This window comes from Gopherus evgoodei, chromosome 4 (assembly GCF_007399415.2).
Source record: "Gopherus evgoodei ecotype Sinaloan lineage chromosome 4, rGopEvg1_v1.p, whole genome shotgun sequence".
Classification (NCBI taxonomy): Eukaryota; Metazoa; Chordata; order Testudines; family Testudinidae; genus Gopherus; species Gopherus evgoodei.
In genome coordinates, this window is record NC_044325.1 from 141,787,290 (window position 1) to 141,853,534 (window position 66,245).

Below are 66,245 nucleotides of genomic sequence, written 5' to 3' on the forward strand. Positions count from 1 at the left end.
ATGAGAAACGCGTCATGGACCATGGAATCTGGTCTCCCACTATGAAATCTGGTCTTTTGTGTGCTTTTACCCTATACTATACAGATTTCACAGGGGAGACCAGTGTTTCTCAAACTGTGGATCCTGACCCAAAAGGGAGTAGCTGGGGGGGTCGCAAGATTATTTTAGGGGGGCCACAGTATCGCCACCCTTACTTCTATGCTGCCTTCAGTGGAGGCAGAAGAGCGGCAGCTGGTGGCCAGACGCTCAGCTCTGAAAGTGGTGCCTTGCCAGCAGCCGGGCAGAAGTAAGGGTGGCAATATTGTACCGTGCCATCCTTACTGCTGTGCTGCTGCCTTCTGAGCTGGGTGGCTGGAGAGTGGCGGTTGCTGACTGAGGGCCTAGCTCTGCAAGCAGCAGCACAGAAGTAAAGGTAGCAATACCATTACATGCCTTTTTCACATCTGCGCTGCTGCTGGCAGCAACTCTGCCTTCAGAGCTGGGCAACCGCCACTCTCTGAAGGCAGCGCCACCGCCAGTAGCAGTGCAGAAGTAAGGGTAGCAGTACCACAGCCCTTTACCATAACCTTGCGACCCCCGCCAACTACTTTTTGGGTCAGGACCCCTACAATGACAACGCAGTGAAATTACAGATTTAAATAGCTGAAATCATGAAATGTAGGGTTTTTTAAATCCCATGACCATGAAATTGACCAAAATGGACCGTCAATTTGGTAGGACCATAGTTATAAGAGGCCCGGAGTTTTTTCCTTCATGAAAGCTACTACACTGGGAGATTTGCTTTTGATCTGTGCTGTCTTCAAGTCAGCAACTGCCACTGAGACTAAACCGGAGAAAAGAAGTTCCGGGTTATAATGACACTACAGCCCAGATTTTCAGAAGAGACCAGTTCCAGGGTAGGCACTGTAGCAGGGTATCTGGCTTCTTTGAGCCCTGCCACTGTCTCCATTTACTCCAAGCTCAAAAGCTTTCTCAGTTCTTAATGAGGGCGCCCCCTTCCTTATAGCCTTCTCTCCATGCTCTCAGTCCTTTGCAACCCTTCTCCACCAGCAGGTTCCTATTCCCTGCAGATCCCAGAGACAAAGCTTATCTCTCAGCAAGCCTCTGCCCCTTCCAAGTCCATGTGCCACCTAGAAGCGCCGGAGAATTGCTAACTGCCCTCCTCCCAGCAGGTTTTCTCCCCCAAACTCTCTCTGACTGAACTCAAGCTGTCCTCATATGCCCAACAGACCTGGTTTCTGGTCACCTGGTCACATAACATGACCTTTGGTTTTATTCCCTTCACCTGGAGAGGTGTGCTAAGCTTGGCACAGGTGAGACTGTGCCCCAACTCTCTTAAAGGGACAGGCCACCCTGTGACAGGCAATAAAATAAGAGGTTAGGTTTTCAGAGCAGCTGCACATCCAAGGCTTGATTTCCGTTTCCTTTCACTCAGCACAGTCATTACATCAGAGCGGCTGGTAAAGGGTTGGGTTGTTTCCCACAATGAGGATATTCATACTTTGTTTTCCTTACTGTTACCAAGCCCCTGGGGAGGAAACTTGCTGGCTAGAACATTTCAAACAGTTTGACATTTTGATTAAAAAAATGTGAAAATAGACTAGCAACATTTCTCGCTGAAAATGTGCTCTCTGTTTTTCATCCAGTGGCTGGTTGAAGAGCATCTTTTCTTTTGCTGCTGGACAAACTGATCTACTCAACCAGCGTATGAGATATCGTTGGGTTTAGGAGCGACTGTTGTACCTTCTGCGCTTTGATTTCTGATCTATTAGTCCTGGCTTCAAAAAGAGGGATGAAATTAGCCAGGTTATCTCATGGGGCTCCGAGGCACTACAAGATATAAGAAGATTCCAGGATGGTTAGTCTGTGTTTCCCTCTGAAGTCTAGAATGTCTGTTGAATCAGCATGAAGTGATGGAAACAGCTACAAGCATGGCTGAGAGTTCTTTTTGTTTAGAACATTCCTGGATGATTATCTCTGGGATTCACAGTCTGCGAATGCCCAGTTTTAAGTTCTCCACCATTTTGACTTTATAAATTACACCTGTGCAGTGTACAGTTACAATGTGTCATACCAAGAGTACTAGACCATTGTGAGATCAGAGGTAACTCAACCAATCATCACCCTTACTCTACAGCCAATTTTCAGTTTAGTTCGTTGTATGAGTGAGACTGCACAGAGGGTGGATTATTTGGCCTAGCTGCCATACCGGTGTAATCGCAAGGGCTTTCTGCCACTAGTACAAATAATGAATAACAATGGTGGGGTTTCTTGCATCTTTCTCTGAAGCAGCTGGTGCTGGCCGCTGGCAGAAACAGAAGACTGAACAACATGGAGCTCAGGTCTGATCCAGCTTGGCAGTCCTTATGTCCCTATGCAGCAGACCAGCACAACAGCTATGCAGCCCTTAAGCTCTATTTTGAGAGTTAAAAAGGGACTTAAGTGATGCATGAGGCTTCATGCTACGCAGGAGTGAATTTAACTTGGAGAACAATGTTTATTTATATACTGCCTGATGCAACCTTTCTCCGTACTTTTCTCTCCCCCTCACTTATAGCTGGTACTCAGGGAAATCCTGGCTACACTAACACAGACTGGGCAATGAGAGCTAATATTCTAGGAGCTCTAACACCATCTGAAGCATGGTTCATTTTTATTTGGAGACAGAAATCTCTCTATTATTATTTTTTTATTGTTTTAAGGAACTAAACTTGGCTCCATTGGCTACATGCTAGGGGAGAGGAAATAAACTGAAAGGGTTTGGAAAAAGCTATCTGCTGCCCTTTTTCCACCTCAAGGCCCAAGGAGCAATCTCCCTTCCCCTTATGCTTCTCCCCCATGTGGAATAAACTGAATCACTTACCAGCAGTGCCGAGTAAGTTATTGCAGGCCTGTCGCTTGTGCAGGACAGAGTCATAACTCACGCAGGTCCCAGGTGCTCCTGAGTTATAGTGTTTCTTATGCCACTGGTAGAGCTGCTATATGTTACCCCTGGCACCCAGGGTCTCCCAATACATTTTGTTTTAAGCAGGGATCAATAAGCCTTCCTCCCTTGGTGACGACACTGAGAAATATTGGCTGTGTGAAATACAAACGGGCCAGTTCATCCCAAGACCCAAAACTTTCCCCAATCAGTCTCAGCAAACATATTTTAAGGGACTGCTATATGCTCTTCTCCTTCTTCTTTCTTTCCCATGTCTCTCTGCTGGGAAAGTACTTACCTGGCTCACCTCCCCCTCTGCTCACCCAACCCCAACCCCAATCCATAACTTTCCCTCCATAGTCAAATCAAATGCTCCCCGGGGCTTGAGTTATAAGTCTAATGAGGGCTTTTGGAAGGCTGTGTGCACTGGGAATGGGGAGCGCTGATTTGGTAGGAGGCAGAATCCACTGGAGGGCAGAGCACCACTTGCCGCTGTGCCCTGAAAGTTACAGCGCGCCGAGGAGGCTGGGTTTAAGTGACAGAAGGAGAAACCATGCTGCTCATGGAAATGGAGAGGGAGAGATCAGAGCTATCCGAATGGACCCTTCTTCCTGTGAGAGTCACACAAGGGGCTGTGCCTGGAGTCTTCCAGTCCTCAAAGGGGGAGCAAAGCTATTGTATGAAAAGAAGCAAAATTCATACCCCAAACCAAACCAGGGTCCCATTGCACTAGGCGCTGTCCATACACATAGCATGTGGGTGTAACAGACAACAGGAAGCTGTGGGGGGTGGGGAGGAGGAGTAAGAAGGAAACAATATGTCCTCAAATAGCACTTATGTGGTATGTCATAGTGCCACCTACCCAGTCTGACTTTAAGCTAGCTGCTGCCTGCTGGCCTGTCTCCCCAGCCTACCCATGAGGACTCTGTCACACCCAGAGTCTTTTTCCAGGCCCCCACTTTTATTCTCTGAACAGAATATCACACAGTTCTTCATTGCACTCTGGGCTACAGCTCTCAGTGGAGCCTCTCTCTTGCTTTGCCTCTCTCTGTCCCTTCTGCCACTCCCTCTGAACTGAGGTCTCACTGGACCCCTTTCCAGATGGGTCTCATCAACTCAGAGTTGGCTGGCCCCAGACCCTCTGACCCTTAAAGGGGCAGGCCAGCCTGCTAGATGGTGTATAGGATTGGTGGAGGCATACTGCATGATGGTGCGTTTCACTCCGGTGGGCACAGAGGCAAACAAGGCTAGCCATCAGCAGAGCTTCTGGGTTTGGAGGTTATTGATTTCATTTTTCAGAGTTTATTTTTGATTTTTACATAGATGGCCAGAAATCAGGGGGCTTTCAGTGGCTTCTCTTTGTAATGCTGCCTAGTTTCAAACAGCACGATGTTAAAGTGCATTAAAGGTTCCCTAGTGCACACCAGCAAGGTCTAAATGGACCAATTAATACGCAGCATGTTACTGCACTTTAAAAAACACATCCCAATCGTGTGCACTACTGCTCCATGTAGAGAAGTCCTCAATATAAGTAGCAATTTCCTGTGTTTTTCAGATGTTTATTGGGGGGCAGGAGGTTAATCAGGGAATTTTATCAGGTAAAATCTAAAATCAGAAGCCCAGTATCATGTTCAGCCCTGTGCTTCAAGAATGCTGAGACCAGTCACTTGCTAACATTAGATTTAGACATGATGTGATCTCAGTGGGCCAAACTGAGCTGTTAGTTAAACCTATTGGATTCAATGAGGGCAGGCGTAAGGGAAGGAAGCAGCAGGCCCTGTGAGTGTCTTTCAAGATGATAGGCACTATTAGTGTTTATTGGCTGAATGCTGTCTGTGTGCAGCAGACACATGGATTTCACTGGCTAGATGACACAGGCCTAGGGTGACCAGGTGTCCGGTTTTCAATCAGAACACCTGGTCAAAGACAGACTCTGGCGGCTTTGGTCAGCACCGGCAACTGGGACATTAAGGGTCTGGTTGGCAGTGCTGCGGCGCTAAGGCAGGTTAGTCCCTAACTGTCTTGGCACTGCGCTGTGCCCCAGAAGTGGCCAGCAGGTCCGGCTTCTAGGCGGGGGGCCCACGGGGCTCCGCACGCTGTCCCAAGCACCAGATCCGCACTCCCATTGGCCTACTAGCATCGAACCTGCTGACTGCTTCTGGGGTGCATGCAGTATGGTGCCAGGACAGGCAGGAAGCCTGCCTTATCTCACCCGCTGTGCAGCTGACCGGGAGCCACAGGAGGTAAGCCCACGCCCCAACACCGAGCTCCATACCCCTGAGACCCCCCCAACCTGTAGCCCCCTCCTGTACCCCAAAGCCCTCATCCCCAGTCCCAGCCCAAAGCCTGCCTCTCCAGCCCAGAACCCTCACAGCCCCCGCATCCCAACCCTCTGCCCCAGCCCAGAGCCCCCTCCTGCACCCCCCCCAGCTAGGGTGTTCAGTTTTGTGCCATTAGAAAGTTGGTCACCCTAGACAGGCCCTCATGTGCAGATATGTAGTGCACCAGGAGACCAAGAATCAGAAAGTCTAGACTCCAGATTGCACAGGGTATATTGATATTCTTGTGCATATAGGTGGATTGAAAGGCATCATGAGAAATGTATCTCAGGGAGGGACAGAGTGTAATTGGAGGGAGCACATTGCACTAGCAGAAGTCAGCAGTGTTCTTCAGATGCCTGGGCATCCCCAGGTGGAGAAAGGGTGAGCATAAGGTCTAAGCACATAGGAAGAAGAAGTGAGTACATCCATTGGTGCTGGGATTAAGGAGAAAGAGAGACAGGATAAATGAAGCTCTTCTGATACCCAGGGACACTTTTTAAGTACCGACTGGGCCAGATCCTCAGCTGTGTAAATCAGTGTAGCTCCATAGAGGTTAAGAGAGCTAGGCCAGTTTAAACACCTGGTCCACTTCCAACTTCTTCTAGGCACTAGGTGAGTTTCAAAGTCTGCTGGCAACAGGAGGGAAGTTTGCCCTGAACAAGCCCTGAGGGAGATGGAGCCCTCTGTTACATGAAGTAAGCAACACAAAGGTGGGGACGTTTTCCCTCTGTCCATCTTCCTTTGTCCAAGGCTGTATGTGTTGCTCAATAAAAAGTAGCCTTTGCCTTATGCACAGAGTTACTCTCAGTCTTAGCACCCTACCCGTGTTGGAAATCCATTGCTTGAGTAAGAAAGATGCTGTATCAAACAGATTAATACACTGTTACATCATATTAGCCGGAGTAAGCCACCTGTTCCTTTGAGACTGTCTCTTTGGAGAAAATGTTTTACCTCTTATCTCAAGGAGTGAAATAAATGGAAAGGGCGAATGCTCAGTGATTTGAGCTTTGGCCTGCTAAACCCAGGGTTTGTGAGTTCAATCCTTGAGGGGGCCATTTAGGGATCTGGGGCAAAAATCTGTCTGGGCATTGGTCCTGCTTTGAGCAGGGGCTTGGACTAGATGACCTCCTGAGGTCCCTTCCAACCCTGATATTCTATGGTATGGAATTTAGATGGAGTCTCCCATGTTGTATTGTCTGGCCTGCAATGCGGGATGCTGGAATTGGGATTTGTGCAGAAGGGGAAATTGATCTGCATAGCTATAGCTGAATAGCTATTAGTGACTTCGTTCATAACAGAGCGTCAGCATGAGGGAGTTATAGCGGCATGGCTATAGCATAATAATTATGCTGGTCAATTTCGCCAGGTATACAAGCCCTATATTGTTTGATAACCCCAATGAGTTTGTCGCAGTGAGCAAAATTAGAGAGGTAAACTCTGACCATCTAAATGGCCCAGGGGATGGACATCCAAAATCTTTGGATACTTGGACCTTGGGAGAAACAAAATTTTTGCTGCTATTCAAATTTCAGATAATAGGAGAGGAACCAAAATCTGTTCCTCTCTCATTATCTGATGCTGTGGCTCAGCAGCTGCAGTAAAGAGACAGGTCAGGTGGGGATGGGGATTGTTCCTCTAGTTACTTTATTTCTGCGCTTTGTGGCTGTTTTACAGCAACCATAAAAACTGATAATAAATCAGGGCCGATACTATAAAATAGAGGAACAACCATGGTTAGAGGAGACCTAAAAAGATCGAATTCCCTCTGCCAATGCAAGAAAAGTAGTTTGTTTCCCGCCTCCCCTGTCAGTTTTCTTTATAGCCGCCCTGGGAGAGAAGTTACAGGAGTGAAGTGAAGCTGATGGAGTCCCTCGTTACATGAACACATGGGCTGTGTGCACACTGAATACTGTGTCTAGTTTTTACAGGAAGAGCTTTGCATTGCAGAAGTTTTATATTGCTCTCTCTCTTCCCCTTACACCCTCATATCAAATTTACAGGCAGGCATTTGGTGCAGGGGGAAATAAACTCCTTAAAGAGCATGATGTTTGTGGGTTTTAAAAAACAATTGATTAAAATGCCTAATGTATTCAGAGCTCCTTTAAGCTTTAAGACAGTGTCATAAACAGATAGCTAAGGGTTAATGTTCTTTTACCTGTAAAGGGTTAACACAGGGAACCAAACACCTGACCAGAGGACCAATCAGGAAACAAGACTTTTTCAAATCTGGGTGGAGGGAAGTTTTGGGTGTGAGTTCTTTGTTCTTTGTCTTGGTTCGGTGACCCTCTCGGCTATGAGAGTGATTTTTCTATCTCCTGGCTTTCTAATCTTCTGTTTCCAAGTTGTAAGTACAAGGATAGTAAGACAATAGGTTTATATTGTTTTTTTGTATTTACATGTGTGTAGTTGCTGGAATGTGTTAAATTGTATTCTTTTTGGAATAAGGCTGTTTATTCACTTTTTTTCTTAAGCAATTGACCCTGTATATTGTCACCTTTATACAGAGCCTATTTTTAATGTCTTTTTCTTTCTTTTTTATATAAAGCTTTCTTTTTAAGACCTGTTGGAGTTTTTCTTTAGTGGGGACTCCAGGGAATTGAGTCTGCAGCTCCCTAGGGAATTGGTGGGAGGAAGAAGTCGGGGGAAAATCTCTTTGTGTTAGATTTACTAAGCCTGACTTTGCATACCCTCTGGGTGAGGGGGAAGAGAGATTAGATCTCTCGGTACTTGTGTTTCCAGGACTGGAAGCAGGGAATCTCCTACGGTCGTCCAGGGAGGGGAGCCTGGGAGGAAGTAACAAGGAAACAAGGGGTGGGAGTTATTTCCCTTTGTTGTAAGACTCAAGGCATCTGAGTCTGGAGGTCCCCCAGGGAAGGTTTTGGGGAGACCACAGTGAGCTAGGCACTGTATAATTCCTAGCTGGTGGCAGCAATTACCAGGTCCAAGCTGGTAACTAAGCTTGGAGGTTTTCATGCTAACACCCATATTTTGTACGCTAAGGTCCAGATCTGGGAAGAAATGTTATGACACAGTCAGGGGTTTTTTTTACTGCCAGTCAAAAATTCAATTTACAGGCTGCAGTGTCATCCAGTGGTGATCAAACATGTTGCATTCTTTAGTGGATGCTGATCATTAACTCATTTTCTGTATGTGTGTTTTAGTTTCAGTTAGGAGCTGAGCCAAAATCCACTGAAGTTCGTGGGAGTCTTTCCATCACGCCCTGGGAAGGTGACATGAATGTACTTAATCAAATAGTAATTTGTGGTTGTAAGGGGACTGCTTTCTTGATATGTGTTCTATACACAAAGAGCACCCACATGCTTTTGCTCTAACTTTTGTTTTAGATCAAGGGCAAGCAACAAGATAAGAAAGCACAAAAGTAAAGTCTCTATCACCTGCTCTACACAAGCCATTTTTTGGAAATCTCCAACAAATGCTCTACCACTGGTATCAGCAACAGCACGAGCACAAGGGTTAGACAATATAGCAGTAACCTCCTGTCCCTTGTCCCATCTACAGTACCTATCCCACCATTTTCATCAGCCGGGGAGCTGAACCAATGGCAGTGAAATACTAGGAAATGTTCCCCAGAATAGCTGATGTAGACACAGCCTATAGGAGAGCATAGTGTGTATGCTCTCCTCTGTAACATTCTATGCCTGAACTGAATATAAAATGGCAGCTGCTTCCACAAGAGAGCAGCCCTATAAAATGTAAGCGGAACAACAAGCGAAGAAAGTAAAGATCCTATGAGAGAGCAGTGTGTGTTTGTGTGTGTGTCCTCTGTAACAGTCTGCTTGAACTGCAAACAAAATGGCCACTATCCTCGGCTGACAGCAAGATCCTTCAGAGATTTAAAGATGTCATAGAGAAAGCAACATACGCCTCATCCCATCTTTACTTTGTTTATTTCCCCCATGGCTCTGGATTTATGTAGTCTGTTTCAAGGCACTGGGTGTCCAATACAACTTCTCCTCACTGGTGAGAAATCTTTGCTTGCAGTTCACAGGCACATCCAGAAAATAGCAATGGGCCTAAACTATGAGGTTCAAATCTCACCTAGGTCAGAATCTCACTGAAAGCTTAAAGGCGGAGGAGGGCTCGGATCTGAGACTGTCATTCCAGTGCATCTCTCTCAGGCATCATTGGGTATGTTGCCTATCTCCTGTGTTACCAGGAATGGAATCAGTACCAGGGTGAATAACAGTTCCTTTAATCTCTTTTCCAGCCAGGAAGAAGGAGCTTAGGATGTGCTTTTCTGTGCTTCACCCCATTCCCTCCTGTATTTTTCCATTTGCTGTGCTGCCATCTTTTTAAATTAAGAGAGATACACAGCAAACCCTCTTCTCATCTTATTCACACACCACAGCCTACAAACACCCCAGAGATCTTCCCTCGGTCACACTACACAAAGCTTCCTCAGCTCTGTAGCTATCAGCCTCCTCCGCCCTCTCCCCCTGGGATGGAGCCAGCGCCTGGTGTCTCTCTACACCATGCTCATCTTTCACTTTGTGCTGTATCAACCTGTTGAGGAGATAAAGACTGGAGCAAGATGTGCAGAAAGCAACACAAGGTGTCCAGGGCAGGGAGGGGGAACAGGGGCCCAGCTCCATTTGATTCCTCCTGTTTCCCCTTGTTTATGGTTTTAGTGTTCTCTGCCTCAGAGCTGTTGCTCAAAAAAAGATTTAGAATGAAAGAGAGTGAGCGGTGTTTACTGGCATTTTTGTATTTGTCTGGGTTACCATGACAATACATACCACCTTCTTTCTCCCTGTGTGCCATGCACACCACACACTCTCACACAACCCAGGCCTTCCTTCTCCACTTCCTTCATCCTTTCATTTCCATTTGAAAGGCAGGTTTCTCAGGCCTCCAGGCTTTGTTTGCTCCTAACAAGCAATAACGGGCTGGCTGCTTTTAGTGTCTGCACTGGCGGTTGAACACTGATTGGTATAAAACTACAGAGGGGAAAGCTGCAGTTACGAGATGTAGCTTTTATTTGTTTTTCTATTATTGTACCATTTATGTCCCCCTCTTCTTTGCTCATCATCGTTGCAGTGAGCACAAGGGCTGCCGGCTGCTATGGGTCACAGAAGGGCCACTGATTGCTGGGATTTTGGAAAACATCATCTCCTTTCACTGACACAGGCTCCAACTAAGTAATTAATTCCTATTATTTGTAATGCATAAGAGCCTACAACCTCCAGCCAAGATCTGAGCCCCACTGTGCGAGGTGCTGTACATGCACAAACTAAGAAACGGTCTTGTCCTAGAGAGCTTCCTGTCTTAAACAAAACAGGCAAAGAGTGAGAGGAAAAAATTATTATCCCAATTTTACAGATAGGTGAACTTAGGTGCAGAGAGACTAAGGGCCACTTTGAAAAAGAGCCCACCAGGTTGGGTGCAAATTGGGCATTGAGCGTTTTTGAAACCCTGCCCATAAGTCTGTACACACCTCGCACACTGGAGTCCTAGTTCATGGCTGGAACTCCTAGGTGCTACCACAATACACATATGTAAATAGTGTGTCACAATGGGAGCTACCGAGCTCCTCTGAAAATGGCCTTAACTGTGAGGGCTGAGTATTTGAAAATCTGGCTCGAAGTGACTCACCTATGATCATACACAAAGTCTGTGGCAGAGCCAGGAGTGATTCCACATATCCTGGGTACCAGTTCAGTGCCTTCATCATAAGACCAGCCTTCCTCATAAGGAAACAGAAGAGTTTCCTTGATCCAGACACCTCTGATCCTGGGTAGGTGTTTGAAACCTGAAGCTGGATCTGGTTCTGAATTTTGCCCATCATCTCCATAACTGGGACAAACCAAAACCCTGCATCTAAACTGCTATGAGCTGTGTGGGAAGTGTCTTAGAAAGAAATCTGGATACAAATTTCAAGACTATCCCAGCTCATAATATTATCCACCTGAGTGGATCTTTACCAGTATGACCCATCCATTCCTCTCCACCATAGAACTGGCCCAAGTGACATAGAGACTGGGATTTCTTTCTGTCAATGAGTCTTGTTCAATGTCACAAGCTGGACCTTGCCATGCAGAAGCCAGATCCTGCTCCGTTGGCCTAAACTCCCTTGGTGAGAGCAGAGTGTTGTGCATGTATGAAAAAGTCCAAGTGCCCTGGGAGAAATGCAAAAACCCAGCACTGTATTTCCAACACAGTCAACTTCCATTCAGCCAGGCATGTGTGTGGTATGCTAAGGAGGACGTGCGTGCACTGTCTATTGCCTGGTGTAGCCAAAGGATTAAAACTGGGGTGGCAGGCACTGGTCATTAAAAACTGGGGGGGAAACCTGCTCTCTCGAATGAAATCAGTCTGGCAGACCCAGTGTTCTGCCTCCTTTCCAGCAGAGAAGGTTAGTAACGATCCCCCAGCCTTGCTTCTGTCTGACCCTGCAGCTGCTGCCTTCTTAACAGAAACAGATCCCTCATTAATCATCACCCATGGCTCTTGCTATAGCTACCCCTAGCCTCAGTAATCCCATTAGCTTTCCCTTCCTGGCTTCCTCCATGGCCCCTTATCAGAGGCTTTTCAGAAACCCAGTCAGGGCTGCCATCCCCCTCCACTTCTCTTCATCTCCAGAAAAGCCATGAGGCGAGCACACAGCTTTTTTTTTAATTGGAATCTCTGCTGAATCTGCTAATTAAGTTCTTTGCCGGCAACTAATATTCTGCTGTTAATTCTTCAGCAGAATGATTCCTCCAGCAGTCACAGAGGTTATGTTAACTGGCATCCCTCCATGGCTCCTTTATTAAAAAAAAAAAGAAAAGAAGGGCCCTTTCTAATCACTAGGAATGACTCATATATTAGCAGCCAACATTCTGTGCCTTGCTGATGCTGCTTTGGTGCTCGACAAGCCCAGGCTGAGGAAGCAGTGATCATCCTCAGCACCTTTTGACTTGGGCAAGAATGGAGGCTGCTCAGTACCTCACAGGATCAGGCCCCCAGGATTTAAAGACACGGTGTTCAAAAATGCTAGCTAACACACTTGAAAAGGCAGTGCAGTCTTCCACATGTGCGAAACTAGTTCTATCTTCGGGTAGGTCTACACAGCAAAAGAAGATCTGATTTCAAGCAGCAGTGTGATTGCACTATTTGTAATCTAGTTCAGTGCTTCTCAGGCTATCTGATGTGGGGGACAGGCAATTTTTTTTTCCAATGTGCCAGGGACTGGTGCCATATTATTATCCTATTCAATGCTCTTACGAGGAAACTCACCGTGGACCTGCAGCTGGTAGTTCACGGACCGGCACTGGTCCACAGACCACCACTTTGAGAAGCACTGATCTAGTTAGCTTGGGTACTGATAGCAGTGAAACTGCAACATAACAGACTTCAGCATGGATTAACCACCTGAGTAATTACTCAGGGACTCAGGATGGGGTAGTAAAGTATGCACTGAAGCTCATCTTGCAGAGCTTCATTGCTACTGGTACTTGCACTAGCTATATAAAAGATAGCTCAGGTATGTCTACACCCATGCATGTGATTGCAGTGTAGTCATCCCCCTATGAACACAAGGCAGTGTGTAGTTTTCACCCTAGATTCCCCCATGATCTTTACCTTGACCTGCTAACATCTGTCAAAACTACATGCCTCCTTGTTAACTACCACGTTGGCATGGAGGACATTGGTAGAGCTGTGTGGGGAGTGTGGGACTGGAATAGCAAGGGGAGATGAGGGTTGGTATACTGAGGCATCAGGCATGTCTGCAAAGCAGAATTAGACTAGCTGAAGGACAAGACTCAGGGGCATCAGCAGAACTGTCCATTGGAGCCTGGGACTGGAAGATCAAGGCTACTCTGCAGAGCTCTGTGGGAAGCCTACCGCGGGAATAGCAGGGTCTGCTGAAGTACATAACTGAGGTATATATGCAAAGCAAGTGTGCAAGTACAGTAGTGCAAATGCAGGATTATTTCAGGAGCAGGATACATCAGCAAAGAGCTGTGTACACTTGCACAGCCTCCAACTGCTCTGTCCTATCAGCCTCTGAGCAGCACCAAATTCACCCCCAAAGTTGGGGAGGTGACCAGGAGGCATGGTTATGTAGAAGAAAGAGGAGGAAGGAACTCCCCACAGCACAGAACAGATTCCCCTGGTTCTCAGCTCAGAGTTCAGGCAAGTCCATCCCCATCATTCACTGCAACCCAGGGAGAGAATTCTTGACCTGGATGGAAATTCCATGGCAGCTCCCACCCCCATCACCCTTGGCTCGTTGTCAGGCTAGCTCCCAGCCTTCAGCTATTTAAAGCAGCTCCTGGAGGAAATAAATAAATAAGTGACAGAATAAATAGCTTTTCCTGGCCGTCAGGGCAGCTGGATTCAGCCACTGAGTCTGGAGGAGGGCAGGGGCAGGGTATTTCTAGTCAAAGGACCCACTGCAAATGAAACCTGATGATATATTTCTGGGGCAAGAACATCATCTGTGAGGAGACAAAGCAAATCTTGCACCTCCCAGTGTTCCCTGGTAGCAAATGGGGGAGGGCAGGGGCACAGAGACATCATGCTGCAAAGTCACTGCTGGTATCTCCCAGTCCCTTCCATCTGTGGTTTAAAAGCTCCAATTCAAACCCCCAGTGAATGCCCTCGAACAGAAGACCCTTCCCTCTCTCTGCAATGCCAATAATAAACCTCTGTTGTGTGGGACTGGGAGACACTGGGTGAAGGGAAGAAGGAAGAGGCATACTGTAGGAAGGAATACACCTGGGATCCCACCTACATTGATCACTTATCCCCAGGAGGAGCATGAGAGTCTGTAATGGACCCATGTGCCCCCTTTTCATGGAAATGGAGCCCAGGATGCAATGTGTTGGTAGAGGTCAATAAGGAAGCTTCCAGCTAGTTATTACCATATTGGAGCTGGACCCAAAGCCAAAAATTAAGGATAAAGACGATATAGATACAGAGCTGGATTCTCCACTTTCTTGTGTGGTTACACTTGCATCTTGTGAGCTCATTTGTGCCTGAGCAGAGCGAGCGTACAATTCCACCAGATTGGAACTGTGTCACTCTACAGGTGTGAGTGAAAAAGTGAGGCAGGTGAGAGTTGGGCCCATTGGTTATATAGCTACAGATCTATTTATATTCCAAATCAGTGCTTGGCTCTATCACTCTGCTCCATTACTCCGACTTCTGCATCATGCTGACAGCATGATGGACCTTCATGCTGCACTGCTAGTGGCCCCTGGCATTGGGCTACGATCAGAGAGGCTGATCACTTGCACACAGCTTGAAAATTCAAAAGCTCTGAGGTTTTTTTTACCCTCTTTTCTCTTGCTTTCTATTTTTACAAATAATACCTGGTTTCAAACTGAATAGAATACCAAGTGTGCAATTAAATTCCCGGGTGCCAGCACTGCTTTGAGGAGTGCCTCGACACAACCCTTCCTGTAGGCTGATGCCAAAGCATAGTCCATGACTGAATCAGAGCCTGGGGTAGGCAAAGGAGCTGGTGATGGAGCCTGATCCTGTTCCCACTGAAATCAATGCAAAACTCCCATGCAATTTCAGTGCGAGTCAGGATTGAACCCAGGCCCCAGCTCTTGATTCCCCCAGGGAGCTGGGATCACCCCATATTTATTTGATCTAAATTTTCATTAGTGCAAACTGGACCTTCATGGAAACAGGATGCTCTCCTCATGTTATTATGTGCAGTGGCCAAACCCATAATTTTCTAAATGGCAAAACCATGAACGCTCTTCTCATCCCTAGAAGGATTCCTTTCAGGTTAGATCTGAGGCACATGGGTAAGGGGTATCTTGGGAGAAGCTTACCTTGATTCTGGCTGTCATATACTCTGTCTTAAACAGAACAGCTGCCACACACACACACAGATTGAGCTCCAGCTTTGTCAGTCTTATTTATCATGGGCCACACCTTGTCTGGAACTTTATATAATGAAGAGCTCCAAGCGCTAGTCAGCACCCACAACTGAGGCCAGATTTTCAAAGGTGCTGGACACCCATGTGCACAGCTCTTCTGAAAATCTGGCCAATTGTTTTGGTGTCTACAGGGGTTTGTATTGGCCTAGATCTGCCTATAGGCGCAAAACTTTTAGAGGGCTTTGCCTGGCAGGAATAGTGAATGAGAGCCATTGAACAAAATGCTGGGAAAGCTCTTTTGAAAATTCAGGCCACAATGTCTGAATAATATACAAGTCTACTTTTAGGTATGTATACAGCCTCCCATTACTGCAGGTATCAGAGCACTTCACAATCTTTTGAATGTATTTATCTTCACAATACCCTTCTGAGGTAGGGAAGTATTATTCTTTATTTACAGATGGGGAACTGAAGCAGACAGAAATTAAGGGCAATTAAGGTATTTAGGTGCTGAAATACCTTTGTGATGTGATGTGACCTATGTAAGCCTAAGTAACTTGCCCGTGGTTACACTGCTGTGGCAAAGTAGGGAATTAAATCCAGAGTCTTGTGAGTCCCAAGCTATCACCCCAATCAGTGCAAGTAACTTTACCATGACACTGCCTATGTTGTAACTGCACTGTGAATGGGGGATTCCAACCATCAGGATATATGGATATGGGGAAAGCAGTGGATGTGATATATCTTGACTTTAGCAAAGCTTTAGATACGGTCTCCCACAGTATTCTTGCCAGCAAGTTAAAAAAGCATGGATTGGATGAATGGACTATAAGGTGGATAGAAAGCTGGCTATATTGCTGGGCTAAAAGGGTAGTAATCAACGGCTTAATGTCTAGTTGGCAGCTGGTGCCAAGCGGAGTGCCCCAGGGATCGGTCCTGGGGCCGGTTTTGTTCAACATCTTTATTCATGATCTCAATAAAAGGATTAATTACACCCCCAGAAATTTTGCAGATGACGCTAAGCTGGGGGGAAGGGAAAAAAGATGGAAGGTAGGGATAGGGTCCAGAGTTACCTAGACAAATTGGAAGATTGGGCCAAAAGAAATCTGATGAGGTTCAACAAGGACAAGTGCAAAGTCCTCACTTAGGACAGAAGAATCCCACACACTGCTACAGGGTGGCGACCAGCTGGCTAAGCAGCAGTTCTGCAGAAAAGGACCTGGGGATTACAGTGAATGAGAAGCTGGATATGAGTCAGCAGTGTTCCCTTGTTGCCAAGAAGGCTAATGGTATATTGGGCTGCATTTTTAGAAGCATTGCCAGCAGATCGAAGGAAGTGATTATTTCCCTCTATTCGGCACTGGTGAGGCAACATCTGGAGTATTGTCCAGTTTTGGGCCCCCCACTACAGAAAGGATGTGGACAAATTGGAAAGAGTCCAGTGGAGAGCAATGGAAATTATTTGGGTGGCTGGGGCACATGACTTATGAGGAGATGTTGAGGGAACTGGGCTTGTTTAGTCTGCAGAAGAGAAGAGTGAGGGGAGATTTGATAGCAGCCTTCAGCTACCTGAAAAGGGATTCCAAAGAAGATGGATGCAGGCTGTTCTCAGTGGTGGCAGATGACAGAACAAGGAGCAATGGTCTCAAGTTGCAGTGCGGGAAGTTTAGGTTGGATATTAGGAAACACTATTTCACTAGGAGGGCGGTGAAGCACTGGAATGGGTTACCTAGGGAGGTGGTGGAAACTCCATCCTTAGAGGTTTTAAAGGCCTGGCTTGACAAAGCCCTGGCTGGGATGGTTTAATTGGGATTGGTCCTGCTTTGAGCAGGGGGTTGGACTATATGACCTCCTGAGGTCCCTTCCAACCCTAATCTTCTATGATTCTATGAGTGTCTATACAAACCCTAAATTGGTTCAATAAAAGATATTACCTCAGCCACCTTGTCTCTTCCAGATGATACTTAATTCACTTTTAAAAACTATTAAGTGTGTGTAATGCAGAGCCTGAACCATTCAAGGGTGTCTCTCTGCCGCTCTAGCTATAAAATACAAAAGGGGAGTCTGTGGTGATTTCTAGTTGTGGGTGGTTGGAAACTTCTCTGCAAAGCATAAAACTGAATGACAAGTGCCACTTATAGAGATGAAAAGGACCCAAACGTTTATCAATGTATCAAACTTCTCATCAGCTTCCAACCTCCTCTTTCTTTATTTGAGACATTTCAGTAATTGCTCCTAAATCTAATCACTAAGTCTTTTTGATGTCTTCTCTGTCACTGTTATGTAAACCCTGCTATAACTATGCTGTATATTTTATGGATTGTGTGTTTGCCAAGGTCCCTTAGTGTGTGAGAACTAAAGCAGTTCCTTTGATTACAGGATCAAAAAAAATCTCAGGAAATATAAGGACAAAACAAACAAAGAGAATCTCAATGAAAACAGAGAGCGTGTGGTTTCAGTGATTTGGTTATACAGATAGATGCAAATATTAAGGTTCTGAATTAGCATAGAGAGAATTCCCAGTGTCCAAGAAGAAGCCAAGCTACATTAGACACAAGAGGACATGATGTATATGGGCAAAGGATGGCCAGGACCAAAAGATCAGAGCTAATTTTTACCTAAGTTACTTTGGTAAAAGTTTACATATTAAAATATCCTGGATGCAAATCCTCAGCTGATGTAAATCAGTGTAGTTCTACTGACTTCAACAGATCTTCACTGATGTACAGTCTCAGAAGATCTGGATTTTTGTCCTTGTTCAATATTTAGGACCAGATCCTCTGCTGCAGTGGAGAAGTGCATAATGCAGGTTGGGCATGTACAAAGGTGGCTAAAGCTCACCTCAACTCCTCTGCATCAGGCTGGTCCCAGCATAAGTTAGACTAGACTCAAGCCTGCTCTAAATCACACATGGGTTGTTATGGGTCCCTAGCAGTCAATATGGCAGCTGGGGATTGTCAGAGATCAGGGAAGCCTCAGCCACACACCTTTTCCTTGTGTGCCACCCCTAAGCTTGTAGCTGGGTGGCATAAGAGCTGCTATTCTGCTCTATGCCACTGGAGATTTCCTTTTACACTGGGAAGTCTTCCTGCTGGATGGCTAACTCTACCTTTAAAGTGGCTTTGGCAGTGTAAAGGGACCACAAAATGAGTGCAAACAGCCCATGAGAATACCTCCTGTGCTCTGGGACCTCTCTAGAGAGGGCAAAGGTGGCTTACGGGATCTACACTGGCCCTGCTCCCAAACCCAAGCACAGGGGACACACAGGGGGCATGTCAGAGGCATGGCCAGAGTCCACTGCACTACAACAATTCTGTTTCCATGGCCCATAGGGAGCCATGGGAAACAGAGTAAGTTAGAGAAGCCCAGAGGTTGTTCTTATTTACATCTATAGCTGGGCATGTCCTGGCATGGCTCCACAGTGTGCAGAGCTCAAAGGTAGCTAAAGCCACCTTAAAACCCACCCACACATGGACCCCTCATCCCTCTCCTAAGCATAGGAATGGAGGAGTTGAGAATAAAGCCAACTGAGTTCGTTCCAGCTGTGCCCCCAAGACCTGATCCAAAACCTATTGAAGCCAATTGAAAGACTGCAATGGGTCATGGGAATATTTAAACAGGCATTGCATTGGCAATGAGAGCCCATTAGAACAGGTGAGAGGCCCCAGCCTTGAAGTCTGACCTTCTCCAGAAGCCAGTGGAGTTCAAAGCTAGGGTTTAGATGCAGCTCATTATAGAGAAAGGGTTAAGCTGTGAAATCCTGACCCAGATCTCAATCTTTCCACAGTTCCAGGGCACATGGACTCATTGTTCTTCAGGCTCATCTCTAATTAGAAGGGACTTTGCTGAACTTATTCTATCACTTTGAGCAGCCTTTGTTTTCCTGGGAATTCCCATCTGAGCTTTCTTCCACCAGATTGTGATCTGCCTGGTTATTCCGGGAGATCAGATCAACTGGACCCCTCCTGATTGTTACTGATAGGCCTGAATCTTACCTGCCTTCCAAAGCTGAAATCAAAGCAGCTGAGCTTAGGGCTTGTCTACAACAGGGGTTTTTACACTTGTGCAGCTACAATCGTGAAATCCTAGCATAGATGCAAAGCACTGGATCACAGCAGGGTTCATATCAGCACAGCTTATTTCAGTGTAGCAACCCCAGAGCAAATATCCCTAATACACACACACACACCCTGAGACTGCAAAGAAGACATCACAGACTCATGCTGCCTTGACAACTGCGTGTGCAGGGGAGGGGAGCAGGAAGTCAGTCCTTTTGCTTAAGTTGGAGGAGATGTAGACTTGGCTTGCACCCTCTGACGGGCCATCGCTATCAATGGCTGATGGAATCCATTTTTGTGTGCAGGGTTCAGTTTCTCACCTTGTCTGTTTACGCTACTGAAAGCCAGTATAAATAGGCTGCTGTTCTCATTAGAAAGACATTTGGAAGGCTTGCGACTTAGGTTAAACAAGTGAAAGAAGAAAGTAAACTTTAGAAAGTGCTTCTTCTCCTTCTTTGAGAAAGAAAAACAGAATTCTTTGCCAGGAGCGACAGCATCTCTGCCCCATTCCTCTCTGAGAAAGACAATGACAAATCAGGTGGCTTCCAAGACTGACACAGGAAGCTGGCAGAGCTGTGGAAATCCACTGCCAGGTTTTGGGGAGCTTTAAATGGCATTTAATTAGTGGCATTCAGGTGGCCACAATGGTGTTTAGCACAGCAGTAGTGTTAAGGCAGAACTGCATTTCCTGGCATTTGTTTATTAAAGCAGCTCCTGACAAAGAATAATGACTTCTTAATGAATCTGTAACATTAAGTTGTGGTTTTTCCTTCTCCCCGCTCCCGCCACCCCCATTTTCCTGGGATCATTAACTCCTGAAACCTCACAAGGAATGGGTTTGGGTTTGCTTTTTGATGGTTCTTTTTCTTTCCGCTTAAGGAGGAGGTTCAGCTGCGGTAATGCAAAAAATGAGCTGGCTCTGTGGTGTTGACAGCCTTGCAAGAGCTGCAAAGAAATGGCTCTCTAGAGAGAGAGATTCCCAGTAGCAGAAAAGCACAGTGGGAGTCACAAAGTGGGGAGACAGGCAAAGAGCACATTTGGTTGTAATGCAGGAGACCTTGTCCCTTGCATTATGCTGGGATCTTACAAGCAGTTGGGAAGCTCCAGTGAAGATCTTTGCTATGTGTGATAATTTCCCTTAATTTAAAGGAACAGAGCCTGCTTCCTCACTGCCCTGCATCCCATTACACCTGTGAGCAGAGCACACCCCCTTGGCATTGGTTATCAGACCCTGTGGGGAATCAAACCCACAGTTTTGATCTATGTGTGGGCTTCTCTTCTACCCAAGGCCTTGCTGCTTCCTATTGGGCTATTCAGTGACTTATTGATTTTTTCCCCCTTTCCCCGCTAACAGAGAGTTACCGAGATGTTTTCCTTACCACTTTCTCCAAGCTAGTCTTTTATCTGGATGTTTTGCTTCTCTTGTTCTCACAGATCTCCTTTCCCCTCCAGCTGATGTTCTCCTGGTATCCAGATGTTCTTCCATCCTTAGTCTCCCAGAAGTTATCTTTTTCCTATTTCTCACATGTTCTCTCCTTTGTGTCTTTCCTCCACAGACATTCTGCCCACAAATATGTCTGAGTCCAGAGGTCTAAATACTTTTACAGTTCCATCATCATAGTATCTGAGTGGCTCACAAGTGTTAATGAATTTATCCTATGAAGTAAGAAAATATTGCATTCCTGTTTTACAGATGCAGATAGATTAAGTGACATGCCCAGGTTATGCAGGGTATTTGTGCAGAGCCAGAAGTTGAACCTACATCGCCTGAAGTCCCAACCCAGTACCCAAACCACAAGACCATTCTCATTCCAGTGCTTTCGCTTTTCTCACCCAGCTCTGGATGCTAATTCTTGTCCTCCTTGCAATCTGATGTAGGATGAGACATTACAAAATAATTATCCTGCTTTCTACAGGCCTAGATATAGTAAACAAATAGTGATTTCTGAGTTTTAGGATTAGAGCTGTGCAATGTTTCTTTTAGAATATACAAGAAATGAAATACTGGCAGAGTTGTTTTCCATTGAAGAGCCTGTAATCTCACTGCATGACTCCTGGTTGCATATCAGGGAAGATTTAATTTCACTGGCATTAGGAATTCTACTGAAAAAGCAAAATGATCTATTGTCTTCCAGCAACCTGAGGGGCATGTGACTAGAAGCTATAGGAATTAGTCAATTTCCAGCCATTTCTAGTAGGGACTACAGACAGCATAGTCCTGGTTTCTTTCAGCAGGCATATGTATCCATTATCATATAGCAGCAGTGGCTGAGGGGGAACCTCACAGACTTGGCATCTCTCAGCAAGGAGCTGCTGTAGACAATGACATAGTTACTCTTGTGAAAAGGCAAGGAGGGAGCTGTTCAATATTTAGCAAGCCCATCACATTTCCAGTAGAGGGCAATGCTTCACATATGTGTGCAAACATCAACAAGCCACTTCCCATTAAGATGAGCTGTTTGCCATAAATTGCCTTTAGACTAAAGAAAAATTGACTGGCTAGTTTCAGTTTACACGCTTGCCCTATAGCTTGTGGGAGGTCCCTGAGCCAGCCCATTAGGAGGCAGTGATGATCCCTTGGACACTCATTCCTTAAGGGGCAGATTTTCACTTGCTCTACAACCAGTGTGACGCTTAAGGCCAGATTCCCACAAAAGCTCAGCCCCCAGCGTGCTGAGCACTTGTAAAAGCCTGGCTCCCTGTATCACCAACTTGGCAGCCGCCCTTGACCATCGGGAAGAAACAGTCTTTATGTGCAAACCCTGGCCTGGGAATTTTCCACTTGAGCCGCACAGGACAGTACATTGGCCATGTACAGTTGCCAGAGCACCTCTGTGGCAAGGAAGTGCCACGTGCAAGCCCTGGATAACTCATTCTTGTTTCTTGCTGGAGCTTCCCATTCTCTTGTGAGTAGTGGATGGTGTGGAAGAAAATACTATGTCATAACATGCAGCAAACTGCATCTTTTGGGCTGGCCTTTCTTTTGCCAGGGTGTTAATAGAGATTGACAGAGCCTGGAGTTACAGGCAATTCCGCTGTCAATTTCTATGGCCTCCTGTACCTGGTTAAACAAAGGCAGGGAGAAAGAGAAATGTCAGGCAGACACAGCTGCTGGAATCCACCACACTGCCTCCCCTATGCTCAGAACTAGTGCTGCTCAGACACATTATGCAGCTCCCAAAAGCTTGTCTTTGGCCTCAGAGAAGGGCTGACGGGTCACTGATCTTGGCCCAGCTACAAGGCCATGGAAGCTAGACCTGCTCATAAAGAAAGAAAAACGTGCGTAATGATGAATTGTCCAGTGGAGATGAATGGGGCAGGTGCCGAGCCATCTGCTGAGCCGGAGAGAGGATTCTGGTTGCATGGGCAAGGCAGGTTGAGTGAGCCTGCATAGCCTCTACAGTGAAACAGCATTTTTAGGGCCCACCCCAGATTTACGGCTCCTTTCCTTTATGGAAATAATAGGCCAGCTCCTCAGTGGGTGTGGCTCCGTATAACTTCCCTGATGTCATAGATTTACACCTGCTGAGGATCTGGCCCATTAATACATACAAACCAAAGTTAAATGTTTGTGTTAGCTCTATAAATGGGCGAGCTTCCTTCCTAAGTGGGGGGCATGGCCAGGGAAAGGGGGTGTGACTAGCATGCTACTGTGCTGTGGAAATCCCCAGCTTCAGAATGATCTTTGGGGGCTGTTGCGACTGGATGTAATTTAGAGCAGCCCTGATGTTGCTCTATCTTGTTCTGGGTGTTTGAATTGCCTCACAGCAGCTCCAGGTACTGAGGGGCTGGAAAGGTGGCTTCAAGCCACTTTTATCCAAACTGTAGCCCTGTTGCAGCAGGAGCTCTGGCTCCAGTATAAGAACCTTGTTATTATTAGAGATGGACCCCAGCCGTCACATTTGGTTGGGTTCTGAGTTTCAAACACCCAGTGGGGTTGAAATCTGGGGTTGAGATTCTGGGGTTGAGGTTATTATGACAGTCCTGTGCACAAAGCCACCTTTTTATAACATGTCCCTAGACGCTTATCTCCCCCACCCATAGCTACAGTCAGAAAGCGAGTGGAATGTGACTGCGGGGTGGGCTAGTTCCAGGGGTAACATTTTTCCAGAGCCATTTATCACCATCACTCAGCCCTGAACATGCTCCTTCCCCATAAACATCTGAGGCCCCACTGAAATGCCTCACAGTCTGTCACCAGCCTGATTTATGGCTTTTCACTCCGGAGTCATTCGTATTTCCTGAGACATGGGATTTCTCTCTCAGTGAGCAGGCCCAGATGGAGACAGCATGGCTTCAGGGGAACATCACCTTAGTGCCTTGGAGATCTCTCTGTCATACTGTGGCAAGCCTGGCACCACAGCACCCCTTTGTGGCAGGGGTGGGATGGGGTGTCAGCGCCTCACCACTCTCCAGTCCTTGCATCTGCCTCCTTGCAGGTGGTCGGTTATGGCCTCCTGGCCTTCTTCCCCCCATCGCCTCTGTCTGGCAGGGTAGCGCAGCCTAGCGGTCTGAGTCTGTACACACACACCCCAAATGAGTGGGGTAGCGCAGCCTAGTGGCCCAAGTTTATACAATCCCCCTTCACAAGTGAGGTAGTGCAGCCTACCTGCCAGAGTCTATACAACCCCTCTTATGAATGGGGTAGCGTGACCTAGAGGCCAGAGTCTATACAACCCCTCTTACGGGTGGGGTAGTCTTGGACACACTCTTATCCAGACACATGCACAGAGACACAAGTACAGACTTGCATACAAGACATGGGCACACTAGGATCCAGATATGTATACACACGCACACAAAATACTGATGCATTTGGATCAAGACAAGTGCACAGAAACACAGACACAGCTACACTGAGTATCAGATCCAGAGATACTATTCTATTCAGTTCAATAAGATTTTATTGGCATGACAATAAGATTTTATTTGGCAAGTGTTGCCAAAGTATAAAAAAGCCTATAAACTGAGATCTCTGTCGGAGGTTCAGCAGTAGGTGCAATTCATCAGGCATTCACCCAATACGTTGGTATTTAATCCTCAATACTTGAAGCATCTGCCCAAAACAGTGTATACTTGGATACACTCAGACATACATATACAATTATATCAACACACACAAACTCTTCCAGACAGAGGCAAACATGCCCACTTGGATCCACACACAGATATCAACACATACCCACTCAGACACAGAAACACATGCATACATCAGACAGGGGCACACTGACTCATCCATGTACTCAGACACAGACATACACACACACACAGACTTGGACACTGGAACTCAGACATACTCTCCCATTCAGAGCCATACACACTCAGAGACTCACACACACTCTTGGACACACACACACGCTGACTCACACTGTCATACAGAAACACACACACATATATTCACACAAAGATTCACAGATACCCTCTAACATGGACAGGCACAAACACATGAGTCACACATTGACTCTCATATCCCACCCCACTCACCCACACACTTACACAATCTCTCTGTTACAGGGATAGACATACATACTGACATGTCATGAACACTCAGATGCACACGCTGACAAACACATACTCTTAGACATACAAATAAACATCCCAGAGCAGTTGGCTTTCTCCCTCTGCAATCATTGAAATGCAGGCAGTATTCTGCTCCTTAGATTTTGACGCTGTAACCCAAAACTTGGTCAACTGCCAAAGCCATCCTGGCATGAAGCATGGCACAATGACATTGGAACAGCAACTCTCCCATCTTTATGGGAATGAAAGCTGGGGAGTCTGGCATGAGACTTTATTGCCATCAGTGGGAGAAAGCACTAACAGGGTCTTTATCTCATAGAGCCACATGCTGCATAGCTGCAGGCCCTGCTGGGGGATTTAAAGGTGGCTCAGGCTAATCTGAATGCCTGGCTGGCAGTACAAGCCTCTGTGATCTCTTCTTCTCCCTCGCACCTGGGTAGGGGAGGACGAGTCTTGCTCTGTCATCAGTGCAGGGAAACGGCATGGGCTTAGCATGACAAACACAAACATTCTCCCCATGTTCTCACGAACTAGGGCAATCATACTGCTTTTTCCTACCAATGCTGTCTTCTTGGCAAATAAAACCTTTCCCCCACGCCCTGTGCCTTAACCTTCTGCCTCTAGCTCCAGCACCAACAAACCAAGCCGCATTTGGATTCAGGGCTGCAGAGATGGACAATCATTGCAATAATCCACTATCTAGGCCCTCCTCTGCTCCAGTTCTGTTCTGCTGATCTGGGGCTGGATTTTCAAAGGAGCTGATGGGAGTTAAGTACCCAAATCCCATTTACTTTGAAAATAAGCCAGGCCCTTAACTCCTTTCCAGCCCTTTGAAAACTCTCAGCCTGAGTTCTTATTTGTATTGCAGTAGCACCTAGAGTTCTTATTTGTATTGCAGTAGCACCTAGAGACCTCATGGGATCAAGGCCCATTGTGCTAATGGCTGTACATAGAGATAAACAGTCCTTCCCGCCCTACCCTGAAGACCAAATAGACCAAGGCCTTGTCTTCACTACAAAGTTAACTCAAGTGTTACCCCTAACTCAAGTCCCATCCACACATAAAAACCCTGAACTCTGACGTGGTGGTGCTTTTGACTCATGTTGTCTGGCCCATCATGGATACAGGCTCCAGTCAAGTGAGCACAACTCATCAGCTGCTAGCATGACCATTAAATAGTGTGGATGTAGTCTGTCGGGCCAGTGCTGCTGCTAGCCCTCCAGTGCCTTCTCATAGTTCCCCCATGTGTGCCCAAAAAGGAGAGAGAAGTTCTCACACAATTCACTGGGGAAAAAGCTCAACATAGAGCAGTGCACACAGAACTATAGGACGCACCCAGAGAAGTTCTAGTACCTCCATGAGGGAGAGCAGCACAAGCATGGGCACTGCTTCTTGCATGTCATTTCATATTGTGACTGCTCCTACTCAAGCTAGGCTAACTCAAGAGAAGTAACTTGAGTTAACTTGGCAAGAAAGTATCCCAAGAAAGTATCATTATCCCCATATGACCAATAGGAAGCTGGGGCACAGAGAGATTAAGTGACTTGCCCAGAATCACACAGGGAGCCTGTGTCAGAGCCAGAAAATGAACCTCATTCTTCTGAGTCCCATTCCAGAGCCTTAACTCTCTTCTCTATACTGGTCAACCCATCCTTCGCTCTGCAATGACTGCCTGCTGGACTACATTAAAGTGTTTCCTACAAAGAGACATGGTGATACTTTTTGCTATCACATTCTAAATGCTGCACGTATTAGGAGTACTGGATCAGATTCTGATCTCCCATGAGCCAGGTTTCATTTGAGTCAATCAAATTACAGGCCAGTGTGAACGAGATCAGGAGCAGATCTGTTGCATTCAGATCTTTTATGTCTTCACCTTAAATACAGCCTCTCAACTTCCCTTTCCCCCACTGTCATTTACAACTCTGTTGTGAAAGAAGGAATTAAACACAAAAATGTTTTTTACAAGTATTTGACTGGAGAAAAGTCTTTTAACAGCTAATTGATGAGATAACCACGTGGAATCCTTTGAACTCTCTGCTCTGCAGCCAGCCGCTCACCCTGGGCACAGTCACTCTCCTAATTAAGAAGTCAATGTTTGGAAGAGAGGACTGAATGGATGCCAGTTAGGAAGAGGCAGGGGGAAATAATGAATGCACAGAAGAAGGAGACAGCAAAGTTACCACAAGGAGATAACTAGAATATGCTGCAGATACTGGGAAAAGCAAAGTAGAGAGATGGAAGGATGAATGATGATGTTGTGATAACAAGGAAATTGGTACCTTTTGTCTCAATAGTGATGAGGAAGCATGATGGCGTCAAGAAGACACTGAGCTGAGACTCAGCAGATTTGGTTTCAGCTTATTCTGCCTCTGCCTCAGACTCCCCACGTGACCTTGGGTGAGTCACAATTGGAGCCAGATTTTTAAAAAAGAGCTCTGCTCCCATTTAGGCACCTAAATAAGAGCCAGATTTTCAAAAGTGTCCAGCATTCAACAGGTCCCACTGTGCTGCTCACAGGCAGTTTTTCCAAAAATTATTCGTAATACTAATTACTATTATTATTTAAGTGCTACCATAATACAAATAATGGGTTAAAGTTTCAAAAGCAGCTAAGGGACATGAGACAATGAGACACATTGAAAATTCAACCTAATAATCACCATCATTGATATCATTAGTAAATTTCAGCAGTGTGAGCCCATTTTAAGGAGGGCAAAAGATACAATTTCTACAATCTATTTTTAAAATTCGGTGTCCACTTTAGAATGGTCTCAGGCTGTTGCCATCTACAAATGATGATGATTATTAAGGATTGCTCTTACTGTTAGTATCGCTAGCGGATATCCCCTTTCCTCCTTTTTCAATCAATAGTTTACTTCCCTTGCAATATATTTGGAGTATTCCCAGCACGCTGAGAGGTAAAATGTAGTAAAGTAGACACTGATCCGTTAAACAGATCTGGGGAATGAATCCATCTTGTGTTTACCAACCCCAAAGCAGGGGAAGAACAGCCAGTGCCCATGGGAGGAGAACATCAGCCCTGTCTGGGATTTCCCCATGACTAACAGGTAAAAAGTGTTTGCTTACAAAGGCCTGGTCTACACTACGCTGTTAAACCGATTTTAACAGTGTTAAATTGATTTAACTCTGCACCCGTCCACACTACATTGCTCTTTATATTGATTTAAAGGCTCTTTAAATTGATTTCTGTACTCCTACAAAACGAGAGGAGTAACGCTAAAATTGATATTACTATATCGGATTAGGGTTAGTGTGGACACAAATCGACGTTATTGGCCTCATTATTTTACAGTAGCTACCCACAGTGCACCGCTCCAGAAATCGACGCTAGCCTCGGACCATGGACGCACACCACCGAATTAATGTGCCTAGTGTGGACGCGCACAATCAACTTTGTAATATCTGTTTTATAAAATCGGTTTAAGCTAATTCGAATTTATCCTGTAGTGTAGACGTAGCCAAAGATGCCACTAGAATCACACAGGCGCACAACCCCCTCTGGCTGCTAATTCATTCTGAACAATGAATGAATTGACACTACTCACTAGGGACATGATCAGACTGAGTTCTTGAGAGTGGGTGTATGCAGGACCGGCGCCAGGGTTTCTCGTGCCCTAGGCGCACGGCCATTTCACCGCCCCCCGCGCTGATCCCGCGGCTCCGGTGGAGCTGCTGCAGGCATTCCTGTGGAGGGTCCGTTGGTGCGTGGTTCTGGTGGAGCTGCTGCAGGCTTGACTGCAGGAGGTCCACCAGAGCCGCCTGCCACCCCCCGCATCAAAATGCTGCCCCCTCAATAATCCTGGCGCCCTAGGTGATTGCCTAGGCCGCCTAAATGGTAGCGCCGACCCTGGGTGTATGGAGGAGGTGAAGAGACAGATGACTGCTTTCAAAAGGTTCTGTGGGAGGATTGCTAATCTGCTGCCTTGTTCCCATGTTGTCCCGAATCGAACTCTGCTCTTCCCATAAGCTATTGGCGGCTGCGGCTGGGCCTGCCGATGATTCCAGCTCACCATGGCTGGGTGGCACTGGAGAGAAAGAAAGGGAGTGAAAAAAAGAGAAAATTAAAAAGGAAGTGAGAAAGGACAAGAGAAAGAAAGGGAGATACAGAGAGAGGAAGGAATCAAACAATAACTAGTAAAGCCGAACTTTTGTTACCTGATCGAGAGCAGCCAGAAATGATCAGTTACTGCCTACTGAGGCATCGGGAGCATCTGGCTGGAAAGTGGCTTTGTGGCCATCACTCCATCCAAGATTTACTGTACTATCAGTATTGCTTCCTCCCCATCGTATGCAGAGTTGCTTTAACAGTGAGAAATATCACTTGTCTTCCTGAGAATGAAAACAAACAGGGCACAAAAAAAAAATTCAGCTAAAATAATTGCAGGTTACAACAAATCAATTGGAACTGTGTAAATAGCCTTCAGGCAGGCATACAACAATATGTTCTTCAGCTAACACATTTAACATAGGCAAAGTTCCCCACCACGCCTCAGCAGCAGCCGGTCTGAGCGAAGGAAGCGGGAATCCAGATCCTGACTGTGTCAGCTTGATAGCTCTGGGTTACCCCAATTCTTTGGTGGCTGTAAGAAAGAACCATCATAATTCATCGTCCGTTATTACTGAGTAAAGCACAGCACCGAAGTGGTGAGGAAAAGGGAATGGAAACTTTCCTGCCCAGAGTCCCAGCAAGTAGGTTCATAGGTTATAAGGCTAGAAGTGACGATTAGATCATCTAGTCTGACTTGCTGCATAACACAGGCCAAAGAATTTGCACTAAGCCCAATAACCTGTGTTTGACTAACACATACCTTCCAGAAAGGCACCCAGTCTTGATCTGAAGATGCAAAGAGATGGAAAATCCACCACTTCCATAGGTAGCTTGTTCCAGAGGTTAATCACCTTCACCCTCATAAACTGTGGGGTTTGTGTGTCTGGTGTCCTGAGAGTTGCCAAGTCTTTCACCGCCTGGCAAGGTTCCCCAAGAGACAGCTGCAGAATGGGAAAAACACTTGACATTTGGGTGAGATCTTAGTTCCCAAGCTGATGAGAACATTCAGAGTCAACGTCTCTCGGGGCTGGTTCTACACACAAATTTGCACCAAATTAACACAAAGTGTGAATTAAAACCCACATAGTTATTCCTGTACAGATGCTCTCATTTCAGAAGAATGACTTTCAGCTACATTGACTTTAACCATGTTTATTTAGTATATTTAAGTCTAAGTTTGTGTGTAGACCAGGCCCTGGAGAATTTCCTTCAGGAACGACACAAGTATAACCTGGCTATTGGGTTCTGCGTTTCCAGTCTAAGTAGGTGTGTAATAGGCTGTGAGAGCCCAGGCCATTGCGAGGACACCCTATCATGCATTCATAAGCTTCTTTCAGCAGAGACAGTCGTTAGGTATTCAAGCAGCTAATTCTTTGAGACACAATGTCTGTGCAAAGTGAGAGGGCAAAATCGTTGTAGTATTGAAAATTTTATGGTTTGCAAGCCTCATTACAAAACACTTTGAGGGAACAAGACAGGAACAATTTTCCAGGATGTTTCTTTCGCATCCAGAAACCCCGATGAATAGCATCTGCCAGCAGCGTTACAATTGCACTCTTCCCCTGAACTTTCCCTTTTCATAACTCCTAATGCGCTTATACCCACTCTGGTATTAGTGCTTTGTGGTTCGGTCCCATGGCTGTTCCTATCGAGAGTGCACAAGGATTTTAAATGGGACAAAAGGTGTATGTTTGCTGAGGGAACATCCTGCAGCAGTCAGGGATATTGATCTGACTGATTTTCTGGTTGAATCGGTGGCTGCTATAGATCTGTCTAGCATTGGCTTCCGTTGCTGAAGTGCCTGAGTGACAGGGATTGGGGAAAAGGCACATACACTCTAGCTATTAGGATCTGCTTTTCCAGCTGCAGTATTTCCAGATTATAGGAAGTTTCCTGTTGGCCATACACCATTTTTGGCTGTTGCTAAATTTTCCAGCAGCTACTGCACCGCTGCCACCCCTAACCCAGGCAGCATAGCCCTGCCACAATGCCACCCCCCAGAAGCAGCATGGCACTGCTACCACTTCCTTTTGCCCAGGCAGCACAGCACTGCACTGATGAATGCTTCCACATCCATCCAGCTAGACTCCACCATGCAGCTGAATGATCCCAATAGCTCTCTGGACTGTGTGGACTACTAGGGATGAATTAAGCACAGGTCCTCTTGCACAGCCACCTATTAGAGGCTAGCAAGAAGCTGTCCCTGCACTCCTGGAAGCTGCGCTAGGCCTTGCCTGCAACAGCCATCGCACAGCACAGAGAGTGTTTGCGTGACAGCCAGCCCTAAGGACCTCCAGAGCTAAATGCAGGGGTCACTACAGCTTGAGCTAAAGAGACATACTCTGTAGTTAGCAGTTGTAACAGCCCCGCCTCCTTGGTCAATCAGGCATAGACAGAGGACTCCAACACACACCTACCAGTGGGTTACACTTGCTACCGTTTCTCCCTGGGTGCAGGATGCCAATCCACAGAGCAGGATCAGTGCACCTGCATGACAGCGTAGGTTGTTCTCCCCTGTTTATTCAAGCAGCAGCCTTTGTGGCTAGATCTCAATATAGAGATCAAGGGTGGCTGCAATACATTACATTTAGGGGCAGTCCTCGGGATCCAGATGAGTTCCCAAGATTATCCCTCTCCTAAGTGAAGTCTGAGACCCAGCCCCCACTAGCCCTGAAGGTTCCTGAGTAATGTGCACTTAGAGGATCCCCAAGGAATGATCTTGTCTCTCTTTTGTAATGACTTGGAAGCTGCTGTGCAATTATCCAAACCTGTACAGCGTGATAATTACCCTGTCCCTGCATGAGATTCACTTGAATAGTCAAGAGTTACCACATCAGGAGCAAGGATGGATTGATGGGATAGCTTTACCTTTTATCTTAAAAAGATGTGCTATAATGGCTGATATCTATCTACCTTCATCATCCTATTATTATTTGTATTACAATAATGCCTAGGAGCCACAGTCATGGACCAGGACCCCACTGTGCTAAGCACTGTACAAACACAGAACAAAAAGACGGTCCTATATCTCTGTCTATTTAGTGTTGCCAACTCTCGTGATTTGGTGGTACTACATTTCATGATAGCTGGTGTTTTTCTTAAAGTGCCAGCTCCGGAGTCATGTTGTTGCATGAGAATCTCAGCTTCTATCTAAAAAAAAAATATGCAAATTTCTAGTTAGACCTAGAGATTTTTTGGGACTGATTAGACAAACACCCGTCAGGAATGGTCTGATTGTTACGTAGTCCTGCCTTGAGCGCAGGGGACTGGACTAGATGACCTCTCGAGCTCCCTTCCAGTCCTACACGTCTATAGTTGTGCAGAAAACCTGGAAAATATTGATCCTAATGGTGCACGCACCAGAAGAGAAAGAATTCCAAATTTATTTGTTTGTGTTTGAATCCTATGCTTTTGGGGATTGTATTATAGCTATCTGTCTGTGTCATTTTATAGGCTGGGAGTTTCAAAGGAACCTAAGGGAATTAGATTCCCAAGGCCTCCTGGATTTCAATGGGATTTGGACACCTAAATTCCCTTTGTGGCTTTGAAAATTTTCCCCATAGTATATTCCCCATATTAGAACCAGATTTTCAAAAGAGTTCAGCACATTTGGTTCAGAGCATTTGAAAATCCACCCTAGCAGCCTCTGTCAGATAAAGGGTTAATAGTCTCTCCACCTAAACAGAATATGGAATCCAGGTGTCTCACCTCTATGCAGTGATTGCTAGGAAACCCAGCAGGAGGGCCCCGGGCTCCCCTGGAATCAATTGCTCCATTAGGCAGGACTATAGGGAAACCCTCAGCATAATATTCTTTTGAGTTTGCCTGCACCCTGGCAACATGTCCCTCGAAATGGCTACGGCAGTGCTTTGAAGTGCGAGTGTAGTCGCGGCGCCAGCGCTGGGAGAGAGCTCTCCCAGAGCTGCAGGTACTCCACCTCCCCATGGGAATTAGCTTGCAGCACTGGAAGCCACACTCCCAGCGCTGGGGCACTGTTTACACTGGTGCTTTGCAGCGCTGTAACTTGCTGCGCTCAGGGGTGTGTTTTTTTCACACCCCTGAGCGAGAAAGTTGCAGCGCTGTAAAGCGCCAGTGTAGCCAAGGCCTCAGGGTGTGTGTGACACCTTTCTTGTTTAGCCACCCCATGCTATTCCAGCTGTTGTTCTGTGCTTTGGGCATTTTTTTTTTCTGCCAGGACAAATAGTGGGGAATTCATTGAGGAGCAGAGAAACTGATTGGGGGTGGAAAGCTGATTTATGAGTCGTGATCAAAAGAGCTGAAAGATGCACAGCTTGGCTAGGCAGCAATGCAGGAAGGTGTGAGTAGTACAAGAGTTCTACCAAGAGAGACAGGAATTGTTTGAGGTCTGACTAGGAGCACCAGCCTGGAAATACACACAGGGCAATTTCCAAAGGAATTTCAGAGGGAACTCCTCCCCTTCCCAGTGAGAGCAGTTAGGCTGCGCAATAATCTTTCCCAGTAGAATAGCGGGTGCCCCATTGTTTGTGTCATTCAAAGAAGCCTGTGCAAGCCAATGGAAAATGTACCATAGGGAGCAAGGCTGATCTTGCAGGGGTATTATTTATTTATGCTTTCCACACAGAAAGAAAGGTGGGGCCTTGCCCCCAAGGAGTTCACACCATAAAAACAGAAGGGACCCTAAAAGGTCCTGGCTGCATCTAGCTTACATGGTGATTTTTTCCATCTAGCCCTGGCTAGCCTTCCAAGGTGTCTGTACAGTGTGTATATGTGTACATAGGTATATGCACACACAATGCATCTTTGTGGAAAGGCTTTCATTTGACACTCTGTTGCTGATATATTGCTACAAGATGCTCGTTCCCACTGATTGATCTTCCACTGCCTGTAGCGGGGCGAGTACCTGCTCCAGCCCTGACAGGGTTAAGGCCTCTCCCGGGAGAGGGCTGAGAGAAAAGCTGGGCTGATTGAAAGGCAGCCTCAGCTGGAGGATATGCCCCAAACAGACTCAGCTGGCCTATAAAGGTCAGGGCAGAAGGCTCTCTCTGGTCTGAGAGAGAGCAGGGCCTGGTTGCCTGCAGAAAGGTAGTGGGAGTGAAGCAGGGCTGGGGAAGGGCCAGAGGAGCAGGGAGGCTCCAGGCTGGCAAGCCCCAGGCTGCCGGGCCTGGTTTCAGGCCCATAAAGTTACTGGGTGATAGAGGAAGGCAGCAGGTCAAACCCTCCTTGCCTATGATGAGTGGCTTACACTGCAGTCAGCCCCCAGTGAGCGGGGGCTAGATGGGGACTGGCAGTAGCCGTACACTGAGGCAAGGTGGGGATAGGTGAGTGGGGGTTCCCTTGGGTCGGGAGACCCAGAACCAGAGAGTGTGGGGGTACTGCTGAGGGGCAGCAACCCTGAGGTAATGGGCACTGGGGTCTGGGAAGGGACATGGGGCTGACAGCAAGTGGGACCTCAGCCTGCAGAGGGCCCTCCAGAGCTGGTTAAAAAGTTAATTCCCTGTATGACTGGCAGGAGGTGCCGCCGAGTGAGTCTGCACCCACTTACACTGCCTCATGCACGCTTAACTAAATGATAAATTTAATGCTGTGGTCAGGTCAGTGGTATATTAAAATTAATGGGAGCTAATTCTGCAGGATTTGAACCTTGCTTCTTAGGAAATATCTAAGTGGGTGAAATGTTACTGCAAAGTTTGAGAGAAGCACCCAGCTCCCATGAGTCATGCAAATGCTAGCTGCTGCATGTGCAAGGCAGTGATGAAACGCTACCCACCTGCATTCATTGTCTCAATAGGTTGCTCTTTGTCTGCATACACATGGTCTAGAGACATGATCTAGTTCAACCATAAATCATTAGCCTAGATACAGGAATTTCTAGATGAAATTCCACAGCCTGTGTTATACAGGAAATCAGACTAGATGATAGTAATGGTTCCTTCTGGCCTTAAAAATCTAGGAAACTATATAGGGTTTGTTAGATCAAAGCTAGAACTGAGCAAACTCATCAGAGCAAATAATTTATTAGACAAATTTGCTTTTTTTCTGTTTGTAATTTGGCAATGGGTAGCTAAACATTTTCCTGGCTATACCTTCCATCTGAAATCATTTGTTGAATACCTTCTCCATGTATGCTCAGTCTGTAGCTTGGAAATAAGCAGTTGGTTGGATAGACTAAAGTCAAGCTGTTCTGGTGAGTTTCTGATTGAGTACACAGTTCATTTGACATTTCTGTGTTTCCCTAATAGGATAACTTTTAGACTCAGGCTTGAATATTCATGTTTATGAGTTCAAAAATTGCTTTCTGCAAATATTCTCCTATAGCTGCTTAAAATCTGGCTGCTTCCACAAATATTCCTGCCAGGAAACTCATTAGCTAGAATATTAATGAAAAGTGAACGCAAAAGGTCTGCGAATGCCCATCAAAGAGAATTTGCTTCAAAAAATGGAGTGAATATTCAATGCTTGCTCAGCTCTATCAAAGTCAGCATCTTTCATTGCACCTGAGGAAAAAAATTGGAAATGCAGAATGTAAAGCAACCCTGTGAACAAAATTGCTAAGAAAAGGGAGTCCTGCGTTCACTACTATCTGCTCAAGTTTTCAGGTGGTCTCCAGATGAAGGTCTATGTAGAGTTCATTGATGTTATTCAGTCTGGAGGCAATGAGCATGAATGGTTGTGCCAAGATTCTTCCATTGACCTAGCGCAAAATTCTTCCATTGACCTAGCTAGCTACTGCTTCTCGGAGAGGTGGATTAACTACAGTGACAGAAAAACCCCTTCCATTGCCTTAAGAAGTGTCTGCACTATGATGCTACAGCAGTGGAACTGCAGTGGAGCAGCTGCGCTGCTGTAGTGTTCACAGTGTAGACATAATATTTGACCAACTAAAAGCAATCGTCATTACCTGCCTCCATCCCAGCCGATAGCCTCAGCAAGAACTCAATGTGCGATGGTGATTGAATGACCCTCTCAGGTCCTAGAGGTGGTCTCCCCAGATCAGAGATGAGGGACATTATGTGTGGGGAAATGTGTGGTGCCACTGCCCATACTGGGATCTGTGGAGAGAAGATTTTACCTTCCAGGAGCTATCTGATAGGCTTCAGCATCTTCCCATCACCACATCTGCTGGGGCTCGCTGGCCTGGGACAGGCTGTCAGCCGGGAAATATTATGCAATAATTTCTCCTCAGTGAAACCACACCTGGGATTGGAGACTTTTGTCTGGAAATTTTAGTGCCATCAGGTCTGACTTTGAAGTGAGCCCCTACAAAGGATGAAGCAATTAGTGGATTACCATCTCGGTGGCTGGAAACAGCCAGTTAATCAATGCCCCGCTGGCAGCCCATTTGTTCGTCATCTGTATTTCTCGCTGTGCAGTAGGTAACCCTGACTGCTCCCTACACCCTAATATTATTTTGTCCCAGTTGCAGGAAGGCTTTACATGGGATATTCCCAATGGGGTGGGGTGGGTAGAATCATGTCATCAGCTTATGCCTGAAAAGTTATTCAATGAAAATCTTTGATGCCTGTAGAGTGAGGGGAAAACTCCAACAGCTCTTCTTTCCTAGGGTGACCAGCTGGGAAGAGTAAGGGGCAAATTGAATGGAAGAGTCATACGTTAGAAGGGAATCCTTAAATGGCATCCCTTGCTTGGGATCCTTTCGCAGTGCAAGCTGTTGGCTCTATTGTCTCCATCATGGTCATGTTGTATAAATATTAATGGGGTGTAATGCCAGGGTTTGTCACATGTAATGATGTGAAACTAATGTGACGCTGTCTGTAAGTGACATGCATAGGTGAGGTGATGCACTGGAGGACCCGGGCGAATGATACACTGTTCTAGGGACTTCTCAATAATGCTGCCCTTTGTTGAGCAGCTAGGGGACTAGAAAGTTCAAAGCAGAGAGAGCTATTCCCTCCCTCCACAGTGCAAAGAGAAGGGAAGCTCAGAACTGTTATTTAAATGTCTTACAAAGTCATCCTGGAGGTTTTAAGGTACCACACCAAGAGAGTCAGGATCAGAGTCCCCACCAGAGTGCCTTCAATGCTGACCAGAGAGACCTTTAGACGGATAGTGGGAGACTCTGGGGACTGAACTGCAGTCTCCCCGGTTTGGGACCCTTTTGCAGACATCACCAACGAGGAAGCCACTTAGTGCCAGTGGTTTGTGTGACGTGAAAACCTGTCCACTGGGACACAGACAGAGACTCGTCAGGCCACCAGATAGGAGCAACTTTTGGCCACTGCTGAAGGGGCCAGATTTCCACCAGTGATTTACAGGGGAAAGGCTCCCTGTCCCATCAATAATCCGAGCAAGCAGTATGGCTTGGACCTAGCTTTGATCACCAATTGTTCTGACTCCGTTGTAGGGATGCCCTCGAATGGCAGGAACTGGCACTACTGAGCAGTTCCTCTTCTGTAGGAAGTGCCAACCAATATGCTAGCCGGGCAGCCAACTCCTCTGCAAAAGCAAAGCCGCACACGCATCCTCCTCCTGCACTTTCTCACTAGCATGTTCCAAGAGGCCGTTTCACATTAGCAACTTGCTCCTACTGCAAGTGGAAACAAATACTAATGTGAGATGACACTAATACAGCAGACTGAAGTGCCACTAATGGGATGAGACTGCCACGTTGTCAGTACAGAGAAAACCGTTCCTGCCAGCTTCAGCTTGTTCTCCCTGGTGTCTCAGAGCACTGGGGAGACTCCAGGACTTTCTCAGACAACAAAGTCCCACAATACATGCTGCCTCCACCATCACAGCCTCTCCTACAGTGGAATGTACCCAGCCCTATGGTGCAGCAGTCTGGCCACATGCTTGCAGGCTCTGTCAACTAGGTGCAGAGTTACATCATTGGAACCAGAACTCATGAATCTTCGGGTACGTCTACACTACAGGATTATTCCGATTTTACATAAACCGGTTTTGTAAAACAGATTGTATAAAGTTGAGTGCACGCGGCCACACAAAGCACAATAATTCGGTGGTGTGCGTCCATGTACCGAGGCTAGCGCCAATTTCTGGAGCATTGCACTGTGGGTAGCTATCCCATAGTTCCCGCAGTCTCCCCCGCCCGTTGGAATTCTGGGTTGAGATCCCAGTGCATGATGGTGCAAAAACAGTGTCATGGGTGATTCTGGGTAAATGTCATCACTCATTCCTTCCTCCATGAAAGCAATGGCAGACAATCATTTTGCGCCCTTTTCCCCTGGATTGCCCTGGCAGACGCCATAGCATGGCAACCATGGAGCCCGTTTTGCCTTTTGTCACTGTCACCGTATGTGTACTGGATGCCACTGACAGAGGCGGTACTGCAGCGCTGCACAGTGGCATTCATTTGCTTTTGCAAGGTAGCAGAGACGGTTACCAGTCGTTCTGTACCGTCTGCTGTGCCATTGCAAATTGGCAATGAGATGACAGTTATCAGTAGTTCTGCACCGTCTGCTGCTGTCGTGGGTGCTCCTGGCTGACCTTCGCTGAGGTCGGCTGGGGGCGCAAAGACAAAAATGGGAATGACCCCCCCGGGTCATTCCCTCCTTTATGTTGTATCTAAAAATAGAGTCAGTCCTGTCTAGAATATGGGGCAAGTGTACTAGAGAACCAGTGTACCAGAGAGCACAGCCGCTCCATGTCAGATCCTGCAGAAATGATGAGCTGCATGCCATTCTAGGGGGTGCCTCTGCAACAACCCCACCCGTTGCTTCCCTCCTCCCCCAACCTTTCTGGGCCACTGTTGCAGGGTCCCCCCATTTGTGTGATGAAGTAATAAAGAATGCAGGAATAAGAAACACTGACTTTTTAGTGAGATAAAATGAGGGGGAGGCAGCCTCCAGCTGCTATGATAGTCCAGACAGGACATTAAACAGTGGGGGGACAGGAGCCCATCATCCCGCTGCTATGATAGTCCAGGCAGTACAAAATCTTTTCTTTAGACATGAAAAGGGGGGGGACTGATAGAGCTCAGCCCCTAGTTGCTGTGATGAGGACGGTTACCAGCTGTTCTGTACCATCTGCCGGGAATAACCAGGAGTCATTCCTATTTTTACCCAGGCGCCCCCAGCTGACCTCACCTGAGGCCAGCCAGGAGCACTCACGGGATGATGACAAGGACTGCTACCAGTCCTTCTGCACTGTACCGTCTGCCACCGGGGAAGGGAGGCGAGAGGTTGCTGTTGTTCAGTGTCACGGCACCGCGTCTACCAGCAGCATGCAGTAGACATACGGTGACATTGAAATAAGTCAAGAAATGATTTTTTTCCCTTTTCTTTCATGCGGGGAGGAGGGGAGTCAATGAGCTGTGCACAAATCCTGCTCGACTACGCCACTGTGACAGGTTGGATCACCGAAACCCCCTTGGGAGCTGCCACCCGATGTGCCAAGATTACTTCTATTCCTGTTTTCCCTGCTAGCTCAGGACTCCAGCACCTCGTCTTGCTGAGCCAGACACTCCTGCCTGTTCCAACAAAGACCCAGGGTCTGAATTACCTGCCCCAAAGCTGCAGCTTGACCTGAAAGCAGCTAACAGAGGTGTGCCTGTCTTTAGCACTCAGATGCCCAACTCCCAATGAGGTCTAAACCCAAATAAATCCGTTTTACCCTGCATAAAGCTTATGCAGGATAAACTCATAAGTTGTTCTCCCTCTATAATACTGATAGAGAGATATGCACAGCTGTTTGCTCCCCCAGGTATTAATACATACTCTAAGTAAATAAAAAAGTAAAAAGTGATTTTATTAAATACAGCAAGTAGAATTTAAGTGGTTCTAAGTAGTAACAGACCGAACAAAGTAAGTCACCAAGCAAAAGAAAATAAAATGCGCAAATCTATGTCTAATCAGACTAAATATAGATAAGTTGCTCACCAGTTCCAGAATGCTTCCTTTTTCAGGCTAATCTTCTTTTAGCCTGGGTCCAGCAACCACTCACACCCCTTGCACACTGTCCTTTGTTTCAGTTTTCCTGTCAGTATCCTCAGGGGGTGGAGGGTCTCCTTTTTTAGCCATCTCAAGCCTCCATGGAGGGGTCTCCCAGGGATTTAAATAGACTCTCTCTTGTGGGTGGAGACCCCCTCATCCCCCTGTGTAGAATCCAGTCACAAAACGGAGATTTGGAAGCACATGGGCAGTCACCTGCCCATGCATGACTCAGGACTTGCAGGGAGCAGCTATTACTCACATGCTATCTTGAATGTCCTCAGGTAGACTTCTTATGTGGATTGGAGTGTTCCAAGCTGTTTTGTCTGTTAAATGCTTCCTGATTGAGCACATTCCTTTCCCAAGAAGTGACCAAGCAATTATACAGCCAATGTTCATAACTCTGAACACACATATGGTGCCTGTATACAACTAGGATGAACATAACCAGTAGATCATAACCTTTACATAGATATGTTACATGACATATGTAGCAAAACTCTATTCCAGTTACATCATATAAACCTTTGTAAGCACCCCCCATAAAGCCTTATGGGGTACACTGTCACAGGGAGGTAAATTGATGAGATATACCCTGAAACACCCTGAACAATGTGTTTGACCCTACAGGCATTGGGAGGTCAGCCAAGAATGCAAATACTTTTCAGAGACTGTGGGGACTGTGGGATAGCTAGAGTCCTCAGTTCCCCCCCACCCCTTCCTCCATGAGCATCCATTTGATTCTTTGGCTTTCCCTTATGCTTGTCACACAGCACTGTGCTGTGGACTCTGTATCATAGCCTGGAGATTTTTTTCAAATGCTTTGGCATTTCGTCTTCTGTAACAGAGCTCTGATAGAACAGATTTGTCTCCCCATATAGCGATCAGATCCAGTATCTCCCATACGGTCCATGCTGGAGCTCTTTCTGGATTTGGGATTGCATAGCCACCCATGCTGATCAGAGCTCCACACTGGGCAAACAGGAAATGAAATTCAAAAGTTTGCGGGGCTTTTCCTGTTTACCTGGCCAGTGCATCTGAGTTCGGATTGCTGTCCAGAGCGGTCACAGTGATGCACTATGGGATACCGCCCAGAGGCCAATACTGTCGATTTGCGGCCACACTAACCCTAATCCGATATGGTAATACCGATTTCAGGGCTACTCCTCTCGTCGGGGAGGAGTACAGAAACCAGTTTTAAGAGCCCTTTATATCGATATAAAGGGCCTTGTTGTGTGGACAGGTTCAGGTTTAAATTGGTTTAATGCTACTAAAATCGGTTTAAACGCATAGCGTAGACCAGGCCTTCAGCACGGAGAGTGTTGCCCTCTGAGCTGCTCCATTAGCTCAATGAGTGGAGGGAGCAGCTGTGCATTTGAGCAGTTTTGAGATATTCCAGTAGAAGGCACTATTTTATACACACACACACACACACACACACACACACACACACACACACACACACACACCTACTTTGACATCTTCCATTGGAGCTCAGGCACACAGGCACTATTTTACACACATACACACACACAGCTACTTTGACATCTTTCACTGGAGCTCAGGCACACACACAGAGAACAACAGTAAACATAGACAAAGGCAAACACTTGGCAGTACATCACCTTGAATAAGGGTGGCACTCAGACGTTTGTAAAGAACCCAGCCCTCTTATTCCTACTGCTAACAAATGAGGGCGATGCTGATCATGTTGCAATGGCATTTGCAAGGCTCCATGACTCACAGGTTAGGGCACCTCCCAGAGGATGACATTCAGCCACGGAAAATGCTGATCTACAGGTGCCTGCTACAACCCACGCTTACAGTGATGATAAAACACTCTTCACCATATTGCTATGAGACTGCACTGGGGTCGCCAGGAGCTGTCCTCCATGTGGCTATTATTGCTGTCATTTGGTCAGTGATGAAACGCCCTTCTTCCCTGCAACCACGCTTATTATGTATAACCTGCGAATAAAATGTATGTTCCCTCCTGCTAAAGCACACAATCCCATTCTCCTCTTTTGTTCTGCGTATTTCAACTGCTAGAGGCTTTGAAATGCTCTCCCGGTCCCCCTGATATCATCCTCCATTGTTCCCGTCACCTACCACTGCGTACTGAGTCAAGCTGATACCTAACAGCCCAGGCAGGAAGGTTTCAGAGAAATCAGATGCAGCCCAGCCAATATCTGGCTATTTGGTCACTTTGCAGCTGTGATTTGCTTTCAGAAAAAGTACAGGGAGGGGGAGGGAAGAGGGAAAGACTAATGTAATAAATCTGTTGCATTCATTATGCAAAATCTTGGCATCCTGCCAGGCTCTCTCTCACATAAATGGTCAATGCTTTTCAACATTAAGCAAAATTACAAATCACTAGCTAGCTGACCAATCTGAATAGGTTTCTCTGCATGCATTTAAAACAAAAATCTTTCTGCCAGAGAAGACTCTTCGACTGATTTTTTCCCCTCTCTCTCAGCATCAGGAGCGATTGTCAAAAAGATGCTGATGATTTTTATCCGGTCTGAAGTTCTTCTACAGGCAGGCAAAAAAGTGCATGCACCAAATAGAAGAGGAAAGACTCTGACATGCTAAACTCAGAGCCAAGACCAATGAAGGCAAAGAGAAATCTAGGGCCTGATTCACAGATCTGCAACAGCCTGTCTGCATCACTCTGGAGGCAGAAAGAGGATGTCGGTTGAAACAGGAAATACTCCCAGCCCAGGCCCCAGGTAGTTTCCCATGTGAGGTATAGCTGGAGTAATGACTGCACAGCTCCCAGAGCAGGGGACATGCTGGTGATATGGCAGAGCAAAGAGGCCAGTCTCTAGTGAATCTTGGAACTGGAGAAATTAGAAATGGAAGAGACCTCGCTTAAGCTATATAGGCCTTTCCTCTTGACCAATACAATAGCTACAATACATTGCCCAGTGATTTGTGCAGGCTGGTTTTAGAAGTCTCAAAGAATGTGGCTTCCACTACATTTTTTTTGCGTCACAGAATGGCCACGTAATTTGGGACAATGACCAATTTAAGTGCTGCAGAACAATCATAATCATTATACCAAGTTCTTAGATAATGCTGCTCATCAATAGATTTCAAAGCGCTTCACAGAAACCCAATGCTGGAAGACCAGGGTTGGTGCAGGTCCCCAGTCAGGCCTGAAGGGGTGTATCAGTAGACATGTCTGAGGGTCTAGAATGTAAACAACAGGGACTGCTGCATACCAGGATTGAGGTGCAACAGCAGAACTATGTGTGTGGGAGCCCAGGGCTGAAATAGAAGGGAATACTCCATGTTACAGCTGAAGTCCATCGGCTGAGCTAGGTAGGTGAGCTGTGGACTGGAATGGCAGAAGGCTGCAGGTCAGAATCAAAGTGCGTTGGAATAGTTGTGTGGGGAACCCAGGACTGGAATAGCCAGGGGGGCTGTGGTTCATGGTGGCAGCAGCAGACTGATCTGGAGGGATGGGGGTTCATGATTGAGGAATAAGATGTATCACCAGAACTGTCGGGGGGAGTCTGAGTGCTTTCTGCTTGTCTTAAGTCAATTAGACCAGCACTGAACTTGCTTGGACAATAAGATTCCCTCTACATGTTATTGTGTTACAAAAATTCCAACAGTATCCTGCAGTATTTTCAGCACCTTGTGCGAGTGGAAGCAGAGGGCAGTATGCGCATGCGAAATGGGGCAAGAAGCATTAAACCTGGATTATTTCATATCCTTTTAAGGGCTTTTGTTACTTTTTAAATTCCTGTCTAAATAAATACCCTCTTACCCAGAAGGACTAGAACATCACTGAACGAAAGGAGCCAGATTCATCCCTGCTGTAAATCTGCTGATTTCATCCTCTCAGCTTTACACCAGGGATGAAGATGAATGGACAAATAAATTTGTGCAGCATTAGAAGCCAATTTGAAATCTAAAGCAAATCCAAGTCCTGCCTGGCTTTGGTCAGTTGAAGTTATGTTCTTGTGTGAGTATATATGTATATGTGACTTGATACACAGGGATACTATATGTATGTATGTGTCTTAAATGCTGATACCTAAATGAATATATATATATATACCACATGTACAGAGAGCTATATACTGTTATATCAAGGTGTTTCTGTGTGCTGATGTAGAATGATATTTGTGTATGAATGACTCACCTTTTTGTGTGTCTGTCTATGAAATATGTAGTATGCCCATCATTTGAATTACCTTGGCATATCAGTGTGTTGGTCTAAGGGCTAGTGCGTGACAGTAGGTGTCATAGGCAGTATTTATGTCTGTGTGGTGATTTGTAATTTTGCAGAGCTTATGTATAAGCTAACTGATTGTTGGTCTGTTGGCCAGTATATGTCTATGTACGGCATATGCATGCACATTTATGAAAATGGATTATGAATATATATATAGAGAGAGAGACCTTTTAAAGCATTTGCAACATGCATCCATTACCATAGTGGCTAGTTGTGCATGCATGCAAGACTGTGGGCTTATGTATCACCAGAGCATATGTCTGTCCTGAGTCAGGCATACAACTGCTTGTACAATGTACATATATGTGTGTCTGTGGCTTGGTGTATGACGGCACACATATTGCCAGCTGAAAATAAACTGGCAAACAGAGTGAACTCTATTACAGAGAAAGAAGAGTGAAATTAATGCTGAGCTTCCCTTCTAGCCTCCTCCTCACCGAATCTAAAATTAACTTCACTGTTCAGCTGCATTTAAGCAAAACCAGTTGCCATGGCCACGCCGGGGGCTCCTAGATGTAGCAAACAAGGTAATCAGTTAAAATGAATAGCCACCGAGCTGATGCTTCCTGTAGGTTACATATGAAGTTCATTCACTTGTTAAACCTAATGGACTGTATTGCCTATGAAATAGAAATGGAAATTCTCTCTCTGGTGGCAGCTGGAGTTTGAATCAGGCTGGAAGGGGGCATGGACGTTGAATTAGCACAGCTTGTGCTGTGGGTGATGTGAGCCAAAGAAGCCATAAAGCATGTGAGGGGTTTTCGATGAGGGTCTATGCCTCTGGTGCACTGGAAGGCAGAAAGCTGAAGGCTGAGCAGGGCATTGGCATTAATGACACCCTATTAGTGCTTGCCATGCTGTCTGCCCTCCCCTCCCCCCAGTAGCATTGCTACAAAGGGAATAAGCCTTTGCATCACACTGCTGCAGAGGCAGAAAAAGGTCCCAGATTCCTATGCATTATCTATACAGCCCGGAGGATCTCAAAGCATGTCAGAAGCCGATACACAAGCTACAAACAGGGATTGCTTTGTTTACTACCAAAATGCAGCTGTCTCAGGGGTGAACTGTTGCACGGGGCATTACATAGCTTAAGAGAGGCGCTCAGTAATAATTTATCCCCTGGCAGAGTGCTATAATTGCAAGGGGGATTTAGGTAGGTGGAATGAGCCAGAAGTTTGCCAGCAAAGAGCCCCGATCCTTAAGCAGTTGTTGCATTACTAATATAAGTGCCCTAGGATCATTAGTGTCCACTAGTGACCAATGTCTCATACAAAAAGTGGCATTTCCTGCAGCATACTGCCGATTCCTGACATTATGAGCAAGGCACTGGTTCGGTATTGGCTCAGAGGGAAGAGTGCCATCTACTGAGTCATTTGCAGTGCCTAGCTGTTTCTTGTCAGTATCTTAGCCCAATGCTGACACTGCCTGACCAGGATGAACTTGCAACAACAAACAAGACCAGAGCACAAAATGGTACAGCTGCAAGCTGTCCTTCTGTCAGTGACTCCTGTCATGGCGGATACCCCTTTGCTTGTGTTGTTGCCCCAAGGCTTGAAAAGTGTCTTGGTAAGGATGGCTTGACAGAACGCCTAGTCATGGCTGTTTAATGCCAGAGGAATTCATTTGCTAAAGCAAGCAGGTATTCTTCTCTGTGGACTGCACCCTGGGCTGAAGCTGTCATTAGATATGAAATCAAATTTCCTTGCAAATTTGCTTATGCAAAAAGTTTAGCCAAGTTCAGATCTCCTGAGCAATAAAAAGCTGTTGTCATATCCTAAAGCATTAGTGAGTGGCAAAGCAGGCCAGGCCACAGGAGATGGCTAGCTCTGACTGCCTTGCTCTGATTGCTTGGCATGACCCTGCAGTAATAGCTTGCACAAGTGTGACATGAGATGGCACTGGGACAGCATCCCAAATCCCAGCAAGCTACTTCCCAGGTGAGCAAGATCTGGGAGGGTCACAGTGATGGTGTTTCCACGTACAGACTTTATTTCATTTATAACTCTGTGGGCCAGGGGAGTAATTTTGGTGTCTTAAGTTGTAGCCCCAGAGTGGTCAAGTATTAAGCAACATTTCCTTCATGTAGCTGTGTCAATGCACCTCCATTCTGACCTGCTAAATCCCTACTATTTCATACGGGCTCAGAGATGAGGGTGATGGGCATACTCCAATAAAAAACCTAAATAGAACAGAATAGTCTTGGGCCCATATGCAGCTCTGCAGATACATCTGAGCCCTGACCTGCAGCACATCTTGCTATATAAATCCTGGACCTCCTTTATAGCTCTGCTGACAGCTTGGTGCTGCCTTGCTATTTCGTACTGTGGATGAATCTCCATTCACAGTGAGGTCAAGTCCTTTCATTCGTAATCTAATACGAATGAGAGACAAAACTGTCCATTTATAAAAGCTCATTGCATCCCATACTGAGCTGGCTACGTACAGAGACTCAAAGCCCTGAAGATTCACACTTGAATCATAACACATCTGTTCATATTTTACATCTTGCGATTCCTAGCGTCCCCTCTGAGGTTTTCTCCTAACACTTCAGGCCACATAACGTCCTTTGTTTGTTCACACTGTGACTCTGCTAAACTGTGGAGGAGATACATTCGTTTCCCCTCCTCGCTAACATGTGTCTCACCACCTAGTGAAGGAGAAGGGCTGGTTAAGGTGACAGACTAGCACTCAAGAGATATGGATTCATTCTTGCTTCTGCTACGGACTCTCCATGTGATCTTGGACAAGTCACTTAGGGCTAGATTTTTAAAGGTATTTAGACATCTAACGGTGCAGAAAGGCACCTAGTGAGGTTTTAAGAAATGCCTAGGCACCTAACTCTCACTGGAATCCTACTAGGCATTTATCTGCATCTTTAGACACTTGAATACCTTTTAAAATGTAGCCTTTAGTCTCCGTGTCTCATTTTCCCATTTGTACATTGGGAACAGTAATCCTTCCTTTCCTCCCATCCTTTTGTCTCTCTTGTCTATTTAGATTGTAAACTCTTTGGAGCATAGGCTTTCATCATGTGTATGTACAGCACCTAACACAATTGGGTCCAATCTCAGTTGGTGCCTGTAAGTGCTTCTCCTTTGTAAATAACAACAATGGCTAACAATAAATGCAACTGCTGGAAACTCCCAGCTGAAGAATGAATATATCTTTAACTAGAGAGTGGATGTGTTTCTAAAAGATACACTAGTCCAACCACAGGATACTGGGCTTAATTCAGAAATCACTAGGAGAAATCTTATGGCTTATGAGTAGATGACCATAGGTCACTTCTGACCTTAAAGTCTATGAAACTACTGTAAATACATGACTTTAGAAATTAATAAGTTCTACTAATCAAGCTCATCTTTCTAATTCATTTCCAGCAAACCTACAGGCCCTGTAACACTTGCAAAATTTCCTGTTTGTTTGGGGGTTTTTTTGTTTTATTTTGGTTTTTTTGGATGGGCAGGTAAACCATCATTAGCCTTTTTTTCATTATCATCCATCATAAATGCAAAGGGCAGAGTAGTGATTTTTTGCAGAGGATGGTAACTTTTGCAAAGCTGAGTCCACATGGAGAGTGTAAACCAGACCATCGCCTCATGCAAATCAGAGCAGTTCCATTGTCGTCAATGTGTCTATGTCAAGTTACACCAGTGGCAGATCTGAACCTAAGGCCTTGGCTACACTGGAGTGTTGCAGCGCTGGTGGTGGGTTTACAGCACTGCAACTTACTCACCATCCACACTTGCAAGGCACATACAGCGCTGCATCTCCCTGGCTGCAGCGCTGGCTGTATTCCTGCTCTGCTTGGGGTATAATGATTGCAGCGCTGGTGGTCCAGCGCTGCTCCGCCAGTATGGCCACCAAAAGCGCTGTTATTGGCCTCCAGAGGTATTCGGAGGTATCCCAGAATGCCTATGCATCACTCCCAACAGTGCTGCAAATGCTGCAAATGTGGCCACACTGCAGCGCTGGTAGCTGTCAGTGTGGCCACACTGCAGCGCTTTCCCTACACAGCTGTATGAAGACAGCTGTAAGTCCCAGCGCTGTACAGCTGCAAGTGTAGCCATACCCTAAGTAAGCTAATGGCATTGAGTTAAAAGGGTTTATTGAAAATCTATGGGAAATTAGCTGTCCAGTGACACATGGCACAACCTTCAGCTCCTAATGTGCTGGCTCATGCATTCAGTATCCCACCAATTACATATATGATGAGGCTGGATAGTGTGTTTATCATTAATTTTCCCCTACCGACAGTTTATGTTCAACTGAGTAGCACCCACTGAAATACTGCAGGGCAATTAGACTCTTTAATGTGGGATGTGCTTCCAGATGTGTCACAATGTAAAAAGCCTTGGCAGAATTCGATTTTCATACCTTTATAATTTCAACAGATGTTTCTTTTAAAGCATTTTTTAAAACTTCTATTTAAATTTTCACATTTGCATGAAATTATGTTTTAACAATCCCTCTCCCCCTATTTTTACTGATTTAAATTTTCCTAGTTACTGGAAACTATGTGGGGAGAGACAGTAATTATTTAATGCCAGTAGACATTGAGATTCAAAAAGTTAAAGCTTTATAATGGCTAAAACACAAACTGTCCATATTCTGTGTAAAAATATACAAATATCCTTAAATCAAACTTCACAAGCAGTATTTTTCATAGGTTGCCTATCTGTAAATTTAAATTATCGATGGAAATATTTTTCATCCATTTGTGTGTGTATGGTGAAATTGACATTTATCAACATTTACAAATCTAATCCTTCCCAACCAAAATATAAACAGAGAGAGAGAGAGAGAAAGAGAGACTTTACACATTAAAAAGGGACTCTTTCAGGCCTGATAGGTCAGAAATACAGTGAAACTCCTCTATAATGCGATGTTTGGGGTCCAAAAAATTCCATCGCGCTAAATGCAGGGTCGCGGTATAGTGGGTTTTCAAGCCGGTCAGTTTGAGCCAGTGGTCCCCAACCCAATGCACTGATGTGCGCTGCCTAGTGCCCAGCAGGGGAGAGAAGCCGCGGCCCCGCACCTGCTGGAGACAGAGAACACCGGCACCCACAGCCTCAGAGTTCTCTGTCCCCAGCAGGCGCGGGACCACAGCTTCTTGGGCACTAGGCAGGGGCACATCAATGTCCTGGCGGGCGCCATGGCGTTGGGGATCACTGGTATTAGTCCCTAAAGGAGAGCCAACTTCTGATTGTGTTATTTGCGATTTTGCGTTATGGCGGGGCGCGTTATGGCGAGGTTTGACTGTACCTCCTTCCTGCTGTATCCAGGAGTAAAAAGAAATCAAGGAAATACCCAAAGTGGGAAAATGGAGTAGTTAAAAGCTCTCCCAGAACTGAAATTCTCTGGAAACCTGGAAGACAAGTGGGGGAAGTTCCAACAGTGCTTCATGTTGTATCAGCAAGCATGGAGGCCCGTGAAAAAGCAGACATTCAGAAGGTAGCCCTTTTTTTTTTTTTTTGACAGTAGCTGTTTTGGAGCCCTGGGTGTGTTTACTCCTTTTTGGTTTCTCCGGGCTTACAGTGGTGAGCTCATCCCCACTAAAGGATTATGTGAGCTAGATGTATAGGGAAGTAACAGATTGGAAAAGATACAATTTGCAGTAGTACCAGGGAGAAGAGCACTCCCTACTGGGTTAAAAGTGCATGGATGAGGATGAGTTTGAGGGTTGATGAGTTTGAGGGTTGATGAGTTTGAGGGTATCTTCCGGGTAAGAGGAAAGCTCTCAACAGAGTACAGATTAGGGCTTCAAAGAACCCAACTGCAGCACACTTCATGCCCATAGGAAAGTTTCTCTTACCCTAAGACAGAAGCTATAAAAGGAGCTAGATAGGGTCATTGTTCAGGGAATCCCAGAGCAAGTAGAAGAACCAGCAGAATGGGTACATTCACTGATCATTGTAGAAACAAAGACAGAACCCTTCACTTATGTATAGACTCAAAAATATGAAGAAAGGGAACATTTTCCATTACTTACAAGGGGGGAAATATGATGCCAATCTAGCTGGCCAAAGCAGCAACCTGAGAGCACTGCTGTGCAAAGATATCCAGTGGATATGGGATGCAAATTTTAATAAAGAGTTTGAAAAACCAAACAAGTTAATTAAAGAGGCCCCTGTCCTGAAATACTATGAAGGGCTAGAAGCATTTTGTAGTGGCCTCCAATGAACAATGATACTGAAGAAGTTGTCAAGACTGATCACCTATGCCAAAAATACAGGCCAAATCAAGCAAATTTTAAATTTATTTGGACCTAGAGTAGAACTCCAGTGAGAGAATTTTGTCATATCTTTAGGACTGTGTGGCGTTCTTAAAGAGCCCTGGGAGAAGGGGAAACTGCGGCAGGGTGGTGAAGGGCCATATCTGTCCATGAGGGGGCATGCAGGGAAGGTCCACACACACACACATTTGCATTGACATGGCAATGTCTGACAATGGGCTGCAGTTTAGTGGGCATGAGTTCAAGCAGTTTGCAGTGAAATTTAGGTTTAGACATGTAACCTTTAGTCCTCATTATCCCCACTCCAAGGGATTGGTGGGAAATGGTGTCAAATAATAAAGTGCCTAATGGAAAAGGTGTGGAGATTGACACTGATCCATCTTAAGTATGTTAAATTACAGAATCTAAAGATATTCTACTGAATAGAAAACTAGGAACAAGAATGCCAGTAGTGTTAAAAATGGATGGCAGAAGAAATGGGGATTTGCAGACATATAAAGAGACAGATAAGTTCAAAACTATATCAACTGTGGTCCTGGGAGCTGCCATCCCAGCAAGAAAGTGATGTGGACCATTCTGTGATGGAGACGCAATGGTCACAAACTTCAGTGGTGTCCCCGGAGATTGTACTGTGGTCTGATGAGGTTTCACCGTAGATGGACACATATGGAGGAGAAATGGAAGATACTTTCCAGAAAGGATGTTGGAAGATACTTTCCAATTTCCAGAAAGGAGGGAGATAAGGGGCACTGAGTCCGCCATTTTGCCCGAGAAGGACTCAGAAAGGCAACAGTCAGAGCAGGTTAAGACAGATGAACTCTAGGACATGGCACTGTCCGAACAAAGGGACTCACAACAGCAGTAGTACTGATGTGTCTAGAGAGACCCAAAAGTCCAAGCAACAGTGTAAGGCACCGCAAGGATTAATTGAACATTGGTAGTGAGTTTAGTTAGTAGGCTGGTTATAAGTATTTGGAATTCTGTGTTATATAAATGTTAACTGTTCATTCTTATTTAATATTGTTATCTTTTTGGTTGGGAAAGGAACATATGGGGAACTACACCTTTCAGAAGCTCATGTTGGATAACTCAGAGACAGTTGAAACTGAGATGCTGAATGAAGCAGGTGTCTGTCAAACACCTTGTCTCTGAGTGATTACTGAGTACCACAGAGATGAGGCCTATGCTAGATCAGGGACATCTGAGCATGGATGCCTGGAAATTCATTTTCAAATGATTACACAGCAACTATGGACAAATGCGCTATATCGATAATCTACTTACATGCATGCTCAGAGTGAAATTCATCCTTGTGCAAAAGGCCACCACAAGCCCTATTAAGGCACCTCTTCAGTGGAATATCGATAACTCAGAATTACTGTGCTGTTGATTTTATGTGGAAGGTGCTGAGATCCTATGATGAGGAGCAGACATATAAATCCTACAATAGAGATGTTCTAAAATATCTCTCCGCACTTCTCAGCAACGATTTAGTAGCAGAGGGACATAATTGACTCTGACAGGGTATAGGGGGGCACTGCCTGGTTCTCAGTGAACATGGGGTTATCTCAGGATCCCTATCACCTCGCACAGCTGCTCAGAGAAAGGGCTATAAATTGGCTGCCTGAATGGCAGGCGAATGTTTTTGGGAAGGGAAGAGGTCTCCTCCAAGGTATATCAGGGTTCCACAGCTGGGGTCATGGATTTGAGTTGAACCTGAGACCAGGAAATCTCCAGTTTCCTTCCCTGCTCATATTCATTTATTTTGCTTCCTTATAAAAAATATTCATGGAAGAAAATACCTTGCTGATTGGACTAATATTTTTCTGCTGAAATGTGTGTGTGTATGCTGAGCTTTCATTCCCAAGTCTTCATAACCTTTTCAACACATACTACACCAGTACCTGTGCTGGTACATTACTACAACCGTGCACTGCAGCATATTACAGTAGTGCTAATACATAGCACAAGGATTGTAGATAATTAAAACCCATTTTTATTGCTCAAAGTCAATGCACAAAATATATCTTGTGATGCATTATCCTTCATTTTTTATGGCACTTGTTGATTTCCTTGCTATTTCCCAGATTTCATTACATCACCCAGATATTGCAGTGAATTAGCAAGGTTCTGCTATTTGTTGTTGATATCTATTATTCATATTGCAGAAGTGCCAAGATGAGGACCCAGTGTTTTAAGAGCTGATATACACATAAGTGGAGACAGGTCCTTGATCTGAACATCCAACAATCTAAACCAGAAGGATTATTATCAGCATTTTACAGATGGGGAAACTGAGGCACATATTCATGAAGTGACTCACTCAAGGTCATGCAGGGAGTCTGTGGCAGAGCCAGGAATAGCACCCAGATCTTCTGAGTCCCACTGCAAGGCCTTAACCACAAGACCATCGTCTTATTCATGCACGGTGTCTTATGTATACTTATAAAAGCTCAAAAATGTGTCTCTGTAAGCTCACTGTGCTACCCAGCATATGAGCTCAATGGAACTAAAAACAAACATCATCTTAATGCTCTGAGGGTCCTTGCTTCTTATCTTCTCTGCTCCTTGTAATTTCTCCAGCGAGGTTTTAGCTCTCTCCTTTTAGCGCTATTCAGCTGTTTCTGACAGAACAAATGTATTGATCAGATAATGCAGGTTGATACGAAAATGCAGGAAGAGGGGGATGAATGAATGCAGGACACAGGATGACATTGTAATCTCCTAGCAGCTAGGGATTCAACAGGCCCTTGGTTATTAAAGATGCCACTGCTAAGCCACCTACCACCACTGGAAAACAAGGTGCTGGTTCGACATGGGCCCTCCACACAGGCTTGGAAGGAGCTTGCAGGGTGGAAAGCTTAAGGATCCCATTGGAAGAATTTCCCACTAGGAGGCAATGTTACTGTTAGGGTTGCCATAGCTATGGGGCTTCTCTTGGATGACATTCCATGATATGAAGTGTCTTCTGCCTACAAAATTAGTCCTGGATCCCATAAATCCTCATGGAAAACTGCTCCTGGCTGAGCTTCCTTCCCTCATTCACTCCATTCTATCTCCTATCCTAACTGAATGGTCTCTGCTGAAACATGTGGGTCATTTGGTTGAGACTTTGAAAACCAACATTCCCTCTGTTCTGCATGGACACTCAGGACCCCTAGAACTTTTAATAACAGTAAAGGGCGGCCCTGTTTCCCCTAACTGACATTTCCTCTCTTGCAGGGCTGTGTAGAATGTAAGTTTGTAGCTATCTTCTGTCCTAGAAAAAGTATTAGTCTAGGAAGGATGAGCTACTGGATAGGGCACGTGCTCTGAGTCGAACAAGCTGGGTGCTATTCTGGGTTTAGCCACAGACTCACTCTGTGGGCCTGGACAAGTAATTTTGTCTCATTGTCTTAGGGTCATAGGAGTAGCTAGATATTTTTAGATGGTACCTGGATTTTAGTGGGGACATGACTCCTCAATGGATTCAGTTTGCAAGCACTGAGATCCTTCAGTGAGAAAGGTGCTGGCTAGTCATGGATGATGTTGCTAATATTGCTTTGCCAAAGCATTGTTTGAGGAGATCTGTCCATGTGTCTAATGGAGAAGGTACTTGACTGTGGGCTAGGAGACCTTAGTTCTGTTCCTAGCTCTTCTGCTAACCAGCTGTTTAGCATGTGAGCTCTCTGAGCTGGTGATTGTCTCGTGCATGCTTTGTAGATGTCATGCCTAGCACAACAGGGCCTTCATCTCAGCTGGGACCTCTAGGTGCTGCTGTAATAAAGGAAGCTGGGTGTGTAAATCTGCTGTGCCAGCAACACCACTCTTAGCAATTCGATGCATTTCTGTCAGGAAGTAAAACCACAGCCTACTTTTCATCAGCCCCACGCTCATCTTGACATACATCCTCTTGGACAGTTGCACTTTTTGCATCCATAACTTGAAGGCAGTAAAGTGATAGCCATACGGCAGGAAGTCACACTAACACGCATCGCTGCCTGAATTCCTGCTAGGAGCACATACATCATCTGTAAAGCTGTCCTTAACAGTATTTAAATATTATTATAGTGAGGCTAAGGACTGTAAAGTAGACACACTTTACGCAATAGGGTTTAATGGGTTATTATTTAGCATAATGAAGGGAAGCAAAGGGCAAGCTATTTCCTGAATCATGGAATTATATGTGTTAATTATACGAGGGAGCTTTAGCAAAATAGACTAATCGGGGCCAGATTCTCATCTGGTGTAAAGATGCAGGACTCTGGGATTTAGTACAGGAAGCAAGAAACAGTAGAGTTTTATCCCCGGCTAAGTCACTCTGTTGTCTTCAGTGAGTCACTGAGGCTGGAATTTCAGAAGGTCTCAGTAGCCTCACCGGGGGCCAGGTTTTCAGGACAGCAGAGCAAGTTGGGTGCTGAGTTTTTCTAAACTCTGCCCTTCGGTGTCACATTGGGAGCTGCTGGATGCCAAACACCGCTGAAAATCTGGCCCTTACTCAGGTGCCTCAGGGGAGCTGAGCTCTTCAGAAAATCCAGCCCCAGCTGTGGGTTCTGAACCCTTGAAATCCTGGCCCTGTGCTCTTTGAAAAATCTGCTCTTTAGGGCCTATTTCTCACAGAGGCTGAGCACCTGCAATTCTCACTGCCGTCAACGAGAGCTGCAGGAGCTCAGCACCTCCAGACACCAGGCCCTTTGACTTCTCTGAGCTGCATTTTCTCCATTTGCAAAGCACGGATCTTGATTGGTACCCCTCTATGACACAAGATCGCTGTGAGGATGGATGAAGTCTCATAAGTGTTTGGAATTAGTATTCATTCACCTTTGAGTAGGACTGAGTCCAAAATGAGTGTCCTATCTGTAAACTTTACTGAATTCTCTGGGCAGAGTTTCTTTTTCTCCATAGCAACCCCACTCTCAAGGAATCAGCTCAGATTATCTTTTAACCGCTTATTTCTCATTATATTGATCCACTTCCAGGCCAATAACCAGACATGAAAATTGAGCATTTAGTAACTTTGCTCATTTAAGCCGTGCTCACCAGTAGGGGAGCTGGGTCAGCCAGCTCAGGTGGGTGGCAGGAAGGAGTTTGCCTGCAGAGAAGCTGTGAAGCTGATGCCTTGGATCCAGCTGCAAAGCAGTTTCTGCTTTTCTAGCATGGCAAGGCAGTGAGCAATTAAATCAGTTCCCTGGGAAGCAGGTCTGCTTCATATACTAGCCATCTTCCTCTGAGCCCTCTGTTATACCAGGAACACCTAATGATGAGTTAAAGTTTCTTTGTCTGCTTTAGGTTAAGATGCTAAGCCTGCTCCCCAATTTAAGTGCTAACTTGCTCCATAGCAACAAAGAGTCCTGTGGCATGCATCTGACGAAGTGTGTATTCACCCACAAAAGCTTATGCTCCAATGCATCTGTTAGTCTATAAGGTGCCACAGGACTCTTTGTTGCTTTTTACAGATCCAGACTAACACTGCTACCCCTCTGATACTTGCTCCATAGTGGCTCAAAGTAGCACAGGCATCTGCAGCAAGAGCACTGGCAGTTATTCTGCTAAATGAAAATACTGTACAATAATATGATAAAATAACAATATAATGCATACACCCAGTTAGCAACTTGATCTGCAGTACACTGGCTGGACTCAGACAACTAGATCCTCAGCAGGTATAAATCTGCATTGATCCATTGAAGTAGCTACCTCCAGTTACATCCACTGAAGATCTGCACCAAAATCCAGGGAAGAGTGAGTTTCTATTGTTGTTTAGTTTTTATTTGGATTATTAAAAACAAAACATTTAAAACCCAGTTTTCTCTTTGAACAAGTAAAGGGGCTGGTTTAACCCTTTCAGGTTGGACAGGGGAACTCCACTAGTCATTTTCACTTGCTGGTCAGTTCACTTTTTGCTTCTTACTAAGCAGGACGGTTAAGGCACTAGCCAGGCAACGTGGGCTCAGTTCTTAGCTCTTCCACAGACTTTGTGTGTCCTTTGATCGATTTTTTTGCCTTAATTAAGCTGTAAAATGGGAGCAATAATCCTTTCTTTCACCCTTTGTCTCAACTGTTTAGCCTGTAAGCTCATAGGGCAGGGCTGTTTCTTACTCTGTGTATGTACAGCACCTAGCACAATGGAGACCATATCCCTGTTGGGGCTTCTAGGCAACACTGTAATACAAACAATAACAAGTATGCTTCTCTTTTCACTGAACAAGTTTCCCCCCTAAACCCACCTCCTTTGCCAAGAAAACTCATTGCAAAGTTCCCATAACCCCCTCGGCTAGTCTGAGCTAGGCAGATTGAGGTAGTTCAGAAGGAGACTCTAGTGGTATCAAAGATACTCTGCAGCAAACAATAATAAAAAGGCATCAGATGCAATTCCGGTAGCAATCAGCACAGCAGGCATTTAGGATTGCATCTAGCAGGGCTCTTACACTTCCATTGGCAGCTCCTCAGCTAATCAATAGGGCCTGGTGCTAGAGGAATTTTAATTAAGGCAAAGATTTATTGGAGAGAGGCTTAGGAGGGATGTGTGGAAGTTGTTATTTTACAGCAGGGGCCTGTTTTTCTGCATAGGATAGATAACATTTAAAACATATCAGCATCAAGTTTAATCAAGTGGGTATGACTACTGTAGGCAGCAGTAGACTGACTGCCAATGCTAACAGAGCAGTAGCTAGGGGACCTCTATCTATTGCTGTGCTTTCCTAAAACATATTGAACATCTGACTTGGCAAATATGCTTAACAATCTATACAGTAAGGTAGTAATCCTTATTATTGGAGATTGGACAGCTCAGGCTTCAGGGTTACAGAGTTCCATAGCCATCCTTGTTCACTTTTGTTACCACCTGACTGCTCTTTGGCCTGTATACACTAAGATGTGAATTAGTCCTATTCTTAGCATAGCCACAGAGCCATTGTAATTAGCACTGTTGAGAGAAAGGAGATTTTGTGAATAAGACATCGGAGGGAGGCATTGATCTGGGATCAGTTCCTGCCTCTGCCACAGACTTCTTTTGTGACCTGGAGCAAAACACTTCATGTCTCTTTGCCTTAGTTCTCCTGTTTTACAGATGCGGATGATAATCCTCCATTTCTCCCATCCTTTGTCTTGCTGAGCCTGTAAATTCTTCAGAGCAAGAGCTGTGTCTTGCTTTGTGTTCATACAGCGCCTGGCACCAGGGGACCCTCAGCACTATCATCGTAGAAATGATACAAAATGTGCTGGTGATTCCAATTCCGTGAACTGCACAAACCATCTCAGTGTTTCTTATGATTCCAGTTCAGTGAACTTCCAAATCTATGGCAGCATCTGATGAGCAAGCAGAGCATATGTTGTTTAAAAGCTTGGAAGCATCTTCTCTTAAACACAGGTCAGAGGCCCAACCAGTGTAAATCATCATCACTCTACTGATTTCAGTGTAGCTATGCTGATTTATGCCAGCTGAGGATCTGGCCCCAGAAATTTAACATTTCTGCTTATCTTTCATTTGCAACAACAGTGCTGCCATCCGTTTGTCAGAGGAATGTTCTTTAAACAACAGGATTAGCAAAGGGTTGGGTTGTGGGAGCTTAATTTCAAGTGACCTTTCCAGAAGAGATGTGCAGAGGATAGGAGTTCCGTTTCATGAAAGCTTTTGAAAATTGGCTTCATTTCGAATCGGCGCACAAGCCAAAAACTTTGAAATGTATCAGAAGTGAAAAGACAAAGATATTTTCATTTTGAGTCACTTGAAAAGTTTCATTTTGACACAAGGCAAAGGATTTTACAGTATATTATAGTACAATACAAAGTGAAAAATACTAAATGAAAAGTCATTTCAAAACAAAGTTTCACAATGCTTTATTCCAAAAATGTGAAAATGAGGATGTTTGGACATTGTCGGAACTTTTTTCTTTTTATGGTCCTGAAAACAAAATTCCAGCAAAGACAACTCAGTTTCATGAAGCATTTAGATTTTGATAGACTGTGGTTCCATTAAACTTTCTCTGACCAGCTCTACATTCCACATGCATTGCCGAGGTGAGTGGACAAGATCTCCCACAAGGTCACAGAAAATCAGCTGGAAGTTTAGGATGCTTCCCAATAAGTGACCATGCCTAATCCACTTGACGGCTGTAGCAATGTAGATATCCTTGCAACACGTGTTTGAACGCAGGACATTAGAGCTCTGTGCCTAGAATTATGGTTCCTATAAGTAGGGCACTTGGATTTAGGGTTAGGATTCCAATGCGTAGGGCTATCCACCCTTAGGTTAATGTTCCTATAGGTAGGAAACATGGAGTTAGGGTTAGGGTTTCTATGGGTAGAGCTCCCCACACTGGGGTTCGGGTTCCTATGGTAGGGCACTTGGAGTTAGGGTTAGTATTGTTATGGGTGAGACTGCCCAGTCTATGCTTAGGGTTTCTATGGGTAGGAATCCCTGCCCTAGAGTTAGGGTTTCTATAATTAGGGCACATGGAGTTAGGATTAGGGTTCCTATTTGTGTTGCTCCCCATCCTAGGATTAGGATTCCTATCTGTAGAACTCCTGCCCTAGGGTTAGGGTTCTTATGGGTAGGGCTCCCCGCCCTAGAGTTAGAATTCCTATGAGTAGGGAATTTGTAGTTAGAATTAGGATTCCTATGGGTACAGCACCCCGCTCTAGGGTTAAGGTTCCTATGGGTAGGACACTTGGAATTAGGGTTAGGGTTCTTATGGCAAGGGCCCTTAGTTAGGATTCCTATGGGTAGGGCTGCCCGTCCTAGGGTTAGGATTCTTATGGGTAGGGTACATGGAGTTAGGGTTAGGATTCCTATGGGTAGGACACTTGAAGTTAAGGTTAAGGATCCTATGAATGGGGCTCCCCATGTTGGAGTTAGGGTTCCTATATGAAGAGTACTTGGAGTTAGGGTTAGAGATGCTATCTGGAATGGCTGGGCAAGATGAGTGCCTGATACATATGGCTGGACAGTAGTACTAATGGGAACACAGGATGGCTACTGGTACCCAGAATGAAAGCAAGTGAATGCTCCATCATGCCCCTAGCACCAGCCTAAAAATCATTGGGCAGTTACAGGAAATGATGCAGTACACCTTCCCCAGGCTTTTCAGTAGGTTAATGTTGGGTGGTGAATGGATTATCAGGCAGCTTGGGAGGGTGGGATATTGTGCTAGACAGACACACGTACAGTTGGGCACAAGCCCAGACACAGCCTAGTTTAAATTCAATGACACTTTATTAGTATGACAAGCTCTACAAGTGCTGCTAATCTGTGAGTGAGTCAGACTGCTCGGGCATCTGTCAGAAGTAGACACGATCCACCCATGAGAGGACCATATGCCATGTTGGGCATTGATACTGTGTCTGTTCACCAGCAGTGTCCATTCCCGGTGCAGGGGCAGGTTGCCACATAGCGCTATGCCATCTCCCTCCTTCCCCCCAGGGTTGCGGGGTGGTTTTGTCTCCTAGCTTTTGGAGGAGGTATCATGTTTTCCGATTCCCCTTCCCTTTTGTCTTGGATGTGGGTCATAAGTCTCACTCTCTCTCTCCTCTTCTCTGTCACATGGGCTGCACAGCTAGTGATTTCTGGGTTTGGACTGAGCTTTGCACCTACCAGCTCTCTCTCGCACACATATCAAACTTCAAATAAGAACCATTCTCATAACTGACCATTCGCTGCCAGGATGCCCCTTTCAGCAGCACATGTTCCATTCTCTACCCGCAGCTCCCCGCAGTGTGAGAGCAGAGGGTGCTGGAACTTCTGCACTTCAGCCATTGACCTTCCAAGCAGCTTATGTGCCAGGTGTCACCTGTACCCTCTCCCTGCTTGCAGGGCTGCGTGGGGGAAGCTTGCCCTGGGCCTCCCATTTGAGAGGGCCCCTGTACCAAGTGGTGTTGCAGCTTGGTACATGAGGTCACAGAGCCACTCATTCTGTCATGATGGAAGGGCAGTCTGGCCAAACCCAAGCAGCACTGTGACCCCCCCTCACGCAAGGTCTCAACACCCAGAGTGGAGAGCATGGGGACAGGAGCTGACCCACCGCCATGGCTGTGAGGGAAGCATGGCGCAGGCTCACTTTCTAGCTCCCCTGACCTCCCCGCAGTGGTAATTGTTTTGAAAGGGGGAAGGGTCTCAATTTCAGATTTTGCCCCTCGGTACAGACTTGCTTCTTCTTGCAAACGATCTATTTGATCTTTCCTTTCCCCTGAATCCTGGAGGCTCTAAAGGCCGCACATCACGAAAGCTTATGCTCAAATAAATTTGTTAGTCTCTAAGGTGCCACAAGTACTCTTGTTCTTTTTGCACGTCATTGTGTCTCTGCTGTGTATCATGTTACATTTGTGCCTTTGGGGTGGGGACCGTGCTAGTGTAATGCCGCATCCCTGGGTGAGGCATTGGCAGTACGGATCAGATCCAGGACCTACGGATGTAAAGCATGAGTCTCCAGTGCCTGAGCTGTCAGTCACCACTAGAGGAGGACAGAACGCAACCCTGAGTGCCTGTAGTTTACATTAGCTGACCAGATGCCAGTTCACAGTGGTGCAGCACTGCATACACCATCACTATCTGCCTATTGTATTTATACAGCCACCAGCACTTCACGATCTTTAATGTATTTATCCTCACAGCAACCCTGTGAGTTCGGGCAGCACCATTATCTCAACTGTACAGATGGGAAACTGAGGCACAAAGTGAGTAAATGACTTTCCCAAGGTCATAGGGAGAGTCTGGTAAAGCAGGGACCTGCACCTGGATCTCCTAAAGACCAGGCTAGCTTCCCTAACCACTGGACTATCCAAGAGCAAGCCTCTTGTTAATAGGCACTGTCCAGCAATCGTCCACCCCAATGCCTCCATAGGTTTGCAGAACCAGACCCAGAGCTTGCCGACAAGCCCTCAAACCCACATTTGGCTCTCAGAGCTTCTCCACCCCTCGTGTGCTCATAAAGAGCCCAGACACTCTACCAGTTAATTCTTGCCAGGCTGTAATTCCTGGCAGGAGGAAATTACAGTGGAAAGGAACATCCTGGCAGGAATCAGGCTGGCCAGTGGGGGCGTGAGCTGTTCTCCTGGATTCCCAGCAAGGGCAGGCCCCTCTTTGGCAGAACAGGAGAGAGTGAAAGGGTTTGTCTGTCACTTGTTCTCAATAATGGATATTCCCCCTGGAGGGCTGCATCAGAACCCCAGGTGGGGAGCTGGTCTCTGGCTGTTGATATGCAGAGCCATGTTGCACTTGAATAAGGGAGAACAAGTCAGCTTCTATTTTTATATAGGCCTTTTATCTATCTCTCTCAACTGTCTGTCTCTCACATTCTCTCCGTCTCTCTCTGTCTCATTCTCTCTCTCTTTCTTCTCCCTCATTTTTCTCTGCTTTGCAGGCAGCACTAATTAATTTTTCTAATTAGTTCGTGTGTTCGTGCACACTGAAAATAAATATACAGTGCTCTCCGAGTGCTAAGTATTATTAATTAAATGGCCATTTAAGCATCTTACTGCAGACTGAGGCATGAGAAGCTACATGTGTGAATCTGCACACGTATGTCTGTGGGCTGAGTGTAAGTGCTGACTGTGTGTGCAGTGTATGCGAAGGTGTGTGTCAGTGCTGCATGTGCCCTTTGTTGAGTGTGTGCTGTGTGTTAAGAGGGTGTATGTAGGTGGAAATGCATGGGCTGTGAACACTCAGGGTATATATATGTATGCTGTTGTGAATGTGCACTGTGTGTGTGCTCAATGTGTATGTGGAGTAAGTCTTTGCAATACTTGTGAATTTACTGTGTATTTGAGTGTGCTGCATGCCTGCCTTCATGGTGTGTGTGGTATGTGTAACTGGGTGTGAGCTCAATGGATATATATGTTCAGTGTGCAAATGACTGTGCATGCACTATCTGTGTATGAGCATGTACAGAGAGTGAATGATCATGCACTCAAGTGTGTGTGCAGTCAGTGTGTATGTGCCTTTGGCATGTGTATGAATGTGCCCTCATTATTTCAAATACAGGAAACACAAATAAGATCTAACATGGACATTTCAAAGATTTGCTCTAGGTGCATGGGTCAGAAGCATTAATTTGGAAGTAAGCATTCCTAGGAAAAGAGCTGGGCCTACCCTTACAAACTAGGTTTGGGGTCCTTATTCATGATAATAGTCTTTTCCTTCCTTCTCATCCAAAAGCTGCCTATTAAGTCATTTTGCATATGGGATTGAGTATGGAATAAACTGGGTTATTATAAATAATAAGGTACTTAGTTATTATGTATGTTCAGTACGACTCACTCATCGTGTCAGCTGTCGACTTGGGAAAATAGCAGCCTATCCTTTATGAATACTAATTACCAGTAACCTTGCCATTCCTTCTAATAATTCATGTGTTTTGGGTGCACCTCCAAGTATCTGGTTAATGGAGACACGAGTCAGCGCATCGTCCTGCAAGGCCAGCATTCGTGAGAGCAGGAAAACACTTTATTATGAGAAAGAAGCAATTTCAGAAAGTTGTTGGGCTAGATCCTCCCCCGTGTAAACCAAAGTAGCTCCACTGGCTTCGGTATATACCAGGAGGGGAGCTTGGCCCATTGTTTCCAAGGCTGAATGTAAGGTCTATCTGAGGCATTGCCATGAAGTGCTAGATTCTCAAACCAGTACAACTGGTCTCAATTCTTGTATTTAGCTCCCGTTATAGGACATAGTTGGGAGCTGAGAGTAACTAAGACTGACCCTATTATGTCTGGGTGTTACAGACTATATGTTATATTTCTGCCTTAACTTTGAAGGCTGCCCTAGCCATTGCTCAGACAAGGAACAGAGATGGTGATTAGTAAATCCTCTGCTCCCAGGATCCTGCTAGATGGGAGAGAATTCCTGGCAGAGGAATGCATGGCACAAACACTCAGAGAGACACTGCTTTTCCATTGTCTAGAGCACTGTACATCACAGTCACAGCTTCTAGCCAGCAGACTGTGCCTCTTTGGGGTCATGATGTGTCAGTTGGTATGGTAGTTAGTCCTCATCGGTCATGTTCTGCTGAGTTCTGGGTACTTGCCCTGATGATAGATGGAGAGTATGAAGAGGCCCTGGGCATCTTCCTTCGGTGGTGCAATCATGAAATGCAGGTCATGATTTGGCCTTGAGTCTGCAAAGCCTCTTGGGATACATGGAAGACACAACAGGAAGCTTATTATCAGCTTAATACCGTTTCTTTTGTTGCTGATGTTCCCACCAGCCACATTCAGAAAGCAAAATAATCCCATGCTCATCTGAAACTGCAGGAGAAATTCCAGGAGGAGGACTCTAGTTACCTGAACTGGAGATTGATTAGGACATCATGGTTATTACCTCTACTCTTGTGAAGAGTGCCAAAGGTTGTTGAGGCCCCAATCCAGCAAAACACTTAAAGCAAGTGCATATCTTGCAGCACGTGGCTGTTCCCCATGCCTTCATATGCTTACATGCTTAGTTGGAGGAGGGATTTAATGCTCACAAGTGATGGGGACCTGGATTCATGTCTTATCTGAAGGACTGCACCTCCAGCAGCTCAGAGCCTGCTAGCATCATGGAGGGGGCATTTGGGTCAGTTCCAGCTCTGAGGAAATGACAGTCTCCTGAATTACCAACACCACTTCCCGTATCACTCTGGCTTTCCCTGGGAGGTCTCTCATCAAAGCACTGACTGGGTTCAGCCCTGCTTAGCATGAAAAATCTGCCAGCATCAAAGACCTGCCGGTGGTATAGCCGCAGGCTAGTTGCAGGTTAGCCACTTACTCAGTGCTCGTGCCAGGGATGTCAACAAACACAGGCCCTGTTGTTTCTCCCCTTAGCTTTGCTTCCTCTTTAGCAAAGGAATACAAGTGAACAAACCAGTCCCAAAGCCCTCTAAGCAAAGGAAGGAACCAAGGCTGTGTAAACCATTCGGGGGTTCCTAAGCCACAGAGCATGATGGTCTTATACCCTGCTGCCTGCATGTGAATTCTCAGATCTGCCAGTCAATGGAAATATCAAGATGTCTGCATTTCTTTGTATGGAGAACAAACTGTCCCCAAAGCCCCTGTAGCTCCTTGTCCCAATTATCTCTCTAACTGTGGAGTCCCAATTACCCATCTAGCAGTTGGGGTCAGTGGGAGAGGCAGTTAGGGTGATGAAATTTTCATTATGATGTCCCTCAGGCTTAGCTATATTATTTCCTCCCATTATGTCGTGCTGTCAAAACCCATTACTGGTGTGCAGGCATGTGGTTTGATCATCCTGGCTGATTTCTGTGGGATCACAGTTGATTAACACTAAATGAACTTGAGTGAATGGAGCAGGGATGTTTATTTATTGTGGTTCTCTCTATGGGTCTGTTCGGCTCTTGGGTTGCTCACCTAATCCGTCTAAGGATGCCTTGAATTTCTATCAGAGGGGTAGCCATGTTAGTCTGGATCTGTAAAAAGTGACAAAGAGTCCTGTGGCACCTTATAGACTAACAGACGTATTGGAGCATAAGCTTTCGTGGGTGAATACCCACTTTGTCAGACGCATGCTCCAACACTTCTGTTAGTCTATAAGGTGCCACAGGACTCTTTGTCTCTTTTTGACTTTCTATAGTGCTTTCCCATCTGGAGGCTTCAGAGTGCTTTATATACATTAATTAACGGAGACGTCCTACATCCCTCTGAGACAATTCAGTGCTACTGTTGATAGGGAAACTGAGGCTTGGAGAGATTAAATTAATTGCCCAGGGTTATGCAATCTGTCATAAATCTGCGAATTGAACTCAGATCTGCTGAGTCCCAGTCCTGTGCCCTAATCATAAAACATTTTCTTTTCTCACTTCCTCTGTCTAAGTTGGGATCTTCACAGCCCTTGCACCCTTTGGAGACAGTCACACCTATACAACGTGGTTGTGAAACACTACCACAACAGAACAGTAACTTCCTGCGTGGACTTTGCACTTATGTAAATGGCTGCACAAAGTGCAAGGCAAAGGATGATCTGGCTTGTCTCAATGGATAATCTCCTGACTCCTTGTCTTCATCTTTAGCCAGAAGAGTGTGTTTCTTCTAACTAACATAGATCTTCTGTTCCAGGGCATGGGAATGTGCCAGAGCTCTACTTCCTAATTACCTCCTGATATCGGAGTATAAGCAGTCCCCACTCACTTTACCCACACCATAGTGAAATGCAAAATTAAGAGCCTGGAAGAACAGAGCCCTCTTTTTAGGTAAAGATTGGTACAGCATGGGTAGAGACACTGCAACACTACTCATCATCTCTGATCTGCAGGGGTGACCTTCAAGGGTGGGAGTCACCACATCCCATTCAGCCTTTGCCTTCTCTGCTGAGCCTGGCAGCAAAGGGAAAATGGGTGGCCTCTGACTTTGGGTGCCTCCAGCTGGGTCTGATTTTCAGAAGTGCCGTGGCCCACACAGTTGAATTCAGTGGAAGATGCATAGGCAGCTGGGAACTAGACATTAAAATTCCAGCTAATCCTCACTTTATGCATTGGACAAAAGCCTGTGAACTTGCTTCTAAATCATCCACATGCCCAAACCAACTGAACTGCTCTATATCATCTATTGCACCAAATTCCCTGCAGGGTGCAAAGCGGTGATGCTTCATTGAAGCCAATGGCACTGCAATCTTTTATGCCAGCTGAGGATCTGGCCCACTGTTGCTGTGAGCATTCCTCATGCCACAGAGAATGAACACAAAAGGGGCAGAGACTCAGACAGAGTGAATTCATTTAAAAACTCGGATGAATATTATTATTTACATTAAAGATTCAACTACCTTTGGCTATCAACCATCCAGCTCAGAATCAAGACCCAGGTGTCTCTGAGAGTGCATTCGGGACCAGGTCACATCTGTCCCATAAATCTCATCTGTATCTCTCACCAGACCCCTGTCTGGTGGCCTCCCCTTCAGAAAAGCAATTGCCTATCTTTCCAATATATTAAGAACTGGGTTTTTAGAAGCTCTGACCACTCGCAATTCCAGCTGAAATCAGTGATGGTGTAGTGGGATGGCTGCCCCACTCTGATAGGCAGGAGTTAAAAGCAGCCAAGCTAGGCTGATTGGGGAAGCAGCCATAGCTGTGGCCAGCTCAATTAGGGCCCAGCTGGCCCTGATAAGAGGGCTAGGGGCCAGAAGCTGCAGGATTCTTTCTCCAGCCCTGGAGGGAAAAGGGCTAGCTGCCTGAAAAGAAGGTACT

General features: G+C 45.8%; 1 long non-coding RNA gene across 1 annotated transcript; it reads right to left on the reverse strand.

Moving 5' to 3' along the window:
• Positions 1 to 1,858: 1,858 nt before the first annotated feature.
• Positions 1,859 to 24,199, reverse strand: LOC115651739. The gene is made up of 3 exons (XR_004000421.1): positions 24,189 to 24,199; positions 10,389 to 10,393; positions 1,859 to 1,963 (listed from the first exon to the last, which is right to left on the reverse strand). It is a non-coding gene; the product is annotated as an uncharacterized LOC115651739 (long non-coding RNA).
• Between the last annotated feature and the right edge of the window lie 42,046 nt (positions 24,200 to 66,245).